Source organism: Mesoplodon mirus, assembly GCF_964341445.2.
Source record: "Mesoplodon mirus genome assembly, chromosome: 13".
In the NCBI taxonomy this organism is placed as follows: Eukaryota; Metazoa; Chordata; class Mammalia; order Artiodactyla; family Ziphiidae; genus Mesoplodon; species Mesoplodon mirus.
The window spans coordinates 44,799,461-44,871,549 of record NC_138989.1 but is presented as its reverse complement, the minus strand read 5'-3'; positions in this window follow the sequence as shown (position 1 = coordinate 44,871,549).

Here is a 72,089-nt window from a genome sequence, read left to right as displayed (position 1 = left end):
CAGAGAAACATCACTGTATACTACCCCTCTTCTCAGTATTGTATTGAAAGTGACTTCTTTAAGTTAACAGTACCTCATTAGCTAAAGTTCCAGGTGTTCACTCCACTTCCTTTATTGAGTTCAAGCAACCAATATTGACAATTACCTTTTTTTTCTCTCACTGAGAGTTCTACATAATCTTCTCAAGTACCAACTTATACTGGTTTTCTCCTGACTACCGTCAACTCCTCTGTGACCCTCACTCTTCTCAAATAAGTTATCACTATTTTCTTCCATTCTAATAAAAATTAATGTCCTTAGGCTCAGAGATGACCTATTTGAACTTGCAGATCACAAAGAGACCCATGACTTCCTCACTGAAAACCCTATTCTATGAGCTTATACTACTCATTAATAATGAATAAATTAATTAAAACTCATGCAGTTTTTGAATTAAATTTAACTCCCCTTGAATTTCTGTGTAGTGGTCCTAGTTATAGCCTCTGGAATTGCGTAGTAGGCTAAATGATCCCTTTCTCACCTCTCATATCTTCCTTTATTTAAAGACAGCCATCATGGGACCTCTGAATCTTCTCTTCTCCAATCTACACACCGACAGTACATATGTATTTTCTCATTGCTTGTGAGAGATAAAATTGACAAGCCAAAAATTTGTCATATTGTCTGCTTTCAGAAAAATGGAACTCCTGCAGATATCTGAAGAGTGGATTTCTTCAATCAGTGTCATATCTTATCTCTGCTCCTTCTCTATTAGGGAAGCAGCATGCATGTTCTTGCTTCTAGCCTATTAGTTTGTAACTTGCTCCCACATTCATATTCATTTCACTCTCACTGGAATTCTCTCTACTTGCTTCTACTTGCTTGGAGTTTTAAACAGTATTCAGACTTCTTAACAGTCTTCTCTCTACTATCTTCTACTGAAAACTATTAGTCTCCTTTTCCATTACAGCCCTTCTTTAAATTTTTAGTCAAATACATATTTTTCCAATATGTCTTTTGTTTTGAATTTAATGCTATTTATTTCTTTCCTCTCTCCTTTTCCATTTACATGTAAAACTTTCAATTGACTGGCAAGTCATTTTTCAAATACATTCTTCTTCAAGGTATGTTATGATTCTTAGTTATTATGGAAATTCTGATATTTTACAGGTCAAACCGTGTTTTCTGAAATGCAATATGTGAAGTCAACTAAAGCATGATTGAGCAACAAAAGCATCTAAGGTGGTAGTATTTCACTTTACCAATACCAGAGTTATAAATGCTTTCCACAGAACAGATAGTATTTGTAAACTCAGCTGTAAACATCAGATGAAATCATAAGTATGGTATTAGTAATTTGAGTCATGCAGGTGTGCTGCATTTCAAAACAACCAAACGTAAGCAACTTTGAAGCTGCAAATAGGTTGATTATTTTTTTATATTTAGGTTTGAATTATTTGTTTGGAATCTGATATGAATTCCTCCCAAAGGAACCATTCTTGTATGTGGCAGCTTGATTCTGCAAATCAGCCCACAATTTGCATTTAACCTATTTTATAAATGAAACACTGTACAATTCCAATGAGCAATAATAAAACTTAAAAAAAATTGTCTAGTTACAAATTTAGTGAATAATCTAAACCAAAAGAACTAGTAATTATTTTATTTCTCTCAAAGGCTAATATTGAAGGAAAAGATTGAAAGGAGGTCCACTTTGCTGGTGACTACATATAATATAAAAATATTTTAAGCCATAGAGCCTATACATGACGTGTGCTTATTGAATATGGAAGTCCTTGAGTCAAGCAGGGCAGCTTAGCAATGAAAATCTATGGGCCCATCTAAAACCAGGGTGTAGCACAGTCCTAGTATTCCTAGTATAAACTTTATTGTTTTAGATACTAAATATTAGCTGCAAGTATTATATTACTATATCCAACTCTCCCAGAGCTAGGCTCCATTGGACACTCTACTTGCAGGTCAATTTGGACTCAGTTTCTGAACTATTTCTGACTAAGTCAAGAAGGGGCTCCAGTACGTAAATAGCTCATGTTGAGGGCTTGGCATTCCCTCACCTTCCTTCCTTGGCTGGCCAGGGGCAGCTTCTGTGTGTTTTTTAAGCACAATGCTCCCAAGGGCCTCCTCTTGGCTCTCCAGACCTGAGGATCTCATCTCTTATTCGCTGGGGCTTTCTCTCAATCCGTGTTTGAAATGCGGCCTTGATTATCTTCATCCAACACAACTTACATGGTACTAAGCTCTCAATAACTGCCAACTTGCTTCCCATTCTCTACCTCACCTCTGACAAGGACTAAAACCTGCCTTGTTGCCAAACACTCTCTCTAGGGACTAAGATGTTATATGAAAGCCTAAGCTTTAGTCTTGTTATCCTTGTACAAATTTCTTCTTGGGCCTGTTTACCTGGAAGGCAATAACTGATAACACAACCCAGATTTTTGATGCTATGTGAAATCCCTGTTTCTCCATTAGACTTACATAGTTAATATTTTCTTTTACATTGGGCAGACTTCCTAAAAATTAGACTTCATTCCTGTGTCCTCTTGTTTGAAACGGTACTGTCAGCATCTGTTTCAATTCCCCCAATCTCTTGGCAGATCTAATGCCAACCCCTCCAACCTACCCTCCTAGACTTTTCAGACAAATCACCATGCTTCTACAAGTCATTAGATATAATACCTACATCCAATCTAATGCAAAATAGATATAGATATACACACATCTATATGTATATATACTCATACATATTTATACTTGCATTTAATTCTATACATATATACAAAATATGTACATGTACATATATGCCTGTATTTTTATATTTGCATACATATATTCTTTTCTTTCCTTACACACTTAGAACTCAGAGGATATCATATAATGTATTGTAATTACTATTTAAGAGAAATAAGAGAAAAATAAATATTTAAAAATCTGCTGACCCTTAGAAGAGTTATTCTTGGAAAGGGACTGAGGACAAGCCCACACTTGGCTGGGAAATAACTAATGCTATCTGCCTGTCATTTTAAAAATAACTAGAACTGATTGAATGTACCCTTGCAAGGAAACAATACAATGGCATATTTTCACAAAGGGTAAATTCATGTAAAATTGTTAGTGCAAAAATTAGTGAATTCAGTTCTTCATTTTATATGAGATACACATAAAAATGTGGACATGTCATAGTTTCTCTTCTGAAAGTGCATTAATAGGAACAGTTAATTGTTTTGCTATCTGTCTGACAAATGTAATATAACAATAAAAGCCTTCTGAATATTTTACACAGATTTAGCCATCTGTTGCATAGAACCCAAGATCTCTATTAGCCCATGAATTTAATCCGAATTGTTTTAAAAATAAATGACATAAATTTTAGCCATAAGTTCAGCAATGAAAACTAGCAGGAATGTTGTTGAGAACGCTAAAACCAGTGTGTCTCGACTAGGCAATGGCAGTGATTTATTAAAAGGCCCTATCACTCTGGAGATCACTAAAGATGCAGTCAAAACTCATCTGTCTTCTTGGATGATAAAACGTGAAGCAGTTCAGAATAAGGCAATAGAGAGTGGCAGGGTCTGTGGTGAGCTGGAGACTGTCTGCCCTAAGAGCAGTTTACAAATATTTATTTATTTGCTTATTTGTACATTTATATGTATAAACATAAATGCAGAGCCACACATCAATTGTTTTGACCAAAATACATCTGTGAGCCAGATTTAAACATATGTGCAGTAAAAGTAAGCAGCAAAGTCACCAAAAACAAGTGGAAAAAAACAGTAATATCTATTATAAAGGCATACATCCTTTTTTTAAATTGGTTTGTTAAAATGTAGATGGAGCAATAAGATCTTTCAGATTGTGATGTGGAAGTAACGATGAAAAATGCTGACATTTTCCCCTACAGAAATTTTTAAAAGTCAAAGAAAATATGGAAAAAATGAATATCAAGAATGTCATTTTGTGATTTGATTGAGAAGCAGATATGTTTTAGATTTGAATCTAAACACATTTTCTCATTAGGAATAATTTCTGAATTATCAAAACAGCATTATAAAATTACTATAAAGTCGTTATGTGTCTTTGCTTGAAGTTGCTGTAAGAACAATTACATTATGAAAGAAGTATGCATGTGTGTATGTGTATATGTTTGCAAACACACCTGTATGCATATATAGTCTGCAATTCCAATGAAAGATTTAAAGGTATAAAAGGTAGCTATTATTTGTATCCCTCAAATAAGAATGTGAATTATTTGCCAGCTTAAATCGATGTTAAAATCTTTGTAAAGTTGTAACTATGGTACTTTATTTTAAACAGTTCATCTTAAAATTTATAATAAGAATTATTTTTCTGAGTAACTCTTATAAGCCAAGCCATTTCTATAAGTTTTAGCAAATTAAACATTCAACATTATCCTATTTCACAGATGAAGAAAGTGAGCTTTTGAAAAAAATAAGAAACATTTCAAAAATCACCTCGTAAGTAGGAGAAATGGTTTGAATTTAAAACTTGATTTTCTTGATTTCTAAGTGCATGCTCTTTACCTATTCTGACTACCTTATAATATTTTGTTTGATATTCACCATATTAACTGATTTTTGTGGTGCACTATTTTTTCTTTCCTAGGTTGACCTAAACTAGCGATCATTAGCTAGACAATAAGAATCTTTTTTGGTTGTTATGTTGTTATGTGTATTGTATTCTAGATCTAATTAATTGGACTTGATTTGACTCAATATCTTGTCATATTTGATCACTGTTTAAGCTTTATAGAGTTCATGCATTTCTGAAATAATTAAAATAGAAATAATTAAATTTGGAAACCTGAAACCAATGTTTAGTGATAGGGTTATATGGAGGCTGTTGAGAAATGGAAAGATCGCTTTCTCTAGGGACAGATAGGTCAGATTCAATGCAAAAGTCCTCCTCTCATTTGCATGTAAGCAAAGCACAAATCTTAAGACAAATTTATTTGTACTAATTTTATAGTTAGTTCAGAATGTTGGAACCAGCTGCCCCTCTCTGATTACTTTTATATTTAGAATTCATATTTTGGGCAAGATAAAAAGAAATCATTTTCTTTTTTCCAGTACTCCAAACATAATCACCCCAGGGTCTATTCCTTTTATAATAGGGCTGCTGATTTCGGTGATTAAAAGAGAAAGAGGGGTCCTTCAACATTACTGGCGAATGTTTTTTGCTGCTGCTTAAAATTATATCTTAAGAACTTTTGGGGATGGGTTTTTACAAACGAAAATTAGCCTTATTGGGCAAATGCGACCTTCTCTCTCAGAAGAACTGGCTGTCAGGGGGGAAAAGTGTATATTCAGGTTAGCAGAATATCAGAGTTTTACAGCTCCCTAGGAGTTTATGAATTTTGAATATAAGCAATATCACCTAGTTTATGAGGGAAAGACTTTGCATATAAATCAATATATTATATTGCAGTTTTGAGTAAACAAACATCATTGAGTTAAGCTAACTTTTCTATTTTTTTCTTACATTCATTTAATCAAGAGATGAATAGCCACACTTACACTCCCCACACCCCAAAGCAGAAATGTTCAAAATATACACCATGAACTTGATCACAGCAGATCAAAAACAATTGCTGAATTATGGTTATTTCTTTGCATTTCTGCTAATTATCTCAGAGTTTTAAAAATGGTCTCAGAATCTGTCTTCCAATAGTTCCTGAGTGAAGAGTTAGAAATTTAAGAGAAAAAAAAAAATCCTCCAAAGCCTCTTGACAACTATTCTCTGAACAATAACTTCAGGCTTAATCTCCAAAGTACTAAAACAGATGTAAACACTTAATATTTTCCACAGGTAATAACCACATAATTTTAGAGTGAATATTTAAAAAAATAGTCACAACCTAATCGAATTACATCTTTCTCTCTTGGGTCAATATAATTTAAACAGAATGACGGTAGGGAGTAAATGTGTTCAGGCTCACATCAAAAAACCACTTTCTAGTGCCCACTCAGGTGTGGAATTTCCTAATTAGTAAAGGAGCTCCAAGCTCAGTTTACCCCTAAAAAAGAAGTAAGATGGACATTATATATTTCATTATGTTTATTGTTTCCATAATCTTATACTGGAAGGCTACATGAACTTTGAGGTTTGGGTTTGATACATTTGTTAATATGTAATTAATTAAATTTAAATCTCATTCTACTTGCCTTTCAAATTAATAAATGTCTCTATATAATAACTTTTGCAGAGACTAAAGTCGAGTTTTTGCAGACTAGAGTCTGCTTACAAAAACTTACGTTATCAGTGGGTATATTTTATACATTTAAAATCATTTCTTTTTTTAAACATTCAATATTTTTCTTCCTAAACAAATTATTTTAACATAAGGTTTTCATATTCCTTTTTTTTTTTTTTTTTTTTTTTTTTGCGGTACGCGGGCGTCTCACTGTTGTGGCCTCTCCCATTGCAGAGCACAAACTCCAGACGCGCAGGCTCAGCAGCCATGGCTTACGGGCCCAGCCGCTCCACGGCATGTGGGATCTTCCCAGACTGGGGCACAAACCCGTGTCCCCTGCATCGGCAGGTGGACTCTCAACCACCGTGCCACCAGGGAAGCCCCATATTCTTAAATATATTGTAGTTTCAACATAGTTAAATGTTTTACCTTACTCATTTGAAGATAATTTTTCCTAATGTATACCACATGAGTAATCATTATTTCTCATCTAAAATATAAAAAGTGAATAATCTTACCTTAACAAACTAACTAAAACAGAATAAAACCTTTCTACAAGTATCATTTAAATCAATAGGCTAAAGAAGTACACCCTTAAAAATTAGAAAGTTAATATTTGTTAGTTATTTTAATAAATATCCATGTGTAAATTATGAAAGTACTATTTATACTTTTTAAAATGTTGATTTGTAAATGATTTGGAGAAAGAAAGTGTTCATTTATTATTTATTTAACAATGATAGAGCCAGTGTAGCATTTTAGACATTTCAGAAATGGTTTTCCACTTGAATGGTAATGACAGTGGATGAAATTCTTGATTATATTTTCCTGCTTTCTGGCACTATGTGCTGTATTTATCTTTTGACGCATAGAAATGTAACTTCACAACAGTTTCTACTCACCAATCATTTTTGTGACCTGTAATGCAGTAGTACATTTTAATATGTAGGAAGGTTAGGAACTGGGGTCAATATTTCCCATGCCTGTATGATTCAGCAATTCCTTTGAAAAAGGCAGCATTAATACAAATATAATTTAAGAAGCTAGTGAATAAAACAACAAAAGGGAGAAGGAAAGGATTCAAGAAATAGGATTGGAAATGACCCGTAGTGAAAGAAAGCAAATTAAAGTTGAACTTGAGCAGGGACAGAGGTTAATTTAGTCCTGATTAAAGGCCTTTAATTTCTAGGAACTCTCCTCCTATCATATATCTGAATACTGTCATCAATTTATTAAGGTAGATCAGCTAGCTAGCTAGCTAGCCAGTTAGATAGATAGACACACACACACACACACACACACACACACACATATATATATATATATTCATACTCTTAACCAATATATTTTGAGCTCCTATTATGCATGAGACATTATCCTAAGCACTGGAGATATATTAGATTAAATCACTGAGTAATTAAAATAGATGAACAGTAAAAACCTGAAGACATGAAGAGGAAATTAGTGATAACTTTTCCAAGGATATCCACTTAACCTAGACAAAAATTTTAAAGCACTGTGTGGAGTTAGGGAGTGATTTAGGTATATTACTTTTTTATTATTTAATTTCGACTTGCTCTTTCAGTTAGAGGTATAAATACCATAATAAAAGCTTCCATCTTAATAATTCATCTGTACTGGATTCTACAAAAAAATTATACTCCCTCACCTACTGTTCTCTAGCGGATGTTGTTTCTTTTATACCATAAACAGAGAATTGCTTCTTCATTGCTAGAGCTCAAAAGAAAAAGAAACTGGTCTTTCTAAGGTCATTGTTTAATAATAGTCAAAGAGAAAATATTAGCTAAAAAAACTTGCTGCTCTTTGTAAAAAGTCTTTCAACTTTACAAAGTTTCTTTTTAAAAAAGCCTTTTAGGGTTTCCCTGGTGGTGCAGTGGTTGAGAGTCCGCCTGCCAATGCAGGGGACATGGGTTTGTGCCACGGTCCAGGAAGACCCCACATGCCGCGGAGCGGCTGGGCCCATGAGCCATGGCCTCTGAGCCTGCACGTCTGGAGCATGTGCTCCGCAACGGGAGAGGCCACAACAGTGAGAGGCCTGTGTACCGCAAAAAAAAAAAAAATGTCTTTTAACTACCACCTAAATCTGGAAAATGTTTTAAAGAAGTCTAAGAATGTCCAATTGCTATAAGTTTAGAAGGTCCAAAGAATTCATTGTAGGTCTTCTTTATATGAACAGATAAACTCAACTGTGTTTGATTACTTAAAAATATTCTTCAAAAATCTTTAAGCTTAATGTTCAACAAGGAGAGAGAAATTAATTAAAGTTTTATCTATGATTTTAGTATCACCTCAAATAAGGTTAAAAAAATCTGTGTTAGTCTTTTCTGACTTACTAGTGACTGGTTCATGCCAATAAATAATGATTTGTGTAAATTTCTGAAATGTTTTAATTTTACAAGTTTGTATATTATATGGCCAATCACATACAGACAATGTTTTTTCCAGAGTAAAATTTGTAACTCAGAGATAAAATCAGTGGTGTTCTGGTAACAATTTAACAATCAGCTCTCAGGGAGGGGGTGCTGATTTTTAATGTTTGCTGATTTATGTAGTGTTAAAACTCCCACCATGGCTAACTTCAAGCTACCAACTTGACATGACTGGGCATGGAGTTGGGAAGAGATGCTCACACTCTACTTCACAAGCCGGGAGGAGCTGACTTCAGCACATCACGGCTGATTTGATTAAATACAAGCTGCTGTCCATTACAAAACATCATTGTAGGTACCACTAAGAAGTAAGTAGGGCTGGCAATTAAATTGTGACAAAATGTTTTCTTATCATTCAATTGATTGATTTTTATTTTGCATGTATTAAAAAAACTCTTTCAAAGACCCTCTGCCCCAGAAAGGCTCCCTATCCTCTATTCAACTTGAGAAAATGAGAGAGAGAAAAGATATACAGAGACAGAAACAGAGAGTTCTGGCAACCAACACATTTGTTTAGCTAAGTTTTCACGTGACAAGCAACATAACTGGCCTTTTGAACAATATCCCTTCTATGTGTTCAAAGGAAATGATCATGAAAAGGAAAAAATAGGGCATATTTCTTTCGCTTATTACTATTGTTTTTAACATCTTTATTGGAGTATAATTGCTTTACAATGGTGTGTTTGTTTCTGCTTTATAACAAGGTGGATCAGTTATACATACACATATGTCCCCATATCTCTTCCCTCTTGCATCTCCCTCCCTCCCACTTTCCCTATCCCACCCCTCTAGGTGGTCACAAAGCACCGAGCTGATCTCCCTGTGCTATGCAGCTGCTTCCCACTAGCTATCTGTTTTACGTTTGGCAGTGTATATATGTCCATGCCACTCTCTCACTTTGTCACAGCTTACCCTTCCCCCTCCCCATACCCTCAAGTCCATTCTCTAGTAGATCTGTGTCTTTATTCCCATCTTGCCCCTAACTTCTTAATGACCTTTCTTTTTTTTTTTTTTTTAGATTCCATATATATATGTTAACGTACGGAATTTCTTTTTCTCTTTCTGACTTCACTCTGTATGACAGACACTAGGTCCATCCACCTCACTACAAATAACTAAATTTCATTTCTTTTTATGGCTGAGTAATATTCCATTGTATATATGTGCCACATCTTCTTTATCCATTCATCTGTTGATGGACACTTAGGTTGCTTCCATGTCCTGGTTATTGTAAATAGAGCTGCAATAAACATTTTGGTACATGACTCTTTTTGGATTATGGTTTTCTCAGGGTATATGCCCAGTAGTGGGATTGCTGGGTCGTATGGTAGTACTATTTTTAGTTTTTTAGGGAACCTCCATACTGTTCTCCATAGTGGCTGTACCAATTCACATTCCCAACAGCAGTGCAAGAGTGTTCCCTTTTCTACACACCCTCTCCAGCATTTATTGTAGGTAGATTGTTTGATGATGGCCATTCTGACCGGTGTGATATCTCATGGTAGTTTTGATTTGCATTTCTCTAATGATTAATGATGTTGACATTCTTTCACGTGTTTGTTGGCAATCTGTATATCTTCTTTGGAGAAATGTCTATTTACGTCGTCTGCCCATTTTTGGATTGGGTTGTTTGTTTTTTTGTTACTGAGATGCATGAGCTGCTTATAAATTTTGTAGATTAATCCTTCATCAGTTGCTTCATTCGCAAATATTTTCTCCCATTCTGAGGGTTCTCTATTGGTCTTGTTTATGGTTCCCTTTGCTGTGCAAAAGCTTTGAAGTTTCATTAGGTCCCATTTGTTTATTGTTGTTTTTATTTCCATTTCTCTGGTAGGTGGGTCAAAAAGGATCTTACTGTGATTTATGTCATAGAGTGTTCTGCCTGTGTTTTCCTCTAAGAGTTTGATAGTGTCTGGCCTTACATTTAGGTCTTTAATCCATTTTGAGTTTATTTTTGTGTATGGTGTTAGGGAGTGTTCTAATTTCATTCTTTTACATGTAGCTGTCCAGTTTTCCCAGCACCACTTATTGAAGAGGCTGTCTTTTCTCCACTGTATATTCTTGATTCCTTAATCAAAGATAAGGTGATCATATATGTGTGGGTTTATCTCTGGGCTTTCTATCCTGTTCCATTGATCTATATTTCTGTTTTTGTGCCAGTACCATACTGTCTTGATTACTGTAGCTTTGTAGTATAGTCTGAAGTCAGGGAGCCTGATTCCTCCAGCTCCGTTTTTCTCTCTCAAGATTGCTTTGGCTATTCGGGGTCTTTTGTGTTTCCATACAAATTGTGAAATTTTTTGTTCTAGTTCTGTGAAAATGCCAGTGGTAGCTTGATAGGGATTGCATTAAACCTGTGTAGATTGCTTTGGGTACTCTAGTCATTTTCACAATCTTGATTCTTCCAATCCAAGAACATGATGTATCTCTCCATCTACCTGTATTATCTTTAATTTCTTTCATCAGTGTCTTATTATTTTCTCCATACAGATTTTTTGTCTCCTCAGGTAGGTTTATTCCTAGATATTTTATTCTTTTTGTTGCAATGGTAAATGGGAGTGTTTTCTTAATTTCACTCTCAGATTTTTCATCATTAGTGTATAGGAATGCCAGAGATTTCTGTTTATTAATTTTGTATGCTGCTACTTTACCAAATTCATTGATTAGTTCTAGTAGTTTTCTGGTAGCATCTTTAGGATTCTCTATGTATAGTATCATGTCATCTGCAAACAGTGACAGCTTTACTTCTTCTTTTCCAATTTGGATTCCTTTTATTTCTTCTTCTTCTTTGACTGCTGTGGCTAAAACTTCCAAAACTATGTTGAATAATAGTGGTGAGAGTGGGCAACCTTGTCTTGTTCCTGATCTTAGTGGAAATGGTTTCAGTTTTTCACCATTGAGGACGATGTTGACTGTGGGTTTGTCATATATGGCCTTTATTATGTTGAGGTAAGTTCCCTCTATGCCTACTTTCTGCAGGGTTTTTGTCATAAATGGGTGTTGAATTTTGTCAAAAGCTTTCTCTGCATCCATTGAGATGATCATATGGTTTTTCTCCTTCAATTTGTTAATATGGTGTATCACGTTGATTGATTTGCATATATTGAAGAATCCTTGCATTCCTGGAATAAACCCCCCTTGAGCATGGTGTATGATCCTTTTATTGTGTTGTTGGATTCTGTTTGCTAGTATTTTGTTGAGGATTTTTGCATCTATCTTCATCAGTGATATAGGCCTGTAGTTTTCTTTCTTTGTGACATCTTTGTCTGGTTTTGGTATCAGGGTGATAGTGGCCTCGTAGAATGAGTTTGGGAGTGTTCCTCCCTCTGCTGTATTTTGGAAGAGTTTGAGAAGGATAGGTGTTAGCTCTTCTCTAAATGTTTGATAGAATTTGCCTGTGAAACCAGGTCTTGGGCTTTTGTTTGTTGGAAGATTTTTTTTTTTTTTTTCAGTACATGGGCCTCTCACTGCTGTGGCCTCTCCTGTTGTGGAGCACAGGCTCCAGACACACAGACTCAAAGACCATGGCTCACGGGCCAAGCTGCTCTGTGGCATGTGGGATCATCCCAGACTGGGGCACGAACCTGTATCCCCTGCATCGGCAGGACTCTCAACCACTGCGCCACCAGGGAAGCCTTGTTGGAAGATTTTTAATCAGAGTTTCAATTTCAGTGCTTGTGATTGGTCTGTTCATATTTTCTCTTTCTTCCTGGTTCAATCTTGGAATGTTGTGCTTTTCTAAGAATTTGTCCATTTCTTCCAGGTTGTCCGTTTTATTGGCATAGTTGTTTGTAGTAATCTCTCATGATCCTTTGTATTTCTGCAGTGTCAGTTGTTACTTCTCCTTTTTCATATCTAATTCGATTGATTTGAGTCTTCTCCCTTTTTTTCTTGATGAGTCTGGCTAATGGTTTATCAATTTTGTTTATCTTCTCAAAGAACCAGCTTCTAGTTTTATTGATCTTTGCTATTGTTTCCTTCATTTCTTTTTCATTTATTTCTGATCTGGCCTTTATGATTTCTTTCCTTCTGCTAACTTATGCATTTTTTTGTTCTTCTTTCTCTAATTGCTTTAGGTGTAAGGTTAGGTTGTTTATTTGAGATGTTTCTTGTTCCTTGAGGTAGGATTGTATTGCTATAAACTTCTCTGTTAGAACTGCTTTTGCTGCATCCCATAGGTTTTGGGTCGTCGTGTCTCCATTGTCATTTGTTTCTAGGTATTTTTAAATTTCCTCTTTGATTTCTTCAGTGATCACTTGGTTATTAAATAGTGTATTATTTAGCCTCCATGTGTCTGTATTTTTTACAGGTCTTTTCCTGTAATTGATATCTAGTCTCATAGTGTTGTGGTCCAAAAAGATACTTGATACGATTTCAATTTTCTTAAATTTTCCAGGTTTGATTTGTGACCCAAGATATGATCTATCCTGGAGAATGTTCCATGAGCACTTGAGAAGAATGTGTATTCTGTTGCTTTTGGATGGAATGTCCTATAAATATCAATTAAGTCTATCTTGTTTAATGTATCATTTAAAGCTTGTGTTTCCTTATTTATTTTCATTTTGGATGACCTGTCCATTGGTGAAAGTGGGGTGTTAAAGTCCCCTACTATGACTGTGTTACTGTCGATTTCCCCTTTTATGGCTGTTAGTATTTTCCTTATGTATTGAGGCACTCTTACGTTGGATGCATAAATATTTACAATTGTTATATCTTCTTCTTGGATCGATCCCTTGATCATTATGTAGTGTCCTTTGTCTCTTTTAATAGTCTTTATTTTAAAGTCTATTTTGTCTGATATGAGAATTGCTACTCCAGCTTTCTTTTGATTTCCATTTGCATGGAATATCTTTTTCCATCCCCTCACTTTCAGTCTTTATGTGTCCCTAGGTCTGAATTGGGTCTCTTGTAGACAGCATATATATGGGTCTTGTTTTTATGTCCATTCAGCCAATCTGTGTCTTTTGGTGGGAAACTTTAATCCATTTACATATAAGGTAATTATCGATATGTATGTTCTTATTCCCATTTTGTTAATTGTTTTGGGTTTGTTATTGTAGGTCTTTTCCTTCTCTTGTGTTTCCTGCCTAGCAAAGTTCCTTTATCATTTGTTGTAAAGCTGGTTTGGTGGTGCTGAATTCTCTTAGCTTTTGCTTGTCTGTAAAAGTTTTAATTTCTCTTTCAAATCTGAATGAGTTCCTTGCTGGGTAGAGTAATCTTGGTTATAGGTTTTTCCCTTTCATCATTTTAACTATGCCCTGCCACTCCCTTCTGACTTGCAGAGTTTCTGCTGAAAGATCAGCTGTTAACCTTATGGGGATTCCCTTGTGTGTTATTTGTTGTTTTTCCCTCGCTGCTTTTAATATGTCTTCTTTGTATTTAATTTTTGATAGTTTGATTAATATGTGTCTTGGCATGTTTCTTCTTGGATTTATCCTGTATGGGACTCTCTGTGCTTCCTGGACTTGATTAACTATTTCCTTTCCCATATTAGGGAAGTTTTCAACAATAATCTCTTCAAATATTTTCTCAGTCCCTTTCTTTTTCTCTTCTTCTTCTGGGACCCCTATAATTCGAATGTTGGTGCATTTAATTTTGTCCCAGATGTCTCTGAGACTGTCCTCAGTTCTTTTCATTCCCCTATTTCTATTGTTACCAACATCTATATGCTTCTTCTTGCAAAACAAAAAGTGATCACTAGGTAAATAGCAAGATTTTTGTCTTCATTCCTTTTACAGCTTTGAGACTTAAATCAGCATCTAACAGAATGAAATTATAAAAGAGAAACAGAAACACCCACTCTGACTCTATAAAATCAAAGAATTCTGGAGTTCAATTTACTCTGAAGAACATTTAGAATCTTAAAAAAAGTCACTGGGCTTCTCTGGTGGCACAGTGGTTGAGAGTCCGCCTGCCAATACAGGGGACACGGGTTCGTGCCCCGGTCTAGGAGGGTCCCGCATGCCACAGAGCGGCTGGGCCCATGAGCCATGGCTGCTGGGCCTGCATGTCCGAAGCTTGTGCTCCACAGCGGGAGAGGCCACAACAGTGAGAGGCCTGTGTACCGCAAAAAAAAAAAAAAAAAAAAAAAAAGTCACCATTTACTGCCAGGCACAGATAGCATTATATCAGTGAGTCCAGGTTCACCATCAGCCACATCAGAACAACACAGCCTTCAGAGAAATTTTAAGAGACTTATCCAGTTATGATCCACCAAGACATCAAAATCATGGTGATGAATATATGAAAAGGGAAAACGTGTAGAGCACATTGAAGGAAGAGTTCATATACTGCTGTCAACTTCAAACCAATGAGCAGAGACAAACTGTAGTGCTCCAAAGGATTGTTAAAATAGCAGATAAAAGAAGGAGGAAGCTTCCAGAAAAAAAATTTTTTTTCTTGAAAAAATTTTTAGTTTTATTCTTATGTTTATATCTTTTGCACTATTAATTGGTTGATTTTTTTTAATGCATTAAAAATGTTGTAAGTTTCTTTTGTTTTTGTTTTTGTTTTTCACCTTTTTAATAGTTCTTTTTTCAAAATGTTATATGCCTCCAGGAAAAAGTACACAAGTATATGAGTGCTCACTATATAGCCCTACATCGTGCCCCTTTGTTAATTAGATAGAATTTAAAACAACAAAATATAGACATAAATATGTCTTATTAGTGTTTGGATATACACCTACTTCCAAATATATCATAAAATTAATTACTTCAAGTTAGCAGATGGAATAAGTTAAAGTAATAATTTAAAGGCTAATGTCTAAAAGGCAAGGGAAGAAAAACAGAACATTATGTCTTAAGAAACAGATATTATAAAATAAAACACAATAGACTGTTGAAATCAGGTTAAATACACATCATTGATAGTCTAAATCAGACTTTTCCAAGCACAGCTTTCTAAAACCATATTTATAAAAAATGATTAAACACTTATTAGCTAAATGTGTTACTTTCAAAGTCTATATTAAATAGACTGGCAGCCAAGATGTGAAAAATAAAGGGCTACACCTCGCTCAATAACTTGCAAATATTTTCTGCCATTTTGAGGGTTGACTTTTCATCTTGTTTGTATTTTACTTACTGTGCAAAAACTTTTAAGTTTCATTAGGTCCAATTTGTTTATTTTTGTTTTTACTTCCATTACTCTAGTAGGTGGATCAAAAAAGATCTTGCTGTGATTTATGTCAAAGAGTGTTCTTCCTATGTTTTCCTCTAAGAGTTTTATAGTGTCAGGTCTTACATTTAAATCTCTTTTCCATTTTAAGTTTATTTTTGTGTACAGTGTTAGGGAGTGTTCTAATTTCATTCTTATACATGTAGCTGTCCAGTTTTGCCAGCACCACTTATTGAGTTTTTTCTCCTTTTTCTTCTGAGCAATTTGGCTGACAGGGTCTTGGTGCTTGGGCCTGGTGCCAGGCCTGTGCCTCTGAGGTGGGAGAATGAAGTTCAGGACATTGGACCACCAGGGACCTCCCAGCTCCATGTAATTTCAAATGGCGAAAGCTCTCAAGCAATCTCCATCACAACGCTAAGACCCAGCTCCACTCAATGACCAGAAAGCTACAGGGCTGGACACCCTATGCCAAAAAACTAGCAAGGCAGGAACACAATCCCACCCATTAGTAGAGAGGCTGCCTAAAATCATAATAACTTCACAGACACCCCAAAACACACCACCAGACGCGGTCCTGCCCACCAGAAAGACAATATCCAGCCTCATCCACCAGAACACAGGCACCAGTCCCTTCCATCAGGAACCCTACAAAACCCACTGAACCAACCTTATCACTGGGGTAGACACCAAAAACAACGGGAACTAGGAACCTGAAGCCGGTGAAAAGGAGATCCCAAACACAGTAAGTTAAACAAAATAAGAAGACAGAGAAACAGACAGCAGGTGAAGGAGCAAGGTAAAAACCCATCAAACCAAACAAATGAAGAGGAAATAAGCAGTCTACCTGAAAAAGAATTCAGAGTAATGATAGTAAGGATGATCAAAAATCTTGGAAATAGAATGGAGAAAACACAAGAAACGTTTAACAAGGCCCTAGGAGAACTAAAGAGCAAACAAACAATGATGAACAACACAATAAATGAAATTAAAAATTCTCTAGAAGGAATCAATAGCAGAATACCTGAAGCAGAAGAATGGATAAGTGACCTGGAAGATAAAAGAGTGGAAATAACTACTGCAGAGCAGAATAAAGAAAAAAGAATGAAAAGAATTGAGGACAGTCTCAGAGACCTCTGGGAAAACATTAAAAGCATCAACATTCGAATTATAGGGGTCCCAGAAGAAGAGAAAAAGAAAGGGACTGAGAAAATATTTGAAGAGATTATAGTTGAATACTTCCCTAATATGGGAAAGGAAATAGTCAAGTCCAGGAAGCACAGAGTCCCATACAGGATAAATCCAAGGAGAAACACAGCAAGACACATATTAATCAAACTATCAAAAAATATAAAGAAAAAATACGAAAAGCAACAAGGGAAAAGCAAAAAATCACATACAAGAGAATCCCCATAAGGTAAACAGCTGATCTTTCAGAAGAAACTCTGCAAGCCAGAACGGAGTGGCAAGACATATTTAAAGTGATGAAAGGGGAAAACCTACAACCAAGATTACTCTGCCGAGCAAGGATCTCATTCAGATTTGACAGAGAAATTAAAATCTTTACAGACAACAAAAGCTAAGAGAATTCAGCACCACCAAACCAGCTTTACAACAAATGATAAAGGAACTTCTCTAGGGAGAAAACACAAGAGAAGGAAAAGACCTACAATAACAAACCCAAAACAAATGAGAAAATGTTAATAGGAACATACATATCGATATCTATCTTAAATGTAAATGGATTAAATCCTCCAACCAAAAGACATAGAAAGGCTGAATGGATACAAAAACAAGACCCATATATATGCTGCCTACAAAACACCCACTTCAGACCTAGGGACATGTACAGTCTGAAAATGAGGGGATGGAAATAGATATACCATGCAAATGGAAATCAAAAGAAAGCTGGAGTGACAATTCTCATATTATACAGAATAGACTTTAAAATAAAGACTATTACAAGATACAAGGAAGGACAATATATAATGATCAAGGGATCAATCCAAGCAGAAGATATAACAATTGTAAATATTTATACACCCAACATAAGAGTGCCTCAATACATAAGGCAAATGCTAACAGCCATAAAAGGGGAAATTGACAGTAACACAGTCATAGTAGGGGACTTTAACACCCCACTTTCACCAATGGACAGGTCATCCAAAATGAAAATAAATAAGGAAACACAAGCTTTAAATGATACATTAAACAAGATAGACTTAATTGATATTTATAGGACATTCCATCCAAAAGCAACAGAATACACATTCTTCTCAAGTGCTCATGGAACATTCTCCAGGATAGATCATATCTTGGGTCACAAATCAAACCTGGAAAATTTAAGAAAATTGAAATCGTATCAAGTATCTTTTTGGACCACAACACTATGAGACTAGATATCAATTACAGGAAAAGACCTGTAAAAAATACAAACACATGGAGGCTAAATAATACACTATTTAATAACCAAGTGATCACTGAAGAAATCAAAGAGGAAATTTAAAAATACCTAGAAACAAATGACAATGGAGACACGACGACCCAAAACCTATGGGATGCAGCAAAAGCAGTTCTAACAGAGAAGTTTATAGCAATACAATCCTACCTCAAGGAACAAGAAACATCTCAAATAAACAACCTAACCTTACACCTAAAGCAATTAGAGAAAGAAGAACAAAAAAATGCATAAGTTAGCAGAAGGAAAGAAATCATAAAGGCCAGATCAGAAATAAATGAAAAAGAAATGAAGGAAACAATAGCAAAGATCAATAAAACTAGAAGCTGGTTCTTTGAGAAGATAAACAAAATTGATAAACCATTAGCCAGACTCATCAAGAAAAAAAGGGAGAAGACTCAAATCAATAGAATTAGAAATGAAAAAGGAGAAGTAACAACTGACACTGCAGAAATACAAAGGATCATGAGAGATTACGACAAACAACTATATGCCAATAAAACGGGCAACCTGGAAGAAATTGACAAGTTCCTGGCAAAGCACAGCACTCTGAGACCGAACCAGGAAGAAATAGAAAATATAAACAGACCAATCACAAGCACTGAAATTGAAACTGTGCTTAAAAATCTCCCAACAAACAAAAGCCCAGGACCAGGTGGCTTCAAAGGCAATTTCTATCAAACACTTAGAGAAGAGCTAACACCTATCCTTCTCAAACTCTTCCCAAATATAGCAGAGGGAAGAGCAGTCCCAAACTCATTCTACGAGGCCACCATCACCTTGATACCCAAACCAGACAAAGATGTCACAGAGAAAGAAAACTACAGGGCAATATCACTGATGAGCATAGATGCAAAAATATAGATCAGTGGAACAGGATAAATAGTCCAGAGATTAACCCACGCTCATATGGTCACCGTATCTTTGATTAAGGAGGCAAGAATATACAATGGAGAAAGGACATCCTCTTCAATAAGTGGTGCTGGGAAAACTGGACAGCTACATGTTAAAGAATGATATTAGAACACTCCCTAACGCCATACATGAAAATAAACTCAAAATGAATTAAAGACCTAAATTTAAGGCCAGACAGTATAAACCTCTTAGAGGAAAACATAGGCAGAACACTCTATGATATAAATCATAGCAAGATATTTTTTGGCCCACCTCTTAGAGAAATTGAAATAAAAACAAAAATAAACAAATGGGACCTAATGAAACTTAAAAGCTTTTGCACAGCAAAGGAGAACATAAAGAAGACGAAAAGACAACCCTCAGAATGAGAGAAAACATTTGCAAATGAAGCAACTGACAAAGGATTCATCTCCAAAATGCACAAGCAGCTCATGCAGCTCAATATCATAAAAACAAACAACCCAATCCTAAAATGGGCAGAAGACCTACATAGACATTTCTCCAGAGAAGATATACAGATTGCCAAAAACCCATGAAAGGATGCTCAACATCACTAATCATTAGAGAAATGCAAATCAAAACTATAATGAGGTATCACCTTATACCAGCCAGAATGGCCATCATCCAAAAAATCTACCTACAATAAATGCTGGAGAGGCTGTGGAGAAAAGGGAACCCTCTTGCAATGTTGGTGGGAATGTAGATTGATACAGCCACTATGGAGAACAGTATGAAACTTCCTTAAAAATCTAAAAATAGAACTACCATACAACCCAGCAATCCCACTACTGGGCATATACCCTGAGAAAACCATAATTCAAAAAGAGTCATGTACCACAATGTTCATTGCAGCTCTATTTACAACAGCCAGGACATGGAAGCAACCTAATTGTCCATCGACACATGAACTGATAAAGTTGTGGCACATATATACAATGGAATATTACTCAGCCATAAAAAGAAACGAACTTTAGTTATTTGTAGTGAGGTGGATGGACCTAGAGTCTGTCATACGAGTGAAGTAAGTCAGAAAGAGAAAAACAAATACCATATGCTAACACATATATATGGAATCTAAAAAAAAAAAATTGGTTCTGAAGAACCTAGGGGCAGACAGGAATAAAGAGGCAGACATAGAGAATGGACTTGAGGACACGGGGAGGGGGAAGGGTAAGCTTGGATGAAGTGAGAGAGTGGCATGGACATATATACACTACCAAATGTAAAATAGATAGCTAGTGGAAAGCAGCCACATAGCACAGGGAGATCAGCTCGGTGCTTTGTGACCACCTAGAGGGGTGGGATAGAGTGGGTCTGAGGAAGATGCAAGAGGAGGAGATATGGTGATATATGTATATGTATAGCTGATTCACTTTGGCATAAAGCAGAAACTAACACACCAATGTAAAGCAATTATACTCCAATAAAGGTGTTTTAAAAAAAAAAAAGGAAATCACAGCAAGACTGTATCTTGGTTATTGAGTTGGAAAAACTTAGCCTTGCTTTGTTGGAAATCTGAGTAGAAATATTTCCTCAGAGAAAGGAATAAAACAAGGTTATTTCAGAAACAAGTCGGAAAGGATTCTCCTTCAACGAATAAAGGGACCAAGAGCTGCTGTTAGCAGAGGTAATATGGAAATACTATAAGTACTCATTACATCAGAGCAGCACTGATCAATATAGATGGTGTCCCTGTTGGAACATGTGAGTCTACCAGTGGGCACCAGCTGACCTTCAGGCTAGATCGTTAGCTCCAGGATAACCCAGTCGGTCCTCTGGATGGGAACAAACACCAGCCCACCCAACATCGAAGGAAAGTGGGACAGATGGGCACTCTGGGATACAATGAAACCACTACATGAGGGTTTTTCACAAGTCCTGGTTCCTGGACTACTCACCTAAAAGTCATTTGAGGTATTTGTTTGAATGTGCAGATTCCCGAGTTTCAGACAGACCTTTAGAATGAGAAAGTATGGAGTTTCTTTGGGGAATTGGAAACTTTACTGCACATTCTGTATGATTTTTATATTCACTAAAGTTAGAGAATCAGTGTACTTGTATATATGAATCAACTTAATGGAAGCATTTAGGGACAAAGTTTCCAGGTAAATTATCTCTGCAGAGAGGAGTAATTGGAATCATAACCTAAGGTGATTAAAACCATTTCAGAGCCAGAGGGGCAAGCACTATATAAGTCCAAGAATGAGTCTTCACATGAGAGTGAGAATGAAATTATATAGTGCTCCCTGAGTTTTTCAAGATAAGAGACACCTTTATAAACTCTCCGCTTAGTATATGTTTCCTAAATTTCTACATAGGAACTTAAGGCAGTTAAAATACGACTACTTAATCAATTACAAGGTTATAACCAGTGCATGTAATTTAAGCTCATTCCCTTTTCAATCTTCTGTAAGAACTGAAAATATATACTTATCTCCATTCATTAATAATCCTTCTACTCCTTCCTGCCACACCTGGCAGACAAGAACTTTATAGTCACTGGAGATACATGCTCTGTTATAGCAGTGGGTAATTCATTCTAGGTAGAAAAAAAAAATCTCTAAAAGTTCTACTTTTTTTGTTCTGATTTCATATATACCAAAAAACTCCATAGTTACAGATTCAACTTTTCTAAATTATTTGATACGTGGCAAAATCTGTGTAGTAATGTAAACTATTCATTGGTATTGTTTCATATGTGAGTCTCCTGTGAGATTAGTTTGTGTTAATTCCATTACATTAAACAACTTTTAACAGCTGAATGATAATCATGTTTCTAGACTTCTAGTCTAAAATATCAACTCCATTTGATGACCCAAGGAGTATAGGGCTCAGGAATGATTTACAATATTCACTTACTATCTCTAGATGACATCATGACATCACTAACTCTTCACTTCTTAAATGCATTACCTCTTCTGTTTTTCAAGAAATTGTTAAAGGCTTTATTGGTAAAAGCCTTTAACAGTACAAGATCAAAACAACACTGTGAAAATACTCTTACATGAGTCTCCATGCTAAGGAACCACTAATAATAAAATGAGCCTTTTCAAGAGGTAACAACTCCTTTTCTCTCTTACATTTACTTTAGAAATGTGATAGTACCTATTTTCCTATATTTTAGAATCTATTCTAATCTTAATTTGTGCAACATTACTGTAATATATATGGAAGTTTTGAGATGCATTATTTTATTATTATCTTACTTATCTAGCAATAGAAACAAAATGTGCTTCTTAAAGAATATGTTTCATATGTTCATACAGAGTGTAATTTTCTTGTCCCATCATGATGCACTTTAATATTTAGAATCTAGGGGCAATTTTTATTTATTCATTCATTGATTTTTTTTTCCCAGTAAGCATTCATTCATCCAGGAAATAGACTTAAGCACTTACCAGAATACAAGGCTCTGAGGACTGAGTCAACTACTGATGAAAACTCCATTCTATGTTGTAATTCACAAAGGAAATAATACTGACATTTAGAAACTAAAGGCTAAATGTATTAATTTCCTCATGTGAAAACATTTTTCCTGTACTTACTAGGCTTCAGGCTGTGTTCTAGGTCTTAGATGTGTTTTAAATGATAAGGTCATGCAAGCTAGGTATATCCATACCCACCTCTCTTTCCTCAACAAGTAATAGATTCTGATTATTTCTAGGGAAATCAGAAGATTTGATCTCCTGCATGTGTCCGGTCTCTTTGATATATAATATTGCATTAGTATATACAATATTTATACAGTACTTACATACAGTATACTTTTGGAGTGTGGCCTTTCTGATATTTTACCATTGAAGACCCCTGAAGTGTACTTTCTTATATAGGATAATTCACTGCCCTTAGAGTTAAAGTATGAGCTAGTTAGGCCAAAGGATACCATCGTGTCTATGTGTCAAAGTAAACAACAGACATTATAACAAGGTGTCCTTGTTCCTTTTTGTTCCTAATCCTTCCTTCTCATGTTTGCACATTGACCATATTCCAGACAAAATGTCATACCTGTCTATGAGCCTTTGTGTTCCACAAGCCCTACTGCTTCTCTGGAGAAGATCAACCTCCTCCCAACAACAGGAAGCCTTTCTTTTTGTTTCTTTCCTGAGCTTAGGCCTGAAGTTGAATTTAGAACTTAAGTTGAACAGTTATACATGGTCAATTCTGCCCAGACTTGTAGGTTGTAAGGGGAGCTTGGGCTTCAAACTATGAGCAGAGCTTCCTGAGGGGATATGCTATTAAATAACATACCTCTTATAGATAAATATTTTTCAGAGACTACAAAGTCTAATCTCATATCAGAGACTCTAGTCATATAATATGGTTACAGTGGTCCTCCACTATTGTACAAAGCCTTGTTGGGCTCCTTCCTGCTCATCTTAAGGTCTAGTACACCACAAAAATGGAACTAATTCTCACTTTCTGATGCTTTGCTCATTTACTCAATCATACATTGAACAAATAGAAATTGACTGTTTACTGAATGTCAGACATTATTCTAGGCTCTGGGTGTCACCAATATCTAAAACATCAAAGCCATGGTCTTAGAAGAAATTTTTTTGGCTATCAAACAACAAGAAATATAGGTCTTAGATCATGCCATGAAGAAATCTAAGATTTAAAGGCAATAGAAGAGGCTGAGCTTGGAAAAGAGGGTACAGATAGGTGAGAGGAACACCAGGGGAGTGTTGGGGCATAGAGACAAATGGAAGAGAATGTTTTAACATTTTTAAAATGTAGTTGAAAAGTCTAGCAAGTAGAGAAATGGAAAACGCTCATTAGATTGAATGACCTAGAGATTATCAGTGACCTTGGTGAGAACTGTCTGGTGGTGTGACGGGAATGATAGTGAATCCAGACTGAAATGTTTTGAAGAGTAAAGGGAGAGATGAAGAAGTAGACATAATGAGTATAGACAGCTCATGGGCAAGGGAGGGAGAGAGCAGGACTATGTGGGGATGGGTTGATGACTTCATTTTTTGTTTGTTTCTATAAGGGAAGAATTGCACATGTTTAAAAAATAAATAATAGGTTTTTCTCTTTATACTTTTGGGAGGGAGTGAATGCAGCTGTCATCAACTTAGCCATTTTGATTCAGGGTTTCCCTATTTATTCTACCAAAAATCTTTGATTAAGTTGTTTTGATTTAATAATGGTTTCTGAGATTAAGGGAGTAGGAGGGGGACCATTCCAGTAAGACAGATTCATACTCTCAAGAAGAGTATTGGGAAGAAAAATCCTTAAGTCCAAATGAATTTTTAAATGGTGAGTTACAGAAATAGATATCACACCATGAGATCAGAGAGGAGGGAGTAACAATTCAAATTGGGTCAAAAAAGCTTCCCAGAGATACTTCCGTTTGAAAAACAAGTAAATTCTATAGCCAAGAATACAGCAATTCTGGGAGAAAGATAGTATGCATGAGGGTAGTGAGAATTCTAAATATATTGTATATTCAGAAACTGGAAGTATGTGGATTTAACTCATGCAAAATCCTTTTATATGGTGTGGGGGAAGGAAAACTTTGGAAAGAAAGGAGGCAAAACCCTGTTAATGCAGGCCTTTGTGGCATGAGCCATGGAGTTTGACCTCTATCTTGAAAAATCTGGGAATTCATTGAAGGATTTCAGAAGAATGACCCTATCATCATCATCATCGCCATTATCTCCATAAAAGTTAATTTATATTGAGGATTTATACTGTGTCATGCACACTTCTAAGCACTGTATATGCATTATCTCATTTAATCCTTCTAACCACCCACAGAGGCAAGGATGAATTTTATCCCCAAGTTAGTAATTTGGAAATGAGCCTATTGCTTACAGAATTGATGCTTGGAACTGAATGTCAGAATCTTCACCAATGCTGCCCACAAAAGCCAGCCATCTTTACCACCCCATTCTCTCAAAGATGGTTTCAGTGGGGCCTGCCTGCTCCTTTACATTGTTCTCTTCTGCAGCAAAGTCTCATATTTGAGTTTTCGGTTCCTGGATTGTATTCTTGTTCTCAAGTTATTTTCATAAAAAGAGTGAAATAATACAAAAAAAGCTGTATATTTGGAATCAGAGATCCAAGGTGAGATCCTAATTCTTCCATGTAGTAACTATGTGACTTTTTTTTTTTTTTTTTTTTTTTTTTGCGGTACGCGGGCCTCTCACTGTTGTGGTCTCTCCCATTGTGGAGCACAGGCTCCGGACGTGCAGGCTCAGCGGCCATGGCTCATGGGCCCAGCCGCTCCACGGCATGTGGGATCTTCCCGGACCGGGGCACGAACCCATGTCCCCTGCATCGGCAGGCGTACTCCTAGCCACTGTGCCACCAGGGAAGCCCAACTATGTGACTTCTAAAAGTCACTTGAAGTCTTATGACTTAACTTCCTCTTCTGTAAAATAATTTATATGCAATGACATGTGGACTAGGTGTGATATATAGATAGGGCAGTGTTTAAACAGTGCTGATTTTTAAAAGACAACAGTTTCTGCACTCTAGGGTCTAAGCTGAAATCTGCCTTGGGTAAGCGTTTCATGTGAATATTTAGAGGTGCAGAGGTAAGGCCAGGACCTACCTACTGTTCTTTTAGAAAATATGCATACAGAAAGTGGCCCACCTGTATATATGTGAGACTGGACTGTAAGAATTCTATTTAATAAGAGGTAAGATGATTTTTCTTTTCCTTTGAAAAAATAATTATAATATTTTTTTGTTAACTTCTAGTGCCTTAAAAAGAGTTTGTTGAATGTGCCCAGTAAGAGGAAGATTCTTATGTTATCTGGGGCCAAGGGGCCACTCAGATCTGCAGAACAGGGAGAAAGCCGAGGGGTCACTCTAAGGGCTGGCAGAACCGTAGCACTTAGGGGCCAGTTAAGTTTTCGTTTTCTGCTTCGTAGTTCTATTATGTTATCTTAAAGATTTCCTTAAGTCTATTCACTGCACAACCTTGTGTTATTGTGATGAAAGAGAAAGGCCTGACCCTCGGGGCAGAGCTGACCAGGGAAGCAAGGTTACAGCTTGGAGGAGCAGTTCCCAGATGGTCAGGGGAGCCGACTGACAAAACCAAGGGAGTCTCCTTGAAGGGACAAGAAATAAGCAACAGCAAGGAAAAGATAGAGCCTTGTTGGGATTCTTCAGAAATAACTGAAGAAGAGCTGGACCTTCTGTTCTCATGCAAGATGGAGCTGTAGCTGACACCATTAGTGCCCTCTGAGTCTCCTAGGACTGGTGGACAATCCCCGCAACCACTTCCCAGCTTCAGTGCCCTTTCCAGCGGACTGCTTGTACCCGCTGCTCTCAGAGGCCTGGCACTCACCATCATGGAGAGCCGGAAGTGCCAGAAGTGCAGGGAATTTATGCCCCCAGCCCAGCCAGGATCTCTAACAATGACTGACTAGCATGAGAAGCACAGAATCTTGTCTCTTCTGCCTCTAGTCTGGACAATCCCAGAGTGTTGTTATACTACAGAGATCCTTAAGGGCTTGGGCTGAGTCTAGGTTTCAAGTGAAATCTCACAGCTGTTTGTCTGCTTCTTCCCTCTGCTTCTGCTTTCTCCTGGGGAAACTTAACAAGTCACTTGCAACTGAATCCTTGCCTCAGGGACTGCTTCTGAAAGGTCTTACAGAAGACCAGGCTCTGCTAGGTGTGATCCCTGATTCCCATTCGGAAAGCAAAGGGAAGTTAGACCCCATTAGCCAGAGAACTTAAGGATCTTGGGTCTAATTACATAAAGATGCCTAACAGACAGTTGACAATTGCTAATGTCCTCTCCTTTCACACTCCCCCCACCTCCAAGTTCCCATGTGGAACCTTAAATTAATTAATTTCTTGTTCTCCCTCAATAAAATGGTCATAATTTTTGGATTGACTTACTGTTTTATAGGTAAGAAAAAGAGACTATCTGCAAAAGCCATTTTTTTAAAGTGCTACTTTTTAAAAACTACAAACATATACAGATGCAAATATTTAAATCATATACAAATAGACTTCAGGTATGACTTAATATTTCAGAAATAGAAATTGGGAGAATGTTTTTTAAAATTAAAAAATTACAAATTCAAAAGCTCCCTTTTTATGGTATTTCATTGTATTTTTTATTAGAATGGGCTTTCTTTGCATGATGACTATCTGAACATGTAGACGTGAAGTTCTTGTTATTTCAAGGAAAGCAAATATGATGTTTGCCAAATAAATAGATGCAACAGTTTATATATCATCTTATACTAAATACAGACATTTTATTTTCTCCCTTCCTGCCATTAAATGACTAGCTCTTGTATTAATCATATTTGAATATATGTAGGCAGTAATTATATATGTAATTCTTACTTTTTTTTAACAAATGTGTTTCTATTAACTACTTTGCAAAACTGAACTTGAAAGTAGTATCCTTAAAATATCACTTCCCTCCCCCTTCCTCTCTCTCCCTTTTTTCATGTGTAACACCACAAACCTTTTAAATATAAATTTTTATGTGATATAATATTCTTCTCTTTAATACACTGCTTACTGTTATTCATATCAATCCAATTATTGACAGAAATGAAGCTTTCATTTCAACCTGATTATTATGCATTGTTTTGTGTAGATTGGTTTGTATCATATTTTTATGTTATCATTATGACAAAATATAGTCCTCTGTTATAAGTTTTCATCATCCTGGAAAAATAGACATGACCTAAAGCTCTCAAGGTAAAAATAAAAAGTACCAATGGAATTTATATGTGTGTAAATGTTACAGTTAATGTTTAACAAACCCACAAGTGTATCTTACATTTTGAAAGTGGTTTTAAAGGCACATGAGGATTACCTTGGAGTTCCCCTACTTTTTAGGATGGAGTGAGAAGGAAAGGCATCTGTATCACTATGTGTGGTATTAAATATTTTAATATCACTACCTGTGTTATAAAATTCTTATTATCCCAGGCTGTGGCATTTAATGTTACTGGCCAGTGGTGCTACCACTGAAGCGTATTAGCTGGCTTTAGCAGCAGTTCATGCTGTTCCTAGAAATAACATTTCCTGCACTGCCAAAATAGCACATGGCCCAGTGATGGATAGGATGGACTTGACAATTAAGCCATCTGCTTGCTGGCTTCTCCGATTTCTCTGCTTCTTCCTCTGCTTTGCTGCACAGCTCAAGCATGGCTGCCATTTAGAAGGATGATTAGACCAGGAGATTAATCTCGACCATATTTCCTGGATGATTTTAACTAATAACTTCCTGGGCTGAAAGGGAAAGATTTACACATGATATCCTTTGCTAGGTCACTAATGCTTGGAAGACATTAAATACATCTAAACAAGATGATACTCATAGAAAAACACTGGTCTAGGAATTAAAATAGGGGAGGGTGGGATGAATTGGCAGATTAGGATTGACGTATATACACTACCATGTATAAAATAGATAGCTAGTTGGAACCTGTTGTATACCACAGGGAGCTTAGCTCAGTGCCCTGTGATGACATAGATGGGTGGGATGGTGGGGAGGGGAGTGGAAGGGAGGTCCAAGAGGGAGGGGATATATGTATACATATAGCTGATTCACTTCATTGTACGGTAGAAACTAGCACAACATTGTAAAGCAACTGTACTGCAATTAAAAAAAAAAGATTCTTCTTGTGGGCCGAAAACTACTGAGTCACTTAGGTCCAGTTCTACTAATGAAATATATGTCTGCCTTGTGGAACAGTTTCAAACCAACTATGAGCAGAAGAAACAGAAAGATAACTCCTTTTATTATCTTTTCTAACTTATTTTTATTTTGTAGACTGAACTACACCAAAAAAAATACTAGAAAATATGTTTACTTTGTTATATTGACTTTCTGAGGGTTAGCAATATGATGCCTGAGGGTTGAATTTAATATATCTCATCATTTTGTCTCATGAGGTGGAATTATTTAGCTGATTATCTTCTTTTTCTCCTTTTAATACATTTTTCTAGCCCACTGACCTGTCGCTGATTGTTTCCATTGCAAAGGTTGGTAACCATTGATACATTCAAGAGCAATGCCTATCAATCCACTGGAATTCAGTAATTTGAGGCAATGAGTATGTATTGATTTAGAGATTAAGGTAGGATTACCACTTTCTCTTAGACTTTTTCCTATTGGAAAAGGAAAGTTCATGGGTTTTGGAAAATCACTTTAGCTTTAGTTATTGTTTGAAAATTCAAGAATATTTTGAAAATGTTTACTTACTCTAAAGAGCATAACACGGGTACTTATATTACATAGAACAAAAACTATTTCTGTACTCAGAAATGATAGACTTTTAACGCACTAAAGACAAAAACCAATATTAATGGCATCATTTTACAGAATAAATGCAAAAACAGAGATTCTGACTACATATTATTGCTTGATTTGGAAAAATGGAAAGGTTGGCATTTTATTAATTTAGACCACACTTAACAAGCACCTACTTTGGCTTAGAAAGTTACTCTAAGTTTGAAAAATAAAGAAATATATCAGACACAGATGTCTCCCCACCTAAAGTACCCAGACACAGTCAAGCAGTAGAAATAAAATTGATATCCATTCAAAATGCAAGTTAGAAAAGGAAGAGAATGAATAAATACTAATCTGGAATTAGCATAACATATAGTCTATTTAACTTTCCTTCTACAATTCAGAAGTCGCATATATGAAATTATTTTATTTTCTGCCCCACATATGCAGTATGCCTTATTATTCACTTCAGGAGAGAAACTCTATTCTGTGCAGTCTCTAAGATACAATTTGCACCCTGAAATTGAAAGCCGGGGAAAGAGAAGCCTTGTTGCATTTGATTGAGGTTAGATTATTCTCCGATTATACACATCATTTACTTTCAGCTAGACTTTGTTATATTAGGATAGAAGATCCTGAATGAGATGGAATAATAAGTAATAATGAAGAACAGATGTTTGTACAACACTTGTAAGAACATTTTTTTCCCTAAACAGTTCAACTACTATTTTTGACTTGACTATCAAAAGATAACATTAATATTTATTTACAAACTCACGGACAAATTAAAAAACAAATGGTTGAGCTGGAGACACAACAGAGGGCATGCGCTATGATTTTGTTTTTATAGTTTAAAATCAGGCAGACTTCTCTGATATCTGTTGTCATGATGGAGATCACCCTTGGAGGGGGACTGTTACAGGGAGCAACCCTGACAGGGCTTTCTAAGGTCCTGGTAATCTATTTTCTGATATGGTTATAGGAGTGCATTCACTATGTGAAGATTCATAGAACTGTGTACTTGTGATTTGTGCCATTTTCAGGAAAAGGGAAGAGAGAGAAAAGCAAAAGCCAAATATTTCCAAAAATTTTTGCTAAATTAACATTGCAAGTCTTTAAAAGGAAATCACACTAAATTTATGGTTTTAATAATTTAGCGTACTTATGACCAAGTTTTATTACCTAAAGTTCTAAAAGGCAAAATAGGAAATAAAATTGCTAAGTTTTGTATTCATAAAAATCCACAAAGCAATAAATATGGAGAGTCATATATTTTGAGAAAAGAAAACACACTCCATGTTTCCCATAAAATGTGTGCAATGAACTTTTTCAGAGACAACTAAAAATTTCGTAAGTAACGAAACTGTAAATTATAAAGAAGCAAATTTGTTTTTTAATTTGTAGAGTAATATGGGAAGGATATTTGAACACCTTAGAAAGGTTTATGAATTCTCTAAATTCTTTCAGGTTTCTAAGGAAACTAATTGCTTAAAACACCAGTTATAGTTCACTGGGCCTGAAAGCCTCTTGGGTTAGAATAAAAGAATCCTAGTCACAAATAGGCAAATACTATTCAATGGAAACAAACATGAGGGTATTTATGCATGCAGTAAGCAATACACTCTAAACATTCAGCTCAAGCAGATGGTGTGAGATTTAGAGAATGAAAGAGTATAATATTCCAGGGCATACTGTATAAAAGTATTATGTTATAATCACTCAGCAATAATGATATATAATAATTAATCTGTTATATTTTAACTACTTGAAAAGAGAAACATTATATAAGCGTGTACATCACCAATTCAAATGTTAGGCCTTTATTTCTTTTTTATTTTTATTTATTTATTTATTTTTTGTGTGTGTGGTGCACAGGCCTCTCACTGTTGTGGCCTCTCCTGTTGTGGAGCACAGGCTCCGGACACGCAGGCTCAGTGGCAATGGCTCACAGGCCTAGCCACTCCGTGGCATGTGGGATCTTCCCGGACCGGGGCACGAACCCGTTTCCCCTGCATCGGCAGGCAGATTCTCAACCACTGTGCCACCAGGGAAGCCCAGGCCTTTATTTAGATTCAGTCTTCCTAAGTGCCACCTCTTTTTGCTATATTTTAAAATCCAAGTGGGTTGCTTGGATCAATGTGCCACCCGTTCCCTTGTTGTTCTTATTTTTTTATGATATAAATAAATGATAAGAATAAATAACAATTTCTCATGGAAATTTTTTGATTTGTTACTGGCAGTTTTCACTAAATCTCTTACTAAAGTTATATAAGCTATTTTTAATATCTGAACTAAAGTAAATAAGGACTCAAAAACTTAATTAAATCCTAAATTATACCCCCAAAATTTGATACCCAAAAAGTTAAATCCAGGTCACAATCGCCTCATAGATACACAGAGTAAGTGTGTTCTTAGAAGTTTTCCAAAAAAGTTTGCTGAATCTTCTCAAGGTCTGGCAAGTTCTGTAAAAAGTCAAAGCCATATTCTGAAGCACTTTTTATAGACTCAGATGCCATCAAGACATATTAAAATTCTATATTAAAATACCATTATTTTATCTTGGTAAACTGCTGGGACTCACCTGATTCAAATATAAATAAGGTTGATAACTTAAAGTTTTTCCACTGTTGCAGAAAATGCTATTATGTGGTAAGCAAATTCTAAGACTTTGCACCTTTCTTTGTATTTTTCTTCTAATTAGGTTTTAGAAGATTGTTTATTGTATCTATTTGGAGGAATGTGTCTCATGCTGTGTCCTTCATTAAAAAGATTAAGTACTTGATCAATCCTTAACCTCTTAGTGTGTCTCATTAGTTTGGTAATTTATTCATCAAAAATACACTCTGAGATGTGTTTGAATTGAGGCTCTGGTGTTGATCCAAGAAAGCGTGCTGTGGAGTACTGTGAACCTCATCACTTGAGTAATGTGCCTGCAGAAGGAGAAGGCATGGGATTCCTTTATAATATGAGAAGTATAGAAACGTTTACGTCTTCTGCTTCCAATCCAAATGAACGCTTTTGAGATTTGCCTATCTGTAAATCTTTGTGAGGTAAAAATACAGTAGAGCTGTAGCACAAGGATAAATTTATAAAAAATAACACGAATTCTAGTAACTATTTGAATCAGCATTTCTTTTTCAATGGATTCTTTTATAGACTAAAGGACTATAAAACAATAATTCTAGAGAAACTTCTTTAAAACTGAAACAATCTTAAAATTTTTAATATATTGATTTGCCCCTCAACTTGATAAAGGAGTAATATATATATGACTGTGTACATTCTGCACACCTGCGCATATAGACAGATAGAAAAGGAATTATATATTTCAAATTCAATGGAAACAAATTAAAATTCATACACACAAAGACATACATACACACACACAGCTTTTAATTAAGTTGCACTATTTTGGCCCCTTTAATCTGAGGGACCTAACAGTCAGAAATACATATGTATCGCACTCACACACATTCACATTATATTTTTTATTTAAGTTGACAACTTTGAATCTCAATTTTTTGGAGGGACTTATCATCAGGAATCTCAAATCCAAGTTTTCCTAATGATGAATCCAAAGTTAACTCTTCTATCATAACTGAGTGCTATGTGGTCCTTAAAATGCTATTCAGCTTAGAAGCATTATCTTTTTAGTATGCAATTAATCTTTTCTTTTCTCATTGTGCTATACACATGCCCATCTGCTACTCATCATTCTTACTATTTAGCAAGGCAAGGGACGTGTCCTCTCGGTGTTTCAAGCTTCACCTTGATAAAACCTGAGAAACCCTGCTGATCCAGTGAAAAGTAAAGAGAAAGGAGAAAGGGAAATAGAGAGAGAAAAGGAAGAAGGGAAAGCAAGGTCAAAGGCAAGGACCAAACAAGTAAGGACATTGATTTTATTCAGGCTATTGCAACAGGGAGATCCAATCATCAGGGTCTGAGCAGCACAGTCTTGCCTTAGACTTTTAGAAGGAGAGAAGACAAGTTAAAAGTAGAGTGATTCATATATACAATGGAATATTACTCAGCCATAAAAAGAAATGAAAGTTATTTGCAGTGAGGTAGATGGACCTAGAGTCTGTCATACAGAGTGAAGTAAGTCAGAAAGAGGAAAACAAATACTGTATGCCGACACATATATATGGAATCTAGAAAAAAAATGGTTCTGAAGAACCTAGGGGCAGGACAGGTATAAAGACACAGACATAGAGAATGGACTTGAGGACACGGGGAGGGGGAAGTGTAAGCTGGGACGAAGTGAGAGAGTGGCATTGATACATATACACTACCAAATGTAAAATAGCTAGTGGGAAGCAGCTGCATAACACAGGGAGAACAGCTAAGTGCTTTGTGACCACATAGAGGGGTCGGATGGGGATGGTGGGAGGGAGATGCAAGAGGGAGGAGATATGGGGATATATGTATACGTATAGCTGATTCACTTTGTTATACAGCAGAAACTAACACACCATTGTAAAGCAATTATACTCCAATAAAGATGTTAAAAAAAAAAAGCGGGCTGATTACAGGGGTGATCGTTACACAATCAGGGAAATCTCGCTCAGTTACCTAAAAAGGAAATGTTTATCCCCATGTCTAGCTAGTTTCAAGAGGGACAAACATTTCTAATCTCTGCTAATCATTCATGAAACAAGGAATGGGAAATCAGAGAGTCATTATGTCTGTATTTTTCTGTAGGTTCAGGCAAAAAGGGGAAAGGTCTGTGTTTGGCCTTGTTATAGGGAAGCAAGGGAGTCATCTGGGACTCTTACAGGAATCATGAGAAAGTGTGGACAGCAGATCTTATCCAGATCATGTGTAGAAGGGGGGTTCTTTGAGGTAAGCTATTTCCCATAGTGCAAAAGGGGGATTTTCAATAACAAAAACTTAGAAGGATCTCTTAACCATCATAGTTTTCCAGAACATGAGGCTCAGGTAACATTCAACATTGTCAGCAGAAGGACAAGAAAAAAGACATTAAAAAATACCCAGGGTTTCCCTGGTGGCACAGTGGTTGAGAGTCCACCTGCTAATGCAGGGACACGGGTTCGTGCCCCGGTCTGGGAGGATCCCACATGCCGCGGAGCTGCTGGGCCCGTGAGCCATGGCCGCTGAGCCTGCGCATCCGGAGCCTGTGCTCCGCGATGAAAATACCCAGATTTCAATTTAGGAACATTACTTTTTTCCTCTATGTTAAATTTGCTCAAAGTTACATCTGTTTTACAAACTAAAGCTTTTTCTCAAAAGTGTTCTTGTAAATATTTAGATGTCTATTAAATCTTTGATTTTTTATTTTAATTTGACCTTTGATTTCACTTTCATATGTTACATGTAAATCCATTCCACATCCTATAACCAACAATACACTAAAAACATCGTGTTTGAACCTGTTTCCTTAACATCCCTTTCCACATGCAATCTAATTTACTATGGATATTTTATAATTAAAACTAAATTAAGCCTTCAGAGACATGGGAAAATTTTATTAATAAAATAGCTCAATACCTTCACTTGTTCAAATAAAGACTTTAGACCCATAGGGCTTTCCTATATTTATACAATTATATGCTTTGAGAACCAAGACTAGAACTCAGATTAACTGACTCCTACTGTAGTTTTATTGCATTGCAGTACACTTGTAGTCACATTTTAAAAATGAATGTCAATTGTCTCTTCTAACCATTAGAACAGATTAAAACTAGAATAGACGAGGCATAAACTATCAAAAAGTTATTTCTGATTAAAGGATTTAGAGCAAAACCTAAAAATCAACAACACTACTGAAAATATGCAAAAAAGAAAAAATACAACTAAATGGTGCACAGTGCATGAAAAATAGTGACAAAATAAGATTAAGTAAAAAGTTTTAGCACTCTTACTAGATTAATATCAGCTTCAATTTCCTAAATGCTTTGTTTTTAAAGTTCTTGTCACCCAGCCTAATATCAACAATTGCTCACCTAGAGTAACACAAGTATCCGAATCTCAAGTGAAGCTGTTCCACAAGAGTTGGAAGGCAGCTAGAGTTGATCCAGTTTTCTTATCAGCTTTGAGTACCTAGTGCTGATTTGTTTTGTGTTAAGTAAAGGAAGGGAAAGGGTGTTCGTGGGACAGCAATTTCAGCTCCAGGGAAGCCTCTGGGTAATTTTCTAAAGCTGAGAGTCTGAGGCAAAGAAACTTGAAATCTTTATATTCCTATTTACAGGAAGTCATTCTTAGGGCAGGAACATACCTGGTTAAAAGCAGAAAACCAAAGTTAATGGACAATTCCCAGGGTTCTCAAGATTATCTTCTTTATTATTGAAAATATTATTCCTTCACGCATAGGTTTTCTGGAAGTCAAGACATTTAAGAAAAAAGGATTGTTTTAAAAAATCAATGTATAGAAATATGAAATATCAGTATAGCTTGTAGAAATAGAAAATTCCATTATTCGATTGTGTAGGCATTATGTTTTCATATAAATGGTAAGAGCCTTAGGCTCTTGTTTCCTTTCTTATTAAATGAACTAAATAATAAATAGCTAAATAAATTGCAGCTTCCCTGCAAAGGTGATTTTTTAGAGAGAAAAAAAATCGGGGTTCAGCTAAGAATTGAAATCACCATACTTACCTGGTCCCGTGCTGATCAATTCTGGGACAAAGCATCCACTCCTGATTTTGTGCTAAACAATCTAAACAACACAGGAATCAGGTAAAAATTATCTAGTTACTTTCTCCAAGAAATACTTGCTTTGGAAGCTATGAGAATGAAGTACTAACATAGCTCACGTGTCAGTACACACTTGAAAACACTTTTCTCTCTCTGCCCACCAGTCCAAAGCTACTATATCACAAACTCTGCCAATCCCAACCAGTATTCCATCTTGCAAATCACCCAGTCCAGGTCCTAAAACCCATAAAAGTATCCAGCCGAGTCCATAATCATGATAAATACCCTCCTCAGTGTTCTCACTTCTGAAACACTATAAAGACGCTATTAAGGGAGTCTTCACCCTTAAGCCTAACCAATTTAGCTTTTACGTATCAATAGGTTTTCATGGTGATACTTTTGGAGAATTATCAATCAACCCAGCAGCACTATTTACCATATTTAAAATATTTTAACCTCAATTTTCTAGCCAAATACTGGGTACTGTGATCATTCTTTGCTCAAATAACTCATGGCTTTGCACATTTTAAACAATGATTAAGGAAGGCATGATCAAGATGGTGGAGTAGGAAGATCCTGAGTTCACCTCCTCCCACAAACACCCCAAAACTACAACAATATAGAACAACCTTCTCTGAGAACTACCTGAAGACTAGCAGAACAGATCTTTTATTTATTTTTTTTATTATTATTATTTTTGAGGTACGCGGGCCTCTCACTGTTGTGGCCTCTCCCGTTTGCGGAGCACAGGCTCCGGACGCGCAGTCTCAGCGGCCGTGGCTCACGGGTCCAGCCGCTCCGCGGCATGTGGAATCTTCCTGGACTTGGGCACGAACATGTGTCCCCTGCATCCGCAGGCAGACTCTCAACCACTGCGCCACCAGGGAAGCCCAGAACAGCTCTTTTATAACTAAGGATATAATGAGAAAAAAAAATTGAGATTGGTAGATGGAGCAGACCCCACACTCCTGGCATGGTGCTTCACATGTGTGAGGCAATATCACAAAAACAGCAGTCCTCTTTAAGAATGGAGTTGGAGCCCCACGTCGGGCACTGAAGCTCTGGGGACTTACACCAAGGGGAAGAGCTCCTTAATATCTGGCTTTGAAAACCAGTGGGTCTTTCATTCTGAAGAGCTGTAGAACTGCAGGAAACCAAGACTCTGCTCTTAAAGGGGTTGCACACAAACTCTCTCTGAATCCCATTGCAGAATCAGCAGCATTCAAAGGGCCTGGGTCATTCATGAGGAGATTCATTGACTAATTTTAGGATGAGTGCTGAATGGGTAGGGAATCTGTTGAAGCATTCTCCAGGGACTGACACTGGTGGGCTCCATTTTTTTTTTTTTTTTTTTTTAATTCTCCATCTACAGAGCTGACCCATTGCTGGAGGGCTTCATTTCTGACACTCACTGTCTACTTTGCCAACAGGGCTCACCCCACCGTGGCATTCCCCTGTGGACCAGGCCCTTCTGGCTCCTGTCAGTAGCAGCTCCTAGACCACCACAACCAGCAGGCAGCCTCAGCTGAACCCACCGCCCTCCCAAAGTGGGTAGATCTAGCTCCCTGACAAAGTGCATACAAGAATATCATCCAATTACTTAGAAAAAGAGCAAGCTACTCTATCTCTAATGACTGCTTATGTGATCCTAAATGGAGTGAAGCTGTAGACCTGGTCTGAGATGCTGCTATTAATTAACCTCTGAATAGTCTGTTCAGTGACTGAATTTTTATTTTGTTGGGTATGAAACTACAAAAGACCCCAAATAGTTAAAGCAACCTTGAGAAAGAACAAAACTGGAGATATAACACTCCCTGACTTCACACTGTGCTACAAAGCTATAGTAATCCAAACAGTATGGTACTGACACAGAAACAGATACATAGATTAATAGGACAGAATAGAGAACCCCAAAATAAAACCATGCACATATGGTTAATTAATTTACAATAACAGAGGTAGGAATATATAATGGGAAAAAATATAGTTTCTTAATAAACTGTATTGGGAAAACTGGACAGCTACATGCATAACAAATCTGGACCACTATCTTGAATCATATATAAAAATAAACTCAAAATGAGTTTAATATAATTCACTTAGTATTTCTGAAAATTTCCAGGTTTTATATATCTCTTTCAGAAACACTGAAGAATACAGAATCCTCAGAATGTTAGACACATGATTCTCTCTTCTCCCAAAACACTTATTCTTCTTCTACTTGCTGCTCATGTCAGTCATATTTCACTTAATTTAGATGCTAAACTAAACTTTCCTGAGGTCCTATAATAATATGTTATAATATAATAATATAATACACAATGTATATTATATAAGTTATAAATATATATATACATTATAGAGCATAATAAAATAATATATATTACTTTTTATAATGTTACAATAATATAATAAGTATATCTTACAGAACATCTTTGCTTAAGTAAACTTGGATTTTTCTTCCCATAAAAAGATCCATATAACCTGACACAGTGTTGAATACTTAGATATTCAAGCATTAAATAGATTCAGATTGAATCTGTATAATTTAAAATTAACTATAAAGTCATAGGCTTAATTTTATAAAAACTCCCAACAAATCTTTAAAACTTTCACATCTTTTAAAGGTGAGTATCTGGGATTTCCCTGGCAGTACAGTGGTTAAGCCTTCACCCTCCAATGCAGGGGGTACGGGTTCGATCCCTGGTCGGGGAGCTAAGATTCTCACATGCCTCGCGGCCAAAAAACCAAATATAAAACAGAAGCAATATTGTAACAAGTTCAATAAAGACTTTAAAAATGGTCCACATTAAAAAAATCTTTAAAAAATAAAGGTGAGTATCAGTGTTTCCCATTTTCACCACTGGAAGAAAAGTAAAAACTTATTATGCTTTAGTGACTCAAAAAATGTGCTTATGTTTTCTGCACAATATAATATATCCTGTAATCTGCTTTGGGGAATCTCATTAATTGATTTACAAATATTTACTAAATACCATGCTATATACTTACCAATCACACATATGGGTTTAATGGATTCTAATTCATGTTATATAACCAATACCACATTTAAGGAATGTGAACATTTTGGGAGAAATAGAACATACATATCCAGAATTAATAACCCAAGAATCAATTGTTATTGTTTTCAAGATCTTTAAGTACATCTTTAAACTTCTTATTTCTAGTGTTAAAATTGTCAACAAATTCTTTTGGGGGGGCATATTCATGCTTCTTATAAGTAGAATAGAGTCCCCATTGATAATATCTCTGACTTAGAGAAGGTTTTGTATTTGGAGACACATATATTTGACTTGAGGACGTGAACATGAGATGCGTTTCTTACCAAGGTCCTAAAGTTATTCATTCCAATACTTCAAAAATGTCATTTATAAAGGTATAATTAACATTGAATATGGAAATATCTATTTTGGAATAATTAGTTTAAAATACTTTTGAATAAGTAAATTTTGCTTATGTCTAGAGGAATATTTTAGATTCTGAAAGTAATTCATGTATCACAATTTCTGTTTATTCTATTTTAACACAGATGTGTCTGAAGTAAAACTTGAAGAGAGGCACACATACCATCAGCAGCACACACAATCTGGGCTCTTCCAAATATAAGATAACTACTTCAGCAGCCTGTAATTTCTAGTTCATAAGTCAAAATTCAAGAAGTCTTTAGGTCTGTGAAGCAATATATTGTCAGTGATATACGACTAGCATGAGTCTATTTGCTTCAATTCTCTCATTAAACCATCTGTTCATAACATTCTAAATAATTGACTCACAAAAGTGATATTATTAAAAACTAAATATTTCCATTTATTCCCAAGGGCATTATCATACTCAGAAATAAATTAGTATGGATAAAAAGGATCTAAAAATTTGACAAAGGAAATTGTAGTAGAAATGACTCAAACTTTCATTAATGATTAGGCTATTCTAATATTACTCTTGAAAAACAAAACTGTTGTTTAGTAAAAAGCCAATGTTGCCAACAATCCTTTAACATTGCCATATGCAACTTATTCTTTTGCATGTGGCATATTTTTAGATCTGTCTTCAGCAGGTGTAATAATGATTAAAGAAACAAAAATCATTCAAATTTTTACATAAAAATCTAGTTTTCCCTAAGAGGTGACTGAACTTTTTTAAACTAGTTGAGGTTATTCATATTGAAGATGTGTATAAATAGATTCTAAAACATCTTTTTCCATCAGGATGCTCTAAGAGCTTTAACAGTCAATAAGGCAATAAGTGGAAAAGCACTGTAAATTGTTAAAATTTAATAAATTAAATTGATACTCAGTTCACTGGTCACAATTTAATCCAAAATGTTATTCATTTTATGAGATACTGTGAACAGTTTTGTTTGACTTCATCCTTCATCCCTTTGATAATCCTAAAATGTAGTTATATTGTTTTCTATTTTCCTAAGGTCAAACCTGTAATGGCCTTCTAAGTGAGCAGGTTAGAACCAATAGGCCCTTTCATGTTCCTAAATTTTTAAGAAAAAGTTAAGTTTTACAAACATTAAATTATAATAAAATTACACCTACAAATTTACAGTGAAATAAGGGAATTTATTTTATTAAGCATGCATTAGACCCCTAAGATGTTAATTCCCTACCGCATACTGTTGTTGGCTTCTTACAATAGATTCATAAACCTCTTCAAATCAAACAGCAGATCTGTGTCGGTGTCCTCACTCCTTTGTACAGCTCAGAGACATCGTATCATTAGTGACTGACAGTGATGGGCGGCTATTGGTGCTATAACACCAGGTTTACAAAAATATTTGTCCATGCCTTAAGCTTTGCTGATGGAAAACTGCCACTGAATTTATTAAAGTATTTTGCATTACATGTTTTTAACAGTTTTAGGCTAGGAAATTCTGCATCTGAAGTGCTTGCTCCCTCACTACATTCAGCTCTTGCCTTAATTGTCAACTTCTCAGAGAGACCTTCCTTGGCATCTGATCTAAAATAGCATTCATTAATTCCCGTCTCCACTAGTGTCCATACCCCTACCTGTTTTATTTTTTCTTATAACACTTGTTACAACCCAAACTATTATCTTTTTATTTGTTGTATTTTTTACTCCTTTATTTCTCAACTACAATGAACACTCCATGAGATCTGTCTCAATAAATATTTGTTGAATAAATGAACTCATAAGCTCTATGAAATATTTGTTTATTTTTTGATTTTTGTTTCTCAGTAAAACAAAGAATTAGCCACATAAAAGTTTACCTTTTGGGCCTCCCTGGTGGCGCAGTGGTTGAGAGTCCGCCTGCCGATGCAGGGGATACGGGTTCGTGCCCCGGTCTGGGAGGATCCCATATGCCGCGGAGCGGCTGGGCCCGTGAGCCATGGCCGCTGGGCCTGCGCATCCGGAGCCTGTGCTCCGCAACGGGAGAGGCCACAACAGTGAGAGGCCCGCATACCGCAAAAAGAAAAAAAAGAAAAAAAAAAAAAGTTTACCTTTTATTTTTGAAGTAGGTGATCTTATCTTAATAAGCCATATACCGTCAGCATTGACTGGTTATATCTCAAAGTCTCCCTGAAAATTACAGGGAAGTTTTGATTACAAATGACTAAAGTGTTGAAAAATGCAGATATCTTAACATTATTTTGCCAGTTTACATTCCCTGATTCAATTATGCTTAAAATACAATACTGCATCTGAAAATATCAAAAGAAGTAATTGTGGTATACGCCCTAGTGAATGCTGTTGGTGATCGGCCCCTTATCAGTGGGTGCACTGGTCCCTTAGCTGCTGTGCATGTTGGCTGACAACAAGTCAGACACTTCTCCAGAGAACTGCACTCAGCCAAACAGAATCTCAGGAGACTTTCCCTCTCCCACAAGTCCAAAAGTTGGTCACCCTTGCCTCAAGATGGATCTATCTCTGCCTTATAATTTGGTCCCTAAAGTGTCCCTTATAGGATGAGACTAAAGCTAGTCTCCTACTGAGACCACATTCTTGCTTGGTTTTTTTCCTCTGCTATGTCATGCTTTCCTCAACTCCTCTCTCCTAAGAGTAGCCCTAATAAATAAATCACTGGAACAAGAATCACGTGGAAAACTCTGCTTCTGAGGAACCTGATGCAGAACATCCCCAGTCTCAATGTTTTTGACTGATTTTAAGTCCCTTGTATGTTGGTCTAAAGTTTCTATGTTCTCTTGATTAACTCCTACTATGATCAGAAAGGATTCAAAGTACCTGTTGGGGTTAGATCTATAGGATAGATACAGATGGACAATGAATCAGGCCTGCTGATCAATCCAGGACAGTTAGTGTAGCACTGTATACTAACAATTGACCGAAAATTGCCCAAGAAGTCTTCTCTGATGCTAAAAGTGGATTAACTAGCTTTCTAGTAAGTTGGCACAATGCCTGGACCCATATAGAATTATATCAAAACTTTACCTGTTCATCAAAGAATACCTTGGTTAATCTGTAAATTTCCTTTATTCAGTTTGTTTGAATAACCATCCAGTTGGGATATAGATTCCAGGTGCTGTAAACACTGGAGCAGTGCCCTGAAGCACTTTGTCCCCTGCACCTTCTGTCTACCATACAATTCCTGTGGCCATGTGAATAATCAGACAGGAATCCAGGTGTGGTAGAACCCTGCACATCTTCCGGGGCTTGATTCTGGTGGATGTTTAAGGACAATTACTTTAGATTAGTACATTTTAGATTGTTATTTATTTAGAATCCCATGGGGAATGCCTCAAAAATAAAAATGTCTGGGTCCACCACCAAAATTTCTGATATAATTTTTCTAGATTGTGGCTTAAGCTTCAGTAATTTTTTTTTGATTCCACAGATGATTCTAATTGTGCATCCTCAGTTGAGATTCACTTTCTAGGATGGTATGCCAATCAAAATGTGTGCAGGTCAAGTTCTTACAGAACAGTGAAGTTAGCTCTTTTTAGGTGGGTAGAACTTTATCCTTTTAACTTATCTGGCGATATTCTGCATTGTGTTCTGGTAATTCCCTTGTCCAAGATTCCCTCTTTTGTCTATAATACTTGTTCTCAACCAGGGACCTTTTGTGCAGCTCCTCCCCTGTCCCCAACCACACACACCTGGGACATCTGACAATGTCTGCAGATATTTTTTTATTGTCACAACTGGAAGGGTACTACTAGAATTTAATGAGTAGAGGCCAGGGATTCTAGTATACATCCCACAATGCACAGGACAGACTCTGTACACTGAGAAAAGAATATCCATCCCAAAACATCAATCATGCCAAGGTTGAGAAATCCTGATTTACACAAAACATTTACTTCAGAGGCTTATTGTTAAATTCAAGGTCTTTCTTAAGGTGTTATAAACATCAAAGTAGTTCAAATAAAAGGCATGCCAACACTATTAAAACAGATGACACTAATTTAACAGTAATTTAACACTCAACTCTTTTCATGACTTAAATTTCTGTGCCATGACCGATGGTACTTTAAGAAGGGTACCTTTGAAAGTCCCTGTTTGACCAAGTGAAAAACAATATTTGGATCCCCCAAATTCTCTGGAGTATACTTCTATTCAGGGTCATCTCTTTGATTTGACTCAAGATAGAAAGTGTAAAATCCACTTAAAATGAATCCTAGATATAAAGTTACCAACATAAGACCCTTCAATGTGCCTTCAAGTAATCTTTAAAGCAGATAATATGTTCAGGTTCCAGCAAGAAATCAATGCCTTCGTTATTGTAGGAGTGAATTTACACTGCCTGCTGCTGCCTAACTCATGTAGCCATCCTTTCAAGAGACCAGGTCTCAGATGTACATGTGATGCTTGTGTCCTCGTATCCTTTCCCTTGAGGAACTCTGCTCCTCCAACTCTATGTATTTGCAGTGAGCCTTTAAATCAACAGACTTCCACCCTTCTTCCCCCTCCCAACCACTAGCCCAGAAGTAGGCACGTGACCCAAGCTAGACCCATCCACTGCCCCTACAGACTTTGTGAATGAAACTCATGGGGCAAAACTGGACGCATCTGAAGACTTTCCCTAGGGAGCCAAGTCCCTTGTGTCATGATGAGTGAGTTCTTGTGCCTCCTCTCAATTCCTAATTTCTGTGATTAATACCATCTTCCCAATAAAACATATTTTTATGTTAATAAGAGTCAGAATCCTGGTGGATTTTTATCTTGTTTCTAGGAGAAAAAATATTTATGTACTGTTTATGTACCACTTACCAGGTATATGACCTTGGAAAGGTCAATTTATTTTCTTTATGCCTCACTTTTCTCATCTACAAAGTGAGAATAATAACAACCTCATAATGCTGCTGTGAGATGTCCATGTAAAGTATTTTGAAAATTCCTCAACACAGTAAGAGCTAATCAATTTTTATCATTATTATATGAATAATATATAATTTTTAATGTATTTTGAGACTGGCCTTTTTACTGAACCATCATTAATTGAAGTATTTTTAGAGTTAATTCTCTTGAAGTTTCTAAATAGAAAATCATACTGTCTATAATTAATGGTAACTTAATTATCTTCTTTTGTGTCCTATATTTTTCTTTTCTTAAAGTATTTTTTGATAATTTTAAAATTAAGAACTTTTACCAATTTTTAAAATTATTTTTGCTTAGTAGTTTATGAAATCTAAATTAACGTCAAATATTTCAAGTGTTTCTTAAAATCTTTAAACTTTTAAATTGTGATTATTTTTATTTGTTATTTATTGCTTCTTTCCCATATACTTTAATATCCCCCTCCTCCATGGAAATTATATTAAATGCATAACCCATTTCCCATTTTGCCTCTTGCGTTTTTTTTTTCTTGTTGTTCATTTTTTTTAAGTTTTTTTAAATCCATTTCCTCTTTGCTCTAAATTTTCTTAAGTATATCTTCAAATCTAATGAGTTTCATGTAGTGTCCAGTTGAATCCTCCACTAGAATAAAATTTTTATTTTGAAAACTGTATTATCTTTTTAAAAATTTTTAAATTTAATTTTATTTATTTTTTTATACAGCAGGTTCTTCTTAGTTATCCATTTTATACATATTAGTGTATATATGTCAATCCCAATCTCCCAATTCATCACACCACCACCACCACCCTGCCACTTTCCCCCCTTGGTGTCCATATGTTTGTTCTATACATCTGTGTCTCTATTTCTGCCCTGCAAACTGGTTCATCTGTACCATTTTTCTAGGTTCCACATATATGCGTTAACATACGATATTTGTTTTTCTCTTTCTGACTTACTTCACTCTGTATGACAGTCTCTAGATCCATCCACATCTCTACAAATGACCTAATTTCATTCCTTTTTATGGCTGAGTAATATTCCATTGTATATATGTACCACATCTTCTTTATGTGTTGTTATCTTAATACATTCTTTTCTGATAGATGGTTGTTCATGTTCCATTATTGTTTCACTTTTTCATTATACGTGATGTCCTCTAATAGTGTAGAGTAAGACATTCACTACTGGCCAGTGGTAATAAGGCTACACCCTCAAGGGTGTCAGTGGAGGCCATGTGGAGAGCATCAGTGAGGCACTCTTGTCCCACTCAATCTGGGTTTGGGCCCCAAGAAACAAAAAGATCTCAAAGGAAGCTATCAAATGATTACCAACATCAGGAAACAGGGCACATCATTTCTAGCCTTTGCAGACATCAATAAGGAAATAAGGCAATATGCTGAACAATTCTACACACATTCTTTGGACAACTTAGACAAAACAGATCTATTTCTTGAAAACACAAACAAAAACCAAGCCAATATAAAATAGATGATTTGAATAGATCAGTAACTATTAAAGAAATTGAATTCATAAATTAAAACCTCCAGAAAAAAGAAACAACCAAGCCGAGATGGTCTCAATGGAGAAGACTACCAAATGTTTAAGGAAGAAAGACTGAATGCTTTTCCTCTAAGAATGAGAATACTGCAATGCTGTCTACTCTCACTAATCTTATTCAATATATAATGGACAATTTTGCAAAGTCAAGAAAAGTAAATAAAAGAAGCATGGATCAGAATTCCTTATTTCATGTAACATGATTTTCTATGTAGGAATTTCTAAGAAACCTAAGAAAAAAATTCTTAGAAGGAATAACTGTTATCAGAAATGTTGCAGGATATAAGATCAATATAAAAATCTATTTTGTGGTCTATATACTAGTAATAACATGGGAACACCAAAATTAAAATATGATGCCATTTAAAATTTCTTTAAAAAAAGAGAAATAAATGTTGTTCTAACAAAACACATACAAGACTTGTATGCTAAAAATTGCTGCAAAATATTGATAAAATAAATTAAAGATTAACTAAATAAATGGAGAGACACACTGTGTTTTCAAGGATAAGGCACTAACACAGTAAAGTTGCCAATTCTCCATAAATGGAAAATTTCACAAAACTCCTATCAAAATCCAAGCAATGCTTTTTGTAGATATAGATAAGATTATTCTAAAATGTATGTGGAAAGGCAAATGAACTAGGATAGCTAAAACAATTTTGAGAAAGAATAATACAGGGAGAAACCTACCTAATTTCAGAACTTATTATGAAACTATAGTATTCAAGACTATGTGGTATTTGTGAGGGAATAGACACAAACCTATAGAACAGAAAATACAACTCAGATTTAAGACACAGAAATATGCCCAATTTATTTTTAACAAAAGTAAAAAATTAATTCAATGGAAGAAGGATAGCCTTTTCAATAAATGGTATTGAGACATAGAATTTCCTTAAGAAACAAAAACAGAAACTAAAAAAAATCAACCTTTACCTCATACGAAAATTAACTCAAGATGTAACTCATAAGGCTGTAAATTTTTTAGAGAGAATATAGGGGAAAATGATTGAGATCTAGGGCTAGGCTAGGAATTCTCAAACTTGACATCAAAAGCATGATCCATAAAAGGAAAAAATGATAAATTGGACTTCACAAAAATTAAAACCTTTTGTTCCACAAAACACCCTGTAAAGGAGATGAAAGGAAAAAGCTACAGAGTTGGAGAAAATATCTGCAAACCACGTAGCCAACATAGGACTAATATTTAGAATATATAAATAATTCTAAAAACTCGACATTAAAAAAATAATCCAGGGAATTCCCTGGCGGTCCATTGGTTAGGACTCTGCACTCTTGCTGCCGAGGGCCCAGGTTCAAGCCTTGGTCAGGGAACTAAGACCCCACAAACTGCGCGGAGTGGCCAAATAAATAAATAAATAAATAATAAAATCAAATAAATAATCCAATTAGATAAAGGACAAAAAACATGGAGTGAGGGCTTCCCTGGTGGCACAGTGGTTGAGAGTCCGCCTGCCGATGCAGGGGACATGGGTTCGTGCCCCAGTCCGGGAAGATCCCACATGCCACGTAGCAGCTGGGCCCGTGAGCCATGGCCGCTGAGCCTGTGTGTCTGGAGCCTGTGCTCCACAATGGGAGAGGCCACAACAGTGAGAGGTCCGTGTACCGCAAAAAAAAAATAAAAATAAAAAAAAATGAAGTGACATGCCACTGAAGAGGATATACGGATGGCAAGTAAGCACATGAAAAGATGTTTAACATCATTAGTCATTAGAGAAATGCAAATTAAAACCACAATGAGACATGACTACACACCTATCCGAATGGTAAAGATAAGCAACACCAAACGCTGGTGAGAACAGAGAAAGTGTACCGCTCATACATTACTGGTGGTGATGTAAAATTGTACAGTCATTCTAAAAACAGTTTGGCAGTGGCTTAAAAATTAGTCATTCAACTATTGTATGAGCCAGCAATTACAATGCTGGGCATTTATCCCAGAAAAATGAAAACTTATGTTAATGTAACAACCTTGATAAATCTGTAACAAATTATGCTGAGTGAAAAAAGCCATTCCCAAAAGTATCTCACACTGTAGGATTCCATTAACATTTTGGAAATGACGATTTATAGAGATGCAGAACAGTTTAGTGATTGCCAGTGTTTAAGACTAGGGGGTAATTGTATCTATGAAAGGGCAACAAGAAGGATTGTTTTAGTGATGGAAACGTGTATCTTGACTGAACTAATGTCAATATCTGCTTATGATATTGTACTAAAGTTTTGCAAGATATTACCATTGGAGGTAACTTGATAAAGGCTCTTTGTCTTATTTCACACAGTTGGTTGTGAATCTATAATTACCTCAAAATAAAAAGTTTAATTAACAAATAGGGATGGTCTTTAAAAAATCTGAATTATAAATGATAATGAAAATGATAATTGCCCTTAGATAAAGACTCAGTGTTAGATAAAAAAAATTATCATTTACATCAGATTAGTGAAAACACAATTTCATATATTGTCTAAAAATTCCCAATCTAATGAATGTTTTTAGTAATTTACTCTATAATAAGCTAAATTTATATCTTAGCCCCTAGTAATTGACTTTGCTAATTTAGTTACGATGAAAAATTATTTACTACACGTTCTTTCAGTGACACCATCCATGTAAATGTATACCTGATTATACACTATATATATTTAATCAGAGAAGAGAAAATCATTGTCCCAGTATTTTTAATATTCCTCGTAGCTTTGTGTCTGAACTTTCAGTAGATTTACCAAAAACAAAGTGGCAGAACCCAAATCAGTAAGTTGGTATTTGGGAGAGAATAAGGGTAAGGTTGTAAGTGTGAAAGTGTTTGATTCTTCTCTTTCTCGTATAGGTTTCAAAACTTCTTTTAATTTTCTAGTTTATTACAGCAAGCTAGACATCAGTTCTGTTTCATCTACTATTACAGAAAACATGACTTTGTCTAAGAGTATTACTAAGGAAAAAAATGATACTGCTGTCTCATGGGACTTATAAATTAGTTACATAAGCTATAGCTAACAAAATTAATAAATTATAGCTAATTTTTAGCTAAGTTAATAAAAACCTATAGCGTTCTTTAGTTTTCAAAAGAACATTACCTACAACTTATTTACTGAAAATGACTGGTGCCCCATGAATGTACAGGATTAAAACAAATACTAATCCAGTACAGAAAGACATGGGAGAGAGCAGGATTTATAAAGAACTATGTTTAAAAAATGAATATATGTATATTCTTTTCAGATTCTTTTCCCATATATGCCATTACAGAGTATTGAGTAGATTTCCCTGTGCTATACAGTAGGTCCTTGTTGTTTATCTATTTTATACATAGTAGTGTGTACCTGTTAATCCCAAACTCCTAATTTATCTCCCCCTCCACCCCACTATCCCCTTTGGTAACCATAAGTTTGTTTCCTATGTCTGCGAGTCTGTTTTGTAAATAAGTTCATTTGTATCATTTTTTTATTCCACATGTAAGTGATATTTGTCTTTCCCTGTCTGACTTACTGCACTTAATATGATAATCTCTAGGTCCATTCATGTTGCTGCAAATGGCATTATTTCATTCTTTTTTGTGGCTGAGTAATATTCCATTGTATATATGTACCACATCTTCTTTATTCATTCATCTGTTGATGGACATTTAGGTTGCTTCCAAGTCCTTGCTATTGTAAATAGTGCTGAAATGAATATTGGGGTTCATATACCTTTTCGAATTATGGTTATCTCTGGGTATATGCCCAGGAGTGGGATTGTTGAATCATATGGTACCTCTATTTTTAGTTTTTTAAGGAACCTCCATAGTGTTCTCCATACTGGCTGTACCAGTTTACATTCCCACCAACAGTGTAGGAGGGTTCCTTTTTCTCCATACCCTCTCCAGCATTTATTATTTGTAGACTTTTTAATGATGGCCATTCTGACTGGTGTGAGGTGATACCTCATTGTAGTTTTGATTTGCATTTCTCTTCTAATTAGCTATGTGGAGCATCTTTCCATGTGCCTGTTGGCCATCTAAATGTCTTCGTAGGAGAAATGTCTATTTAGGTGTTCTGCCCATTTTTTGATTGGGTTGTTTGTTTTTTTGATATTGAGCTGTATAAGCTGTTTGTATATTTTGGAGATTAATGCCTTGTCAGTAGCATCATCTGCAAATATTTTCATAAATATTTAAATCATTTTAAATGATCAGCATATCAGTTGTAAATCAAACATTTCCTTCAAAGACCCATTTTCATTATCTCTATTCCAAAATTTTATCATATATTTTTCTTAAAATCTTTCTTGTGGGATCAACCAACAAGAAAACTCAGAAATTTTTCATAATGATGCATTATTTTCTTATTTTTATACAAAGTTTTATTCCCTTTACTAGAGTAATTTAAATATTATAAAACTGTTTGAAATGTTCTCCATTTTCAAATAATATCTTTTTCAGGTTTTTTTAGCTTTGGTTTTTAAATAAGTCAGCATCTTCACTTCAGTGTTCAAGTTTTGCATATGTATTTTTAAAATACTATTATATTTTGCTGAACAATCTCTAAACACTAGTACATAAATCTAATTTATGAATTCTATGAAATTGTATTCAAAATAGCTAGAAATACATATAAGGATTTAATGCTTAATCAGAGATGGATAATTTTTTCCAAGTTATCCATTCACATGGATCTACTAAAATACACCTATTTTCACAAATCTTCAAAATAATGTAAGGTTCTTTTATTTTTCTCCCTACTTTAACCTTTCATTGTCCCAACAAATGAAGTATTTTGTATGCCTCTCATTCTATCCCTGACTTGTATTTGTAGAACATACATTAAGGGAATTTTCACTGCAATCCCCTTAATCATCTTTAAACCCAGTCCTAAAGAACATCACTAGTCAGTTTTCTCTCAGATTATAGGAAATGTAAGGTAAATTAGACTAGGCTGTTAGCAGGAGAGTACATCATTTTTCAGCTGGTTCTTATGAATCTCTTACCAGATCATTCACCCAGCATTAGTGTGTGTACAGTCTCTACTTGATGGAAGAAATGCTGTCTACAAGGAGGTGAAATGCCATTTATGAAATATAATCTTTTTTTTTCCCCCACTGGCCAGAAGACAAAGCTCCAACTGGAAGTTTAAAAGTAAAGTATTATCTCTGCTTCTTAAAATGCTGAACAATAACTAGGTTTTCCTACTGAAAGATAAGTCCAGAACAACTGAAATTCACTTTTTCAGTGGAAAATGCTCAAAGAACAAAGCATGCACATACAGGGAGAAATTGAGCCTGATTATACCCTCCAAAGTGAAAGGGAAAAAAATTCCAAATCCCACACAAAAATGTATGTAGTCAGATAAGTATAACTGCTGGCCAAAACAATTTAATCAACCATTCTTCCTAAGATGTTTATGTGACTTCTGAGAAACAGGGTACTTTTGTAACAAAGATTAAATTGCTTCCACTGTGAGTGGTACCAGCTAGTCATATCCTGATGTGTCACAGAGGACAGACAGCGACTAAGTCCAATACAAAAGGAGGAAGAAAAAAAAAATAGGAAGCATTGCTGATCAAACAGCTAGTTGTTCACAGCAGTGATTTTAAAAAAACAAACAAAAAACCATCTACATCTAAGCAAGAGGATGACTTCTAACAATGTGCAACAAAAACACAGCAGAAAATTGTTTACCTTAAAACAAAAAAAAAGATCATTCATTTCAAAGCAAAACTGCAGTGCACAGCGTTCTGCAGCAAAACTCAAATAACCATGTAAGCATTAAAGACGAATTCCTTTTCACAATAGGAAGAAAAAATATTAGCTAGAGAGTTCTACTTTTGGCCTACTAAGGCTAAGCATGTATTAAAGGCAAGAGGAGAAGAAAACTTAAAAAGCAGACACCAGCAATATTTGACAAGGCTAAATTTTTTAATCCAGTTCCAGTAAGATAGTGTTTAGATTTCCACATGAGACATAAACAGCCTTGGAAATGGTTTTCAAAAATCATTAGGTCTACAAAATTTATGTACACCTTGCAAAATTTACATTGACCAAGTCCACATGTATCAATTCACATTTGCTTCTTTCATCCCTCCCAGCCAATTCTAACTTTTGTAGTTTCCATGTTGTTAAAGAATATTAATATACAGGACTTCCCTGGTGGCTCAGTGGTTAAGAATCTACCTCCCAATACAGGGGACACGGGTTCGAGCCCTGGTCTGGGAAGATCCCACATGCCGTGGAGCAACTAAGCCTGTGCGCCACAACTACTGAATCTGTGCTCTAGAGCCCACGAGCCACAATTACTGAGCCCATGTGCTGCAACTAATGAAGCCCGTGCACCTAGAGCCCTTGCTCTACAACAAGAGAAGCCACCGCAATGAGAAGCCCATGCACTGCAACAAAGAGCCCACTTGCCACAACTAGAGAAAAGCCTGCACACAGCAATGAAGACCCAATGCAACCAAAAAATAAGATAAATTAATTAAAAAAAAGAATATTCACATACAGATTATATGCTGGTAGACAGAGAATTAAAACTGTTTTATTAGTTGAACATAAACAAAACATGGATGTATAAGTACATATATGTATATACAAATGTGTGTATGTATGTAAACACTAAAGTATCCAAATTTGTTCTTCAGTGCAATGTAAAGATCACATATATGTATGAACTGTGCATAGCTATGTCTCTATGTGTTTATATAAGGAAATATATATATGAAGTTTGTATGCATGAGAGAGAGAGAGAGAGACAGTAAATAAGACAAGTATGTTTATTTCTTTAGGTAAGATGCCCCTTATTATTCTCTATAGACAATTATCCTAGAAATATAAACATTTAAATTTTCAAGTGGTGACTTGCAACTATAGATATTTGTTCTCTTGCTTCCTTATTGGTTATATATTATAAATAAAGATTTGTGTTATTTATAGATTACCTCTTCTAATAGTAGACAATGAAAAATTCTAGGGCAAATTAGGAATAAAAATAATAAAACAATATTTTGAACTAGGTTTGGTTAATTTTTCTGGATTAATTTTCCTTCTTTCATTCCATTGTGAGTAGATATGGTATATCTTCATGAAGTAAAATCAAACTGTAGCCAGACAGTTATTGGCTACCTTGAGGGGTTCTAAGGTCAGTTTAATTTATGCCAAAAATTGTTTGATATTTGAAACTTCTATAAGTGGAAAGGTAATAAAGTAAATAGACTCTCAAAGACATTTTATAACAATAAAAGGAATGTACTACTGATATATAATGTAAAAGATATAGTCTTCAGACTTTTAGGTACATTCAGAATATTACAATATTAATTTGAAGAGACAGATAATGAAGACCACTGTCAACCAAGTGGACATTGCTGGACAAAGAGGTGAAGGTGAAAAATTCTTTAAAATGTTTATTACAAATATTTTAAAATAACTATGGATGCATAAAGAACCAATTCTGACCAAAAATAATGTCTAGAGTTTGAGGACTGACTTACCTCATGCCAGCTAATTTTCTAAACACCAATTTGATCCTTATATTTACTCAGTTGAATTTTTGTTGTTTAACAGATTTGGTGGCAGTGTTGGGACACAATGTAAACTTCTGATGGTATTTGAGGACAATGAGAAACACAGGTGTGGAACCTGCGAACCCTTTTTTGAGTTAACTGCCTTTCTTGCTGTTTCCCAGGGCTGTGGGCAAGTTCCTCTTGGTTCTGAGCTCCACTCTCTTTACATTGAGCTTCTGATCTAATTGCTTCTCCAATACAAGGCAGGCAAGCTTGAGCTGGCAGACCATTCTGCCTGGTGCCCAGCTGAGCTAGCAGACGGTTCTACCTGAAGCTAAGCCCCTAGACTTTCAGACTGCAATTCCTAGGTTTTGGAGTGGAAAACCCTCTGCCCTTGATTCTATCTGAAGATTCATGTGGGAACTGTATTCAGTTCATTCATGTAGAGCTCCCAGTCTTGAGTCCCCACTTGTAGAGGTCTGCTGGGTTATTCCTTGCCCCAATCCAAGGTTCCATGGGAATTGTTGGTGATGCACACAGGGCCTTCTGTGCCAGGGCTCAGTAATATCTTTTGGTTACTGCTGGTATATTAAGGTGCACATGCCTGTTGTGTTTTGTGTAGATAAAGACTATTTCTAATGGGGATCTCAAAGGCCAGAAAGCCACAAAAATTGGTGGGTATGGATTGAGCACTCTTCAGCTTGGCGGAACTTTTTTCTGTTTGCTAAATGGGATGCTATCCAATTCAGGAATCATTTAATAAACCCAGTTTGATCCTTAAATTTACTCAGTTGAATTTTTGTTGTTTAACAATTCAAATTGAGGGGTATATGAATGTGAATTACATATGAATTTCAAAGACACACAACTAGTCTATCTGAAACTGCGGAAATTCATCTCATGGGGCTTCGAAGAGCTCTGGTTCTTTATGTCTCAGCACAGAAAGAATCCAGTGAGAGGCAGAGTGTTAAATAAGAAGTGATTTATTAGAATAGGACACTTGTAAGCTTTATGAGTGGGCAGGCGGGCAAGAGGGTGCCATGCCAAGAACTTAGTGGGCTACTTATAGTCAAAGGAAAAGTGGGGAGGAGGAGAAAACCACCTTCTTCCTCATTCTTTTTTTTTTTTTTTTTTTTTTTTTTTTCCGTACGCGGGCCTCTCACTGTTGTGGCCTCTCCCGTTGCGGAGCACAGGCTCCGGATGCGCAGGCTCAGCGGCCATGGCTCACGGGCCCAGCCGCTCCGCGGCATATGGGATCCTCCCAGACCGGGGCACGAACCCGTATCCCCTGCATCGGCAGGCGGACTCTCAACCACTGCGCCACCAGGGAGGCCCTCTTCCTCATTCTTGAGTAGGCATGAAGCTTCCATCATCAGTTCCTTCTCCACATCAGGTGGGCGAGTTTTCTTGTCCCTACATGGTCAAACCAGGACTGTCATGGCACTATTTAAGTTAGCAGGAGGGTGGTAATATATGCTAAAAATGGTAAATCGTCTCAAGTTTTAGTATAATGTCACCTTTTCCTTATATATATTTTTTAGTGTTGCAGAGGGACATGTCCTAGGAATCAGTAACTTACTGACCTCACTGGGCAGGATATGAGTCTCATTCTACCATTGTTTTATTGTTTGGGGGCATGTCTCATGCTTCTGTTGCATGGTTTTGTTGTTAGGCAAGACTGCTTTCTTGAGTGATCATTAACTTACATGTGTCTCCCATACTTTTTTCTTTATGTATGATCCCTTAGTAGTATTAACTATTTAATCACCTACTTTGTCCCTTTAATCTGTCCCTATCAGATCCACAACTCTATCATTTATCTACCTATCTCTCTGCTTGTCTATCTATCTATCTATCTACCTATCTATCTATCTATCTATCTATCATCTATCAACCTATTTTTCTATTTATTTATCTATTTTCTCTGTTTGATGCCAGACTCCCGGGTTTGAAACACATTCACATTTCTATTAGCTGTGGACCTTTCTGGATCCTTTATGGATGTGACTTGATTTCTTTGTGCTTCTGTTTTCTCATTGGAGAATATGAGAAAAATAATCATTTCTCTTTGTAGCTCTTTGTAGAGTAAAAGAGAGAATCTATGGAACCCCATTCCTCTCCATAAAGGAAAAGGGTCAAATATCAGGGTTCCATGGACTTTCTCCTCAGTAATTGTTATTTATTAATTTCTGCTTCTGCTGAAATCTTGATTTACTAATTTCTCATTATCTGTGCCTTTTCTCTCTGCACTTTGTTAATCCATCACGAAGCACAGGTGTTTTTTTTTTTTATACTGGACTTTTTATTCTTTTAAAAAATTTTTTAATTTAATTTAATTTTTTAATACAGCAGGTTCTTATTAGTTATCCATTTTATACATGTTAGTGTATATATGTCAATCCCAATCTCCCAATTCATCACACCACCAGCAACCCTGCTGCTTTCCCCCCTTGGTGTCCATACGTTTGTTCCCTACATCTGTGTCTCTATTTCTGCCTTGCAAAGTGGTTCATCTGTACCATTTTTTCTAGGTTCCACATATATGTGTTAATAAACGATATTTGTTTTTCTCTTTCTGACTTACTTCACTCTGTATGACAGTCTCTAGATCCATCCACATCTCTACAAATGACCCAATTTCATTCCTTTTTATGGCTGAGTAATATTCCATTGTATATATGTACCACACCTTCTTTATCCATTTGTCTGTCAATGGGAATTTAGGTTGCTTCCATGACCTGGCTATTGTAAATAGTCCTGCAATGGACATTAGGGTGCATGTGTCTTTTTGAATTATGGTTTTCTCTGGGTAGATGCCCAGGAGTGGGATTGCTGGATCATATGGTAATTCTATTTTTATTTTTTTAAGGAACCTCTGTAGGAACAATCTGTAGGAACAATCTGTAGATTGCTTTGGGTAGTATAGTCATTTTCACAATGTTGATTCTTCCAATCCAAGAACATGGTATATCTCTCCATCTGTTTGCATCATCTTTAATTTCCTTCATCAGTGTCTTATAGTCTCTGCATACAGCTTTTTGTCTCTTTAGGTAGGTATTTCATTCTTTTTGTTGCAGTGGTAAATGGGAGTGTTTCCTTAATTTTTTCTTTCAGATTTTTCATCATTAGTGTATAGGAATGCAAGAGATTTCTGTGCATTAATCTTGTATCCTGCTAATTTACCAAATCCATTGATTAGCTCTAGTAGTTTTCTGTTGGCATCTTTAGGATTCTCTATGTATAGTATCAGGGCATCTGCAAATAATGACAACTTTACTTCTTCTTTTCCGATTTGGATTCCTTTTATTTCTAATTCTTCTCTGATTTCTGTGGCTAAAACTTCCAAAACTATGTTGAATAATAGTGGTGAGAGTGGACATCCTTGTCTCGTTCCTGATCTTAGAGTAAACGGTTTTAGTTTTTCACCATTGAGAATGATGTTTGCTGTGGGTTTGTCATATATGGCCTTTATTATGTTGAGGTAGGTTCCCTCTATGCGCACTTTCTGGAGAGTTTTTATTATAAATGGATGTTGAATTTTGTCAAAAGCTTTTTCTGCATCTATTGAGATCATCATATGGTTTTTCTTCTTCAATTTGTTACTATGGTAGTTCACATAGATTGATTTGCATATAATGAATAATCCTTACATCCCTGGGATAAATCCCACTTGACCATGGTGTATGATCCATTTAATGTATTGTTGGATTCTGTTTGCTCGTATTTTGTTGAGGATTTCTGTATCTATATTCATCGGTGATATTGGTCTGTAATTTTCTTTTTTTGTAGTATCTTGGTCTGGTTTTGGTATCAGGGTGATGGTGGCCTCATAGAATGAGTTTGGGAGTGTTCCTTCCTCTGCCATTTTTTGGAAGAGTTTGAGAAAGATGGGTGTTAGCTCTTCTGTAAATGTTTAATAGAATTCACCTGTGAAGCCATCTGTTCCTGGACTTTTGTTTGTTGGAAGATTTTTAATCACATTTTCAATTTCAGTGCTTGGGATTTGTCTGCTTATATTTTCTATTTCTTCTTGGTTCAGTCTTGGAAGTTTATACCTTTCTAAGGATTTGTCCATTTCTTCCAGGTTGTCCATTTTATTGGCATAGAGCTGCTTGTAGTAGTCTTTAGCATGTTTTGTATTTCTGCAGTATCAGTTGTAACTTCTCCTTTTTCATTTCTAATTTTATTGATTTGAGTCCTCTCCCTCTTTTTCTTGATGAGTCTGGCTAATGATTTATCAATTTAGTTTATCTTCTCAAAGAACCAACTTTTAGTTTTATTGATCTTTGCTATTGTTTTCTTTGTTTCTATTTCATTTATTTCTGCTCTGATCTTTATGATTTCTTTCCTTCTACTAACTTTGGGTTTTGTTTGTTCTTCTTTCTCTAGTTCTTTTACGTGTAAGTTTAGGTTGTTTATTTGAGATGTTTGTTGTTTCTTGAGGTAGGGTTGTATTGCTACAAACTTCCCTGTTAGAACTGCTTTTGCTGCATCCCATAGGTTTTGGATTGTCGTGTTTTCATTGTAATTTGTCTCTTGGTATTTTTTGATATCCTCTTTGATTTCTTCAGTGATCTCTTGGCTATTTAGTAACGTATTGTTTAGCCTCCATGAGTTTGTGTTTTTTACTTTTTTTTTTTACCTGTAATTGATTTCTAATTTCATAGAATTGTGGTCAGAAAAGATGCTTGATATGATTTCAATTTTCTTGAATTTACTGAGGCTTGATCTGTGACCCAAGATGTGATCAACCCTGGAGAATGTTCCATGTGCACATGAGAAGAAAGTGTAATCTCCTGTTTTTGGATGGAATATCCTATAAATATCAATTAAGTCTAACTGGTCTATTGTGTCATTTAAAGCTTGTGTTTCCTTATTAAGTTTCTGTTTGGTATAAGTGAGGTGTTAAAGTCCTCCACTATTACTGTCTTACTGTCAATTTCCTCTTCTATAGCTGTTAGTAGTTGCCTTATGTATTGAGGTGCTCCTATGTTGGATGCATATATATTTATAATTGTTATATCTTCTTCTTGGATTGATCCCTTGATCCTTATGTAGTGTCCTTCCTTGTCTCTTGTAACATTCTTTATTTTAAAGTCTATTTTTTCTGATATGAGTATTGCTACTCCAACTTTCTTTTGATTTCCATTTGCATGGAATATCTTTTTCTGTCCCCTCACTTTCAGTCTATATGTGTCCATAGGTTTGTAGTGGGTCTCTGGTAGACAGCATATATATTTGTCTTGTTTGTATCCATTCAGTGAGCCTGTGTCTTTTGGTTGGAGCATTTAATCCATTCACGTTTAAGGTAATTATTGATATGTATGTTCCTATTACCATTTTCTTAATTGTTATGAGTTTGTTTTTGTAGGTCCTTTTCTTCTCTTGTGTTTCCCACTTAGAGAAGTTCCTTTAGAATTTGTTGTAGATCTGGTTTGGTGGTACTGAATTCTCTTAGCTTTTACTTGTCTGTAAAGCTTTTGATTTATCCGTAGAATCTGAATGAGATCCTTGCCAGGTAGAGTAATCTTGGCTGTTGGTTCTTTCTTTTCATCACTTTAAATATATCCTGCCACTCCCTTCTGGCTTGTAGAGTTTCAGCTGAGAAATCAGCTGTTAACCTTATTGGAGTTCCCTTGTATGTTATTTGTTGTTTTTCCCTTGTTGCCTTCAAAAATTTTTCTTGGTCTTTAATTTTTGTCAATTTGATTACTATATGATTCAGTGTGTTTCTCTTTGGGTTTTTCCTGCCTGGGACCCTCTGTGCTTCCTAGAATTTGGTGGCTATTTCCTTTCCCATGTTAGGGAAGTTTTGACTATAATCTCCTCAAATATTTTCTTGGATCCTTTCTCTCTATCTTCTTCTTCTGGGACCCCTATAATGCAAATGTTGTTGCATTTAATGTTGTCCCAGAGGTCTCTTAGTCTGTCTTCATTTCTTTTCACTCTTTTTTCTTTATTCTGTTCCATGGCAGTGAATTCCACCATTCTATCTTCCAGGTCTTTTATCTGTTCTTCTGTCTCAGTTTTTCTGCTATTGATTCCTTCCAGTGTATTTTTCATTTCAGTTATTGTATTGTTTATCTCTGTTTGTTCTTTAATTCTTCTAGGTCTTTGTTAAACATGTCTTGCATCTTCTTGATCTTTGCATCCATTCTTCTTCTGAGATCCTGAATCATCTTCACTATTATTATTCTGAATTCTTTTTCTGGAAGGTTGCCTAGCTCCACTTCATTTAGTTGTTTTTCTGGTGTTTTATCTTGTTCCTTCATGTGGTATATAGCCCTCTGCCTTTTCACTTGTCTATCTTTCTGTGAATGTGGTTTTTGTTCCACAGGCTGCAGGATTGTAGTTCTTCTTGCTTCTGCTGTCTGCCCTCTGGTGGACGAGGCTATCTAAGCAGCTTGTGCAAGTATCCTGATGCGAGGGACTGGTGGTGGGTAGAGCTGTGTGTTGTTCTGGTGGGCAGAGCTCAGTAAAACTTTAATCTGCTTGTCTGCTGATGGGTGAGGTTGGGTTCCCTCCCTGTTGGTTTTTTGGCCTCAGGTGACTTAACACTGGAGCTTACCTGGCTCTTTGGTGGGGCTAATGCCAGAATCTGAGAGGCCTCACACTGAGGAGTACTTCCCATAACTTCTGCTGCCAGTGTCCTTGTCCTCACGGTGAGCCACAGTCACACCCTACCTCTGCAGGAGACCCTCCAACACTAGCAGCTGGGTCTGGTTCAGTCTCCTATGGCGTCACTACTCCTTCCCCTGGGTCCCAATGCGCACACTACTTTGTGTGTGCCCTCCAAGTGTGGAGTCTCTGTTTCTCCCAGTCCTTTCGAAGTCCTGCAATCAAGTCCCGCTAGCCTTCAAAATCTGATTCTCTGGGAATTCCTCCTCCTGTTGCCAGACCCCCAGGTTTGGAAGCCTGACAAGGGACTGAGAACCTACACTCCAGTGGGTGGACTTCTGTGATATAATTGTTCTCTAGTTTGTGAGTCACCCACCCAGCAGTTATGGGATTTAATTTTATTGTAATTGCACCCCTCCTACTGTCTCATTGTGGCTTCTCCTCTGTCTTTGGATGTGGGGTATCTTTTTTGGTGAGTTCTAGTGTCTTCCTGTAGATGATTGTTCAGCAGTTAGTTGTGATTCTGTTGCTCTTGGAAGAGGGAGTGAGTACACGCCCTTCTACTCCGCCATCTTGAACCAATCACTTCTCTGAAGCACAGGTTTTTGCTTGTTTTATCTTTACTTAACCCCACTTAACACAAGATGATTTCATATGAACATAGTTTATCATAAAGTCTTGAGGCATAAAGAAAAAGACATTAAACAATAGTGTTTCCCAGTAAATATTTTTTTTAAATGGAAATACCAGTGCTCATACACTATTGTAACTATTGCAGCCTCTGGAAATTCTTCACAGGTAGATAGTTCAAAGGAAATGCTCAGGTTCCCCCCTCTATCTCCCACCTGACCATATCCACACACAAATCCTGTTACACTCTTACATACAGCAATCTAGCCCCAACTAGTTGTCTCTCCACAGCCTCGTATTCTTGACTAAATAGCTTTATTAGGTGTCTTTCTGAACAATTCCTGAGATGAATTCTGTTGTTAACTTTTAACTAGTTTTTATTTTGCACAGAAGAAGGAAGGAGGGAAGAGGGAGAGGGAGGGAGGGGGAACAGAATAAAGGAAAGAAGAATGGGAGGGAAGAGAAAGAAATCTTAAGAAGCCAGCCTACTTAGGTATAAACAAGAACATTTTAAGGAAATCTCTTCACTTGACACAATATAAGTGCTGTGTCCTCATGCAAAAGGCACCTAGCTCAAAATGATCTTTTTCACTGATTAAAGAATTTTTTCTGAAATTCTTACCTCATGAATTGTCAGCAATTAAAGTGCCCCAGATGCTGAGCTTTTGCCCAAATTACCAATTGTATGTGAGTTTACAATAGACACAACTTGATAATGTTGCTTTTCTCAAACAAATCAATACAAGGTTATTTTATCTGACCTTTAAGGTCCTTTCCAATCCTGAGCTTTGAAAAGGCTGTGATTTCCTCCTGTATATACAAACCTCACAGAAAGTTTAGGGATTTTATTAGGTCCTATTCAAATTCATGGGAAAGGCTAAATGCTGCTTTCTGAATGGTTCAGTCAAATGGATTTATATGCTAATGTTACCAGAGATGTAGCCAGCCTGTATTTATTGACTTGATGACTATTATCTATGTAGACTTTTCTAAAATATTCATTACCATATTATCTAAGGAGCTCCAACTCTGAAGGCCATTTAGGTTCAGAATTTATCTATGTGTGGCTGTGTTTGTCCCATTAGATTAGGAAATGATCTTTGGACGGCTTCACATTGCTCTTGGAACACAATGTCTCTCCTTGAATTCACCTCCCAAACATTAAAATAAATATAGTCACCTGGTTTATCTTGCTTTGGTTAGGATTCCATCAACGCTGCAGTATTCGGGTACACTACCTTTATTTATGTCTTTTCCCAGGCTTCTTTCACTAACTGTTCATATTTTTCTTCCTTTGTTATTTTGTGCCCTGTAGCATAGCTCAGTCAATCAATTATTACAGTCATGGCTGATGCTGCAGGATTCAAACAAAGGCCCACTAAGAACAAAGAAACGATGGCAAGAGCAAGCTGTAGTCTGTGTGTCACTGGATCAGCTGATCAATCCATGATTGAATTGTTTTTAAATGTATGTCAATTCAAGAACAGGGCTCAGAGATACATTTGAAGCATGAAAGAAAGGGGGAGGTGAGATTTCAAAACAGTTTTCTTCATAACAATGTAGAGCTGACCTTGCATTTAAAGATAGAGGATGGGGGGAAAGCTATAGGAAAGCGTGAGCAGTATGAATAAATGCTGTTTATAGGAAGCTCTTTTAATGCCCTTGCTAAAGCTGAACAATAGAAAGAGACAAAGCTCTGAAAAATGTGATCTTTTCTCTGTGATTGATCCTTTTATCTTTCCATTCCTGCCCAGATGATAAAATGCATTTACAAGCATTTACAAGGGCAAACAAGCAATAGTGCCTTTATTTTCTCCACATATGAGAAATGTTCTTTATTTAGAATTTTGCTATTGAAGCATTTGCTATAGCACATTCCTCCCACCCACCCCCCAACTCCCCACACACACAAGTTTAAAAGCAAAAAAGGATTTGAAGTTTTTAGGTAAAAAGCTAGAATTCCTTATACTAGAAACCCTTTTGTTTTGTTTTGCTTTATTTTTTGTAATTAATGAACTCATTCTTGGCACAAATCTACCTGGGGTGATGCTAAAAATAAAATAACCTTTGACGAGAGACAAGCCTTGTTTCAAATCTAGATGACACTATTGAAAAAACACCCAGGACAATTGCCAAATATAAGTGCTCAGCCTACCTCAATTCCTTTCACCCCCCTCCCCCACACACATTTCAACTATGTTATTTTTAGGTTTCTCTAAAAATCCGTAATTCCATAATAGCAACACAGAGTCTATAAAATAGGAAAATTCACATTTATTTAATATCGACATTTTATCAGACAATGGGATAATTGCTTTCACCTACTGTGTCACTCACTTTTCATAACAATACTTTGGGGTAGTTCCCATGACCTTGCTTAAGGAAACTGTATTCTGGAGTTATTAAAAACATTCTGACTTCATGTGGCTTATAAATGACAAAAGTAAGATGTGAAAACAGATTTGGTTAAATCCAAGGGTCTGGTTTCTCTTTATTAATGGTTCTCAAATGTGAGGGCAAAGCAGAATCAATTGGAGGGCTTGTAAAAGCACAGATTGCTGGGCTCCTGCCCTAGGGTTTCTATTTAGTAGGTCTGTGTGCAGTCCCAGAATCTACAGTTCTTACATGACCCCAGATGATGCTGATGCTGCTGGTCTGGGGAACACACTTTGGAAACAGCTCTATACTATGGTGTCTCTCATTAGAAAGACTTACATGGGGTATTTTTACATTTTATTACTGACAAGATTTGTTATTCAAGATAAAATACTTGAGAATCATTTGAAAGATGAAATACTACATACTGATGAATTAAATTTTATTAAATTATCATTTCTTATGCATCTAGAAATTACATACTATGGGGATTAAGATAATGAATAAAATATAATCCTTGTCTGCCAAGAGTTCATCAACTAGTTGAGATTACAGTCATAGATACATACTTAAATTTATCATTAACAAGGCAAACACAATAAATTCTTTAGCAGAAGACTCTTAAAAAATGTGCCCTGGGAACATGAGGTAGGAAATTCTGTTTAAAAGAACCCAACAAGTTCTCACCTTCAACTTGCTTTATCCTACAATCACTTCCTCCCTCTGTCTCTTGCCTTCTGATAAGACTAAATTTACTCTCTTTACTGTGGCTACTTCTTCAAATCCCATTTACACCCGAATCACATAGTAAAGCTTCCACATCAAGCATGCCAGTAAAACTGCAGTGGGAAAATTCACCCATAACCTTCTAATTGCAAAACCCAAGGATCTGAAAACAGCCCTTGTGTTTCTGCAGCATCAGGCACTACTGATCATTCTCCGCCCTGCACTTGCCCACCTTGGCCCAGCTGACCCCATCCTGTCTCCTGCTCCTCCCTCTCACTGGCTTGGAACTTTAAGCTCACTTCTCTTTGTTGTCTCAAAACCCTTTTTACCTCCATCTGGTCTTTAAAGTTGCTGTTGCTTGAGTTTTGCCCTAGGCCTTCTTCTTATACTTCACAAGCCCTTCACATTGCTCTTGGAACACAACGTCTCTCCTTGAATTCAAGGAGAACTTTTTTCACAAAAGGGTGATTTTTATTAAAATGCAAGTCTGTTCACCTTAATCCCCCTTCAAAAACATCTCCTGAATCCCATTTGCCTCAAGCAAGCAAGGCTTCTCACCATCTGGTCTGACTAATTTTCCATCTGATCTCGCACTTCTCTTTCCACTGCTCAATTCGTTGTTTGTCTTCATAGGCCCATTATCCTGTTGGCTTTTTCTAACTTAATTACACACGATGAAGCTAATTAATTGTCCACTTTCATGAGTACACAAGAGGCTTCTTATGTAAGAAAAACTTCAGTTTATCTCCTGTGCTTCTCCTTTTCTTTCACACCACCACTTCACTCACAGGACACTTCGCGTATGGTGCTTGTGGTCAACAAATATGTGGAGGCAAGTCTCCAGGACACCAGCTGTGTGTACTACACTTTAACTCAATTCCGACACCGTCTCCCTGGAGACAGTGTCATATCCCACAGGTTAAGGGCTCAGCCTCACGAGAATCTCCTCCAACCCCCGCAACACGTACGCTGGGCCTATTGTCTCTTTTTTAAAAGAAAGCATTTGAAGGTGGAGAGTTTGGGAGGTAATTAGGGTTAGATGAAGTTGTGAGGATGGAGGCACCAAGAATGAGATTAGGGCTTATATGAAAGTATAGACCAGGCAAAATTAATCTTTAGGGAGAGAAATAATAATAATGGCTGAGTCTGGATGAGAACTAACTGGAAAAGGATGGAGGGGAACTTTTTAGCGAGGTAATAGAGTTCAATAGTTTGATGGGATACTGGTTAAAGAACTGAGTACATTTGTCCAAACCCATCAAACTATACTCTCAATACGTGTGCATTTTATTTTTTCTAACTATTAAAAGAACCTATACATCTGAGTCAACCTTACTAGTTTAGATCAAGTTAGCTAAATAAGGTGGTAAGAAAAAAATATGTATAAATTCTATTTACATTTCTTACTGAAAAATTCTGACAGAAGGATTTAGTTTTATTTTTGTGTTTGGTTGCATAGTTTCCTAAGTCAAAATGCAAGATGAACAAAATTTTTTAGAATGATCAAATAAATCATAGAATGATATATACTTACTGTTATGTAGCCTTTCTTAATTGCTAATTTCCAGTGGTTTATATCACTAGAAACAAGAAAATGGGTGCACATACGTATACATTTTTTATTTCTGTTGAAAGATTGATGTTTTAGACTTCAAACAATAGACAGTAAAAAGGCTTGTGGATGAATATAAACTTCTCTAAAATATGAAGCCAAGCAAAACGTGGACCTCTTTGTCACATTTTTTAGGCCTGTGAGGCACAGTAAAAAGAATCAGAAAAAATTATCCAGTTACTGTGACCTACCTGACCCATTATTGCCACGGGGAATAAAAATGAGTTTTATGCATTTGAAGGTATAGTTAATGAAGAGTTTTTAAAAACTTATAAGTTGATAGCTTTGTGTAATTATACAGAGTAAATATATCAGAAATAGAGTTATCATAATTTTTACATTATAACAATATGTCCATTAGAATTACCAGAATCTGTCTAGAATATATTTGTAGAAGAAAACTCAATGCACTATGTGCTAACCTCCATTTGCTCATGTGCAACTTTCCAAGACACTCCTCTTGTAGAGCAAAATATGAAAGAAAGTGAGTTATCAGGTAACAGGTGTTGTAAGACAGATCAAGTAGAGATCTGATTTTGTGTCAAAATAAAATAAGAATTAAGGAATGGAGCTGCAAGTCTTAATATACTCATATTTCTTATTTTCACCATAATGTATGACTATGATCTGTGGGTTTCTGTGGCAACAGGCAAGGATATTATCAGAGTCATGATGTAGATAAATGGCTCCTCACATATCTTCTTTCTTATAATCATAGAAGGATATGTATCAGAAATGAAGTTATAGCTATAATTGAAGAACAAAGCAAAATCTGTATGTTACCAGCAGACGTGTTCTTGTCAGCACAGACAGTGCTAACTACAGGAGCACTTGTATTCTGCAAAGAACAACACAAATGAGTCTATCAATACCATGTGAAAATCAGCAATTTTTCTTGCTTTCTATACCATTGCCTTTCAAGAATTATAGCAAAACTTGAAGACTTCCACATTGAACCTCATATTGGAATGTGAATTAAGTATATTCAAAAGTGAATTTGCACAAAAGAATGAGATCCACATTTTCTTTTCATTCTCCACAGATAAGTTCAATATCAGAGTGAGTGAAAAGATGCATATATTATATGTATAAGGACATATCCCTATAAGCATTTATATTATTTTAAGGGTAAATAACATAGTTGATTGGATTTTGTATTTTATATATATATATATATAAATATAAAATATATTACAAAACTTATATTTTTATTCATAATTAAAATTATTTGCTTTTCTAAAAATACACTTAACTTTTTAAAAGCACATTTAACTTGTAATATATAACACTATGTATCAAAATGTTACTATAAAAGTTCATATATAATATTGTATGTTTATGTTGTGTTGTTTTAATATTCTTCCTATCATCTTATGACATCAGAGAAACCCAAAGATGATATTCTAAATTCTAAGCTTTCAAGTAATGCTGTGAGGGAAAAAAATAAGGTGATTCCAAATAGTATTAAAATGTTTTTATTATGCTAATAAAGAAATGGAACACTTCAGAATTAATATTAGTCCATTCTGAATAAACAGTTTCATATCATTTTTATTTATTCACTTATTACTAATTATAAAATCTTTATCTTGGGATAAATTAGAAAGGGAGTATAAAATTAAATGCAAATTATTGTGAGAAAAGTTCTTGTAAATACATTAGAAGTCATAGAGGTGAAATATCAAAAATCATGACTGATATTTGATATTTAACTCTATTCTACTTTATACCATTCCAGCAAATTATTGAACTTGAGGAAGGGGTCATGGGTACTCCCAATTTATAGCTGGTCTATCAGAAGTGAGGGGACAACTTGGGAATTGTGATTAATGTCGGAAGTGGGGAGCAGTCTTATGAGACTTAGCCCTTAATCTGAGGGATCTGCACTAATTCTGGGCATTTAGTGTGAAAATCTAGTTAAATGGTAGGATACCAGGTCTGTGTCCACCAAGAATTGGAGAATTGCTTGGTGCAGAAAACTCTCAATCTGATGTCAGTAGTGTTGTGATTAGTACAGAGAAAAAGGGTGACTTCTTTTACAGATATTGTGAATTTTACTTCCTTGAGCTCTGCTTTCTTTTATCCCTATATATATTCTAGAATTTTTCTCCTGAGATGCAGTTTAGTTGGAAGTAGCTTGATCCATTCTGGTTTTGCTTTTAAGACTTATTAATCAGGACCAGAGCAACATTCAGTCTAGGGCAAATTACGCCCAACACTAAAGTAAGATCCTTCTGAGTTCTGTGTCCGATGCCCAAGGAATTCTGAAGTTTTCTAGACTGGCTGTTGGGACATTGTAGACATTATTGCCTGCTCTCTATGAGCACAAGGTACTATTACCTCTCACCCTTTCCCCAGCCCCTGAAGTTTCCTCACACGTGTGCACTTATCAGTACTCTCCTCTATACTCAAGGTAGATCCCCTGCAGGCATCTGGAGTTGTCTCTCTCTCTCTCTCTCTCTCTCTCTCTCTCTCTCTGCAGCTTTCTTCTCTCCAGTGCTCTCTGCTGCAGACTCCAGCCAGTTTGGTCTCTTGGACTCTCAGCTCCATCACCTCAACTCGGGGAGCCCACGGCGCGATGCTTGGGTTACACCTCCTTGCTCCCTTCCCAGAAACTCTTTCAAGGCAATGCACTGTGACAATCAGATGACTCACCTTGCTTATTTCCAGTCTCTTGGGAATCACTGTTCATTTGATCATGTCTAGTGTCTTAAAAGCCATTGTTTTATGTCTTATTTTTCCTAGTTGCTTCAGGAGGAAGAGTACATCTACTACCTGTTTCAACATCTAAGTGTGTGGCAGAATTCATAATCCACTTTTTACATTTATCATATACTGATCTTATACCAGACTCTTCTCACAAGGTTTTATCTCTATAGTACATTTGAGTGCTTAAATTCCTAGGTTATACAATTTATGTTTTTCAAATTAAAATATCAAAGTGGATGCAAAATATGAAATAATATCTACATCATCTGGTCTCATTTTACTACTGGGTGGTAAGCAGCCTTCATTTTTCTAGCTTCAACATAAATACTGAGCTAATTCTTCTGCTATGCCAGTTTGAATTAGGTGTGTTTAGGAAACCCTTGAGTTATATAATAAATGTCTAATTCAGCTGGGCTCATATGCATCCTTGCTGAAGGCATAGATTTTCCTTCCCTATAAGTGGGTGTACTTGTTAGATGTGATAATCTGTGCAAAATATTATCTATAGTTCTAACTTCTGTATGTGTTTTTCACATATCTCATTCAACATGCATAACTTTTGAGTAAAAGTTTATTTTTCATTATTAATGAAATATATTTTCCTAGTCATATAAATCCTGGAGAGGTTGTATACATGTTAAATAAAGAAAAAAGAAGCTAAACAGTATGTCTCATTTAAAAAAAAAATTATCCTCAGGAGACCATTTTTCTAAATTAAACAACAAAACACAGAGAGGCTCAGAGAGTCCTTGTGAGCAAAATACGAACTTCTTTGAATGCTATGAAAAAAAATAAATGTGAAATACAAAACAGAAACTTATGGAAATAATCGTACATATTATTTTTCAGACCAATTCAGAAACCCAAAGCAACGTTTTATTCCTATAATCTGTCACTATTAATTAGCCATTTAAAAATGATGACTTTTACTTCCGGATGTTCAACTCATGTATCAACTCACATTTTTATTTCTGAATTGTCAGTTACATAAGGTCTTAGTCTTTTCTGGAGAAATAAAAATATCAAGATTTTCATTTCTAATAATATGGCAGTCTAAATGTTATAATATTCCTCCTTCAAAAAACAATTTAAAATGGTGTATAAAATATTCTTCTTGCATTAGACATGCACCTCTGGCCCAGAATAATAAACGAGGTTTCTAAGTAATTTTAATGTAGTTACCTTACACAGAAGTCATTTATGTTACAAAAAGTCTCCACTTTGTACTCCAGAGAGTGTATGGCTTTCATATTCTCCAGGGACTCATGTTCTATAGATTCTGGATCTAATTAATCCTTTACCCAGAGATACCCTGCTAAAGGCATTCAATAGATCAGGTCTCTTCCTCAGAGAATATATCATTAGACATTTAATTGAAGGTCTGACAAGGAGATTAGCTGGGTCACTTTCTTTCCTTTCCCTAGAGACATCTCCTTACCCCTTATAAAGACAGTAAATGCATACAAGCCAACTGTTTAACTTCCTACAATGCATCTACTCAGGAGAAACATGTATCAAATATAGTTTTATCTTCAAAGTGAGTATAGCATAGAATTTTAAAGTGCATTTATATTCATAATTTTAATGAATAGCTAAACCCTTTCCATGTGGCTATACAATTAAATCTCAAAAAATGCTGATACAGTCAATCAGATAAGTGTGGCTTCTTCATGCTTCTCAATGGCTCTGAATTAGCTTTCTGGAACATTGTGCCCTCACTGATCTACAAATGTACAAAAAGCTTTCCCAAGTTCTCAAAACATTTACAAAATATTCAGATATTCAACTTCCAATTATTTGTGTATGCAACAAGATCAACACATCATAAATTCTTCCTTCCAGACAACTCAGAAATGAATATTACTCTTTAATGTGAGATCTTAGTTGAGTTTTTCTTTTTCTTCCCCAGAAGGCTATATTTCCCAGTATCTTAGCCTTATCATGTACACAACTGTTAAATATTATTTAGATAATTTTCACAGTCTCTGAAGCTTATTTTTCATAACAAAAATGAATAACCATTAATTAGGAAAGTATTAGATACTTTGAAAAGGAGAGAGTTAGAGATATATTCTAGGAGTGGAGACATAAACAAAATCAAAAAGAACAAAAAAAATCCAAGTTTTGTGGAGACACAGAGGATATAAATTTAATCTAGAGATTAAGGAAAGTTTTGAAGAAGAGGAAATGTAAGGTAAATTTTGAAGGATAAGTGGGTTTTTAACAGGAAGAGAAGAACAAAATTTCAGGTAGATTTAAGAACATCTCTGAATGCACAAGGCACGTAGTACATGGTATCATCTGGGAACCATAGTAGTAAGGTGTGTTTGCGGTGGAAATAAAGTTGTAAAAGGGGTCCTTCTTCATGGTGGGAAATCATGAATATCAATCTAAAGAGTCTGGGCTTCATTTTATAGGTTATGTGCATTCACCAAAGTATTTTGAATAGTATGAGCCTTTGACAGTTAAACTGTTGAAGAACACTTAGAACTGCTGTGTAAGGAAAGGAAAGAAATAAAAATAACATTTGTTGAGTACCAATCAATGGTCTTGGCACTTCTGTTTATTCAAACACATTTAACCCTGGCCCTACCTAGTCCAATGTTGGAAGTGTGATATGTAATTTACATCTGGAGAAAAAGCAGTTTTATAATTTATTCCAAGTCACACAAGTAGTAAAGTGGATGGATTTGAGGTTTACTGATGTACTGGTGAGGGGAGTGGAAATATGCTGACTGCTTAAGGCAGAAATAGCCCATCCTTAGATCTGAGTGAACTCTCCCATCTAAATGTCAGAATTGGAATATTCAGGGTCTTTTTGAAAGGCGGAAGTGGAACTGGATGCTGGGGATTGCTCTACAATGCACTGTAGCTAGTGAACTTGGACTAGCAATGGCTCATTTCTCCAGTGAGCAGAACCAAAAGCCCCAAAATGTCTCCTCCAAAATTTCTCACTTGTAGAGAGGAGAATGGAAACTTCTGAAACATAAGAGGCTGAAAAGTTTCCTTTCCTAACACATTCAATAACGAATTACATTTTGTCATAAAATGTTAATAGTGATGATATCCTATATTTTTAAGTAGGAACAAATAAACTGTTTTGTAGCAGTTATATATTAATGATAGATAATATTATGCATGTATTTTCTTTAGATTTAAAGTTAGAAGAGCAAAAAATTAAAAATTTAAGAAATATAAAGCAATACCACATTGGCTAAGGATCAAAAGTAATATTTTTTATTAAAGTAATGTAAGTTTGTTAATCTTTGAAGTAATTCTACATGTCTTCATTAAATTTTCATTGCAATCTTTGTAACATTTATGCTTTATAAATGTCACAAAAAGGTCTTATTTCAATTTGTGATTAAACTTTCTATGGCCAACAATTTTCTCCACCAATACCTGCTAGAAATAACTTCATCCTTAAATATAACATGCTTTTTCCTTTGGTTTGTATTTTCTTTTATGACCCAATTAACTCTAATTTAACTAGGCTTTATGATGAAAGAACACCATCAAGTTGACATATAAATAATGCTATAAATAGACTCCCAAAGAATGAACAATGAAATCTGTTAATGCAACCCATTTTTAAAAGCCATCTCTTACAAGCATGCTATAAATGTTTTTGCTTCCAGAGATTGCCATTTTATTTAAAATAATCCAAATTGTGATAGAAAATGAATTTTACATTTTCCTAAAAAACAGGGACTTTTAAAAAATGATGTGTTGTGTATACTGACCAAGTTTAACTCACACCTCCGGGCATTGTGGTATGAACAATTTCATGAGTCTTTAGCTTTTATTTACGCCATATGCTTACACCTGGATCAGCTAGATTTGTAACACCTATTCTGGAAGAAATGTCCTTTACCTTTAGAAAGAAACTTTTCCACACATATCTCTTTTTTAAAGTAAAACATACGTATATATTATTTAAATAAAAGTTTTATTTTAGAACATTTGTAGATTTACAGAAAAAATGTTAAAATAGTACAGAGTTCTTGTATACCCCATACCATTTCTCCTATTACTAATGTCTTACTTTAGTATGATA